Genomic DNA, 72,089 nt, shown 5'->3' with positions numbered 1-72,089 from the left:
GCAAACAGCTTTAAGCTGTAAGCCAATCCAAACGGGCTCTAAAGAGTTCATCATCACTATATATGTATAATAATATTGTTATATATATAATGTAATTTTTTAATATAGCGGAATTCGAATGAACTCCTTCCGTCCCGTAACTCCGCCCCAACTGCACGTTTGAAATAATTCTCGTTTTAATCATGTCTCTTCTCTCTTATAATAATAATAATTTCCTTCTTTTGTTTCTTTCAAGAAAGAACTGCAATGGCACATGAAAGACAGAAGGGTGCTTCAATTTAAGGTGCCTTTAAATTATAAAAGCTGAAAATAGTATGATGGATAAGCTGTACGACTCACAAAGTTATAAGAGTAAAACTCCAAACACAATGTCATCATTTTTCAGATTTTCCTCTGAGCAAACTTGTTGATTGGCTCCTTTTCATTCACAGAAAACATAGCAAATTGAAATTCATACTTCTTTATTTGTTTTTTGTTTTATCTTACGTACTCTTTTCATATGTCCATGCAATTCATCATATTCGTCTTTACAAAATTGTCAATGATTTGTCATGTATAGCAGTTGGGAATCATAATTTTCACTAAAGAGATTAAAAAATATAAAGAAATAAATTTATAAAAAATTGAAGATTCAATATTTATTACTTCTATGTGTATAAATATAATTTTTACTTTATATGTATAGTCTCCGAGCTCCGCCCTTGATATATAGTGAAAGGATGAGAGATGCAAAAAATTTGTTTGTGTAAACTTCTTAAAAACATGGCATCAGGGATTTATACTCGACTTCCAAAATTATTTTGTACAATACTGATAAAATTTGAGAAGTTAACGGAAATCTAAACGTTGAATGAATCTAAAAGTCTTATATATATGTAATCTCATTTTTTTTTTATCGGATGTCCCTGAAGGGACATATGTAATCTCATATCTAATAACCAATAAATAATGCTGGACAAATATATGAGCATCTAAGAGTGTAGCCTAGAGTATAAGAAAATTATGGGAGAATCACGTTCAAACCCTTAACGAAATAAAAAGAAATATCGAGATGATTTCTTTTCATTTGTCTATGTCTTGATCGGTTAACCGATATCTATATTTACAGAGGCATGATTTTTTAGCAAGTGAGTTCAACATCTACTAGATATATGCATAAAAAAAATCTGATGAAGTTCAAATATGGGAGCTAGTAGCAGACGAAATAATATAAGTGCACGTAAGCTAGTTCGTACAAAATATATATTTTTCCATGGAAGGCATTGATCCCATTACAAAGATCCAAGTTTTTGGAAATCTCCCATTGGTTACTAATTAATTAACCAGGCTAATGAGAACCCTGTCCTGTATCCTCAGTAATAGATATTACTATAGAATTTATAGCTATGGCAAAAACCACATGATGAAATATAAAGGAGAATTAGTTAATGATATACTATATGGTATTAATCTGAGTTGTCGGTTCATTGGATTCCTTTTGTGTTTAGAAAAATCTGACAACATAAAATAAAAGAAAAATTGATCATCAGAAATCAGGGTAATTAAAAAGTTACTTAAGAAAGAGAGTTTTTCTCCTGACTTCCTCATGTCTTTGGCTGTGAAAATTTTGTACTTAAGTGCTTTTATGGTCCATGTTCACTGGATACTTGCCATTGGCCATTCTGTTGTTGTTTAGAAAAGACCCCTTTGGATTCAGTTCTCACCTAAAACAATTGTATATGAATTTAGAATTTTGTGTTTGACATATGTACCTGGAATAAAGGCATGTACATCAAAGGATACAAAAGCATATGTCAGATGGTGCTGTCATTGGACCTGTATACAAGTTATCTGTTATTTCCTCCAGATTTTAAGTATATCGGTTCTAAGTTCCTAGGACAAGATAGCAATTAGGTTTGGCCGTTCCGGAGATTATTTATACGGAAAAGGGCCAAAATTACTCCTAAAGCTTTTGGGAAATAGTTTATTTATACCCTTCGTTATACTATTGGGCCAATTATGTCCTTACCGTCATACTATTGAGTCAATTGTACCCTTACTGCTATACTATGAGCCAAATATGCCCTTAAGTTACACGATCTGCCACGTGTCACAATCACAATGGCCCATCCCATTCCCCCTATAATTACACCTGGATTAAATTATCACCGGATCCGACCCGCCAATTTATTTCACTCAACCCATTTTCGTTATTTCAAGATTTTTTGTTACATGATTTTTAGTAAGACTAGTGCATTATTACAGGATTTTTTGTTGTCTTGTTATAATGTTCAAAACGGAGAGTAGAAATGAACAACTTTTTCCTTTTTCTATTATATTGTGTAGGGGTGTATATGGACCGGATTGGTTCGGATTTTTTAAACATCAAACCAAACCAATTGCGTCGGGTTTTTAAATTTGTACACCAAACCAAACCAATAAATTTCGGGTTTTCAACTTCAGGTTTTCTCGGGTTATTCGGTTTTCTCGGGTTTTTTTTGGGAATAGTCTTGATACAAAATATATAACTTTTACTTCAAATATTTCTTTAGTCCTAGTAAGATACAACTATATAATTAAGGTGTTTCTTAAGAAAATAACACAAATGTGAGAAGAGTGATGACATTGTATTAAAATATTCAACAAAAGATAATAAAATCGGTTAAAATAAATATTGTTAATTAATAAGTCATAAAGAAAATGACCACAATCTAAAAATACTAAGTAATGCTAAAACAAGTACGGGTAATAAATATTAATTACATGACAAAGAAAAAACTTAACTTTTATATTTTCACTCTCTAAATCAATTATGCAAAACTAAAGAATAGATATCCAACATTATTGTCATTCCTAGTGGTAAATTGAATTTTTTTTGTTAGCATTAGTGTTGAGTTGGTTTTGGTTTGGACTTTATTTGAATTACTAACATTCATAGGATATAAAACTTATTGACATTCAAAATTCTAAGTTCAAGCTTGAATAATATGATAATAGATAAAAAAAACTATGAAAAAAATTTAAGAAATATGTATAAATTACATTACAAATAAATATTTTTATGTATAAAATATTTTAAAAATTAAATACATGTAATGTCGGATTGGTTTGGTTCGGTTTGACTTTTTTTTTAGCTAAAACCAAACCAAACCAATTATGGTCGGATTTTTTTTTTCAACACCAAACCAAACCACTAATCGGATTTTTTTTCTCGGTTTGACTCGGTTTATCGGTTTGGTGCGGTTTGTCGGTTTAGTTTGTACACCCTACTTTTTATTGTGTATGATGTTCACAATGAATTACATTTACCAGTAAAAAGACTTGTGAAATGAACTTCAATATTTCAAGTCGTAGTCCGAATTCTTTTGAGAACTTAAAACAAACTTCAAATTCTTAAACAAACTTCAAATTTCAAATAAAGTAACATTTTTTTCATGTGAAGTTGTTAGAGAAATGGGCGCTTTAGATTTTGCTATAGGAAGCTGCAGACTTCAATTTCCAACATTTATGTTGCTTTCAGTCTCAGTAGAATGGGTCGATTGGAAGATAAACATATTGATTTATTAACTTTGAATATTTGAAGCACAAAAAAGACGCCCTGTGTTTTCTTGGATCCATGAAAAAATGATGGCTTGTTGGTATGCTATTGAAGAATTACTTCAGGGATAGGGAAATAATTTTTAGAGATAATTTGCAATTACATTTTGGAAAATGTACAAAGCAGGGATTATAACGAAAATGGGTTGGGTGAAATAACGTGACAGGTCGGATCCGGTGATAATTTAATCTGGGTGTAATTATAGGGGGAAATGAGTTGGGCCATTGTGATTGTGTCACGTGGCAGACCGTGTAACTTAAAGGGCATATTTGGCCCATAGCATAGCGGTAAAGGCACAATTGGTCTTAATAGTATAACGGTAAGGGCACAATTGACCCAATAGTATAATGAAGGGTATAAATAAACTATTTTCCAAAGTTCAGGGGTAATTTTGGCCCTTTTTCGTTATTTATATATGCATATACAGTGGCGGAACCAGAATTTTCACTTAGGGGTTTAAAAATATAAATAAGTAAATACACGAAGAAGCCAAAGTGGTTCAACATCTACTATATATACATAAAAATAAATAAAAAATTGACCTTGTATATACACTGTAATTTTTCACCGAGGGGTTTCGGAACCCCCTCGAGCCTACCTAGTTCCGCCCCTGTGCATACTTGGGAGCATACTTAATAAGTAAAATTTAACAGAAACACAAGATTTGTGTCAAAATTATTGGATTTTGTCTAATTCTAACTCTAAAGGTAGATCCGCCCCTGCTGCTCACGTATTCCTTTTTTTTATTTTTTATTTTTACTGGTATTATATTTCATGTTACCGGTTTCACTTATTGTGAATACTAACCTGTAATTCTCTTAGGTGACCTGATGCAATGCAAATTTTATTATACTATAATGTGTAAAAGTTAAACACTTATGAATGTACTTAACTTCATATTTTGATCAACTTAGGTTTTTATTAGTGACGGAGCCAGAATTTTCACTGAGGGATTAAAAAATAAAGAAGTAAAACGGACAAATAGACCACTTAAAATTGCATTTGCGAGTACTTCTATTTAATAAGCACACATTGGTAACCCAGCAATTTTAAGTTCCCTATTCTAATTGGTTAAATTACATTGATGGGGCAAAAATCACTCACAATATACAACTTCAAACCATGTTATTAGTACTTAGAAAAGTTATAAAACAGCGATAGGGTAGACTTGCAGTGACATTGAGCTATGTGTAATCCTTCTCAAAGAAAATAGTGCTTGTTTTTCCGGCCCAATAATCAAAGTTGGAAGCCCAATAACCCAGCACTACCATAGGATGAATGGTTCAGTCCCATATTATGAATTGAGAAAGGGAAAATTTCATAAATGACTACATTTTAAGGGTTAAAAATCTGGCATAGCAACATTTTGCTTATTTACAGCTCGTAGCTACTTTTTTGTTTGTTATATTCATTTTTTTCGTTGTATTCAATTTTTGTTTTCGCTGTATTCATGAGTAAAATAATTTTTCCCACTGTATTCATGAAATAATTATCTGTATTCATAAATTGGCTTATTTTATTCATGAATACAACAAGTAAAAAACTGAATACATATACACCAATAATTACACAAATACATCATATTTTCCGATATGTATACAATAGATACAGGCGAAAAATACTGTATACAACATAGATACACCAAAAAATTAACAAATACAAGCGAAAAACATTGTATACACGGTAAATATACAACAAATACAGCGAAAAACTTAATGAATACACTGAAAAAGAAACGTGATTTTTCAGATCCGGTACCGGAATTTGACCAGAAAAGCCACCGTCGGCCAGACTCCGACAAAGCAACACTTGTCGACGGTGAAGATCTGATGTATATCCGGTCAGATCCGGCAAAGATTTGACCAGATCTGACCGTCAAAGTTCGCCGGAGAAGGATGGAAGGCCAATCGGTGAAGATCTGATTAATATCCGGTCAGATCCGGCCAAGATCTGCCCGTCAAAGTTCGTCGGAGAAGGACGAGAGGTCAATCGGTGAAGATCTGATGTATATCCGGTCAGATCCGGCCAAGATCTGACCGTAAAAGTTTGCCGGAGAAAGGTCGTGGTGGCCAGCGACAGAGCAGGGGTGGGGGAGAAGGGAGAGAGAGAGATGGGAGGATTGGGTTGGAAGTGAATAATGTGATGATGGGGTATTTTACTTTGTATATATATGTATATATATATAGCTATAAGTTGTATTTAACATATAATTATTAGCTATGGAATGTAATTATTTTAAACTATAGCTACTAAATATAAATATGTAGTAATGTTAGTTATGCTATGTAGTTATCCCATTGAGAAACCCAATCTTGGTACATTTTGGATCTGTTGGAGATGCATGTACATCTTTCTAGCATGGTTTTGTAGCATTAGCACTTCTATTTGCGAATCAATTTGTTCGATCTTAGCTTTTACATATACAAAAATTGAGTACACTAGGGGTTGCTCAGCTAGTCAGCGCCCCCCCCCCCCCCCCCCCCCAACCCCAAACACAACCTCAGGGTTGGAAGTTCGAGTCACCAAAGGAGCAATAGCTCCAATAAGGGGGATCAAAGGGGAGCGGAATAAAAAATATATATATACACTTTTCATATTATAATCACGTTCTTCATCAAATGTTTGGATGTGAACTGTACTCAGCCACTAGCTTCTTTAAAATGTATCACTAGGATCTAAGATTTACTTTCTTTATATATCTAGTATTTTTTTTTCTTGTTTTGTCGATGTGAAATCTGCCTAGGGTGGTATATATCGGTAATGATGTTCATTGTAACATTTATAATAGCTCACCAACCTGATTTTGCTGGTTAATACTATGAAATGTACTAAGTCATCATGCAATGAGTATAGTGTTAAACGACCATCTTAGATACTTAATGTAGGATACTAGACAAATCCAGAATTTGAAGTTTATGCATTCCTACAACAAAAACAACATATCCAATGTAATCCCACTATGAATTCCTACAACAAGCTCAAATCAATACTACAATACTAACTGGCAGTCAAATATTATAAATAGTGTCTTAGATTAAAGCTATTGAGCTCACTTGAAGCTGTAACTTACATTGTACATCCACTGGGGGATATAGTGAACTATATGGCATTGTTATTTTTGGTTAAGAACTCACATAATTGCAGTTAATTCACACAACTGAAGTAAGGCAATCTCATACTCACAAACCAAACACAGACAGTTGCAAATAGAAAAAATACCATTTACTATCAAAGTTCTCATCGGTTTGTGCAACATCAGTACAACAACAATAACTACACCTCGATCCCCAGCAAGTCGGGTTCAGCTATATCAATCATCAATAATTGTTCATGTCACTCCATTTTTGTGCAACATCAATCAGTGGAAAAAATTATATCTATTTTACATCCATATCTCATAAGTGGCTTACAAAATACACAAATGATCTTCCAGGGAAGACTAAAATCCAGCAGTCAAAATTGATCAAGCCCATTAATCATCTTCTGATGGTAGAGTGGGACTCTTTGAGCAGACGTCGTTTGCATGAAGTTTTAACATTTTCTTCTCTGGATTACACAGACCTAAAGGATAAAATGAATGAAACATCATTATCAGAATGTTGGCAAGTACAAGGAGAAATATTGTCAATGGGAAAGCAGAACACAGAGATCAACAATCAAGAAACCAAGTGTATATGCAACAAGAAACAAATGGGCAATGTATCTGTTAGCCTTGGAACATAATCACATTATAAGATTGTTACTTCCACCATTAGTAATATATCCCATAAGCTAATAGTACATGTTGGATATTCTTTACAGTAATATGTCTATCACGTGTAGGAAATAGACAAAATCAAACAATTTTTCATCTGCATTGCTGAATGTTTAAATTTCATCATCAAGGATGGAGAAAATGACAAAAATGGTCCCTTATGTTTGGAGATAGGTTCAAAATTACCCCTAAAGTATGCTATGAACAGTTTTGGTCCTTTAAGTTTACCAAAAGAGAGCACTTTCAGTTTCCATTAAAATATTTAACAAACTCTATCTGTTAGATTTAACGGGAACTCATGCCAAAAAAATAATTAGGGGGAACTTACATTTGGAGGTATAGTTTTTGCAATTTCTGCTATTTTTTCTCTATTTCTAAAGTTTGATACAACTTTTTGATGTGCAATTTCTGCTATGTTTCGTCTACTTTTTAGTGTCTAGTACAATTTATTGTGTTGCAGCTCTAGGATTTGATGACTTGGCGTTTATGGTTTAATCTTTTCTTCCACAGTTCTCATCAAATGTAACATACATAATTTGTTAAATATGTGACGGAGACTAAAAGTGCTCACTTTTGGCAAACTTAAAGTACTAAAACTGTCGATAGAATACTTTAGGAACTTATTTGAACCTACTCCCAAACATAAGGGACCATTTTTGTCATTTTCTCTCAAGGATGCACCAAAACAAAAGCATTATTTGCTATTTGTTCCAACGCAAACTAAACAGCACGAGGGCTTATGCTAATGGTGAACTTAATGAAAGATTGAAGGACAGACCTGAACACTTTGGAATATCCCACACAGCAATAGATGAAGCTGTACACTCTGGTTCACATAGTTGCTTATTGTTCTCATGATTGACATTCATCGCAAGCATCCACGCTCCAATGGTAACATCCTCATTGCTAAACATTCGGAAACTGATAATTCACAGGTAAAGGAGAAAACTAATGAGCTATCACTCCTTTGACTGCAAAAAAGCAGAACACGAAAGGCTCAATAAAATAAAGAAATGAATCCCAGAAACACTGTGATGTGAAATGATTTTTAAAGACTGTAATGTGAAAGGATATATCAAGCTTTTTACCATAATGATCTCGTGTTATCTCTAGTTTTTTAATCTTCTAAGTACCCAATATTCTTTGATAATTTTAGTTTTACAGAAAAATCATCTCATCATGTAAGAAGTTGCCAACGCATCCTCTTATTTCCGTATATTTTAACTATGATTGACTTCCGATTAGTAACCTTAGCTTAGATGAAACAAGCTACTCCATTAGTTCCATCTTTAAAAACTTTGTATACGCCGACTGTTGCCTTCTGGTCAGATAGAATTCAAACTACAGCAACTTGAAATTTCATGTTACCTGCAGGGCGAGCTTACAACAAGAAGTCTAACATAATAATAGAAGTTCTCTAACAAGTCTAAAACCTATCCTTAACTAGTAGATATCACCTACATGGATCTTTTTCTTCCATTGTGCCCTATCATTAGCTAAGTCTGCATTGATACCAAGGATTTGTAGGTCTTTCAAAACACTTTTCTTCAAAACAGATGAATGACAGAAATATTTAAATAAAGCACACTAGCCTGTTGTTCCTCAGGGCAACCAAACTTGCAACAACATCAGCGGAAAGTGCATAAATAGGACCATAAGCATGCAGAAAATACTCCTTCCCTAGAATAGATGAAAGTGGTTCATACCTGTAGCAGTTGTACAGATTCAATAAGACAATACTGAAGATAAAAACATAATAAACGTGATAACAGATAACACGACTTTTTGTGCACAATTAGTCATATTAAGTATTGATCAAGCATCTATCAATGCCATTTTTTTTTGCTAGTGATCATTGTGTTCTCAAAATAAATAAATAGATAAGAGGGAAGAATACCTAAAACGAGAATCAGAACTTCAGAAGTACAATTTTGGGAACGAGTTTGGGCATCTTTTTTTAGGGACATCATGTTTGTTATTATTATTTGTGCATTTTATATGTCGAATTGGGAGACAGGAATCACTTCTAACAAAGGAAATACAGGGAGTAAGTTGCAATCCTAATGACTTCCAGTACCAAATAAGTTCTATTAAGCGAATCATGTTTGAACTCCCATTTTAACAGTCCTGCTAGTAATATTTAGGATATTCAACTTGAAATGCTCTTCACATGTTTAGACTAATAAACTAGACAAATTATCTTGCCAATTATATCAGCATATGGGAAACTCCTATCAGACTAACCATTTGAGTTTGGGGTCGGTGAAAACTGGACCCTTTTTCATGCAACCAAGGTAAGTTTGTGAGTGAGACCGCTCTTTGGCCAAGAGCAATGAAAGGCGATCTGTTCATGGAATACCAAAGCAACATGAGTTCATAATAACACACAGACCTCGATTAAAGAACAATAAGAACAACGAAACTTCACAATTCTAGCTACCTGGCCGTAAATATATGTCATCATCAGCTTTAACATAGAACTCGGAATCATAAAGTGCATAGGCAGCCTTGAAAAACGCTAAGCTGCAAAAAGCATCTTGGTGTAAGTGTAGCCCACAAACAGAAGAAACTAATGAATAATAAATGTCAGAACTAACGTTTTGTATGGGAGCTTACTGTACTCTTCTTCAATGTCTAATAGTACAAAATCATCATATTCTGCTACCTCTTTCTTAAGCGCTGACATCTTAGATTTATCACTTGTTCTACCAATAACAAATCTAAAGGACAAGCCAGTCGCTTCTTCTAACCTGCAATATTCATTCAGCTGGTTCAGCAAAATATGGTCAACCAAAATTCACAAATACGGTGTAGTGCAACAACATATAAAAGTGATTCGCGGATCAACTGCTTATACACATATATAGGCATGGTTATTGCAAAAAAAAAGAAAAAAAAAGCTAATGAAATTTTCAAAGAAACTCAAGAAGGAAGAGCTGAATAAGGGAATGAATTATGAAAACTTCTTGAGAAATTATATCTGGACTTCAATCAGTCATGCTACCAAAATTTGCTTATTTTAAAAAGTGTTTTTTGTTGAGAAGCGTTTTTTTTTTTGGAAAAGTACTTTTAGCAAAGAGAAGTTTGTGTTTGGCTAATCAATTTGAAAAACACTTTTGCTAATATTAGAGCATACTTTGTGCTTGGCCAATGTTCCCAAAGTGCTTTTGGGAATAAATAAGTACACTTTTTTTTAGCTTCTGAAAAACAAATTTTGCTGCTACTCCAGAGAACTTATTTTTTCCTAAATGCTTGGCCAAACACTTTAATTTTCTAAAGTAAGCACTTCTGACTTCCTAAAAGCTTGGCTAAACAGGCTATTAGTTTCTTTTAAAAAAAACAAAAAAACAAAAAAAACTTTCTGCCTAAATGTGCCTGACGGATTAACTAACCCAACTTCTTCCAGCCAGTAAGTTCCTTCCTTCTCTTGTGTCCTTATACTTAGCGACTCTACAATAAACATTATGTCCCGTTCCATTCCATTTTCAGTTTTCTATAAGCTAATAATCTACAACATATTGGTCAATTCCCCATGAGTTCTTGCTGGTCAAGTTTCAGGACACAGTCAGATGAAACAGTCAGCCTTTGACAAATGATTCAGAGAACAAGAAATCATTTGAAATAGATTTTCATTAAGGTTAGAAAGACAACAGACTATGTAGTAAGTACCCCCACCATATCTTTCTGATATTCAATCATTATTTAATATGTAATATGTACTTTTCATTTTTATAACAACAATATCAATCCACATGCTGTAAATATTCCTACTGCAACTTGGTCCAAAAGCTATATAAACTCAACGAACCTGACTTTTTGTTTTCAAAAAGAAAATGAAGCTACCTTAGGCTCTCAAAACAGCTAGAGTGGAGAGAGTTCAAATATACTATCAATCAATCAATCGACTACACCTCAATGCAAACTAGTTGGGATCAGCATTTAAATCAATGCTGCTCAAATAGCCCGCATGTGACAAATGATTCAGAGAACGTGGAATTATTTGAAATAGATTCTCATTATGGTTAGAAAGACAAGAAACTATGTAGTAATTACTCCCATCATATCTTGCTGATAGGCCAAAAAATGTACTTTTCATTTATATAACAGCAATATCAACCACTTACTGTAAATATTCTTACTGCGTCTTTCTCCCTTAAGCTACATAAACTCAAGAACATGCCTTATTGTTTCCATAAAGAAATGAAGCTACGTTTAGCTCTCACAACTAAAGTTGGACTAGAGATAGAGAGTTAAAACCTACTCCCTCCGTCCCATTTTAAATATCGCTTTAGTTCTTTTCACGTCCATTAAGAAAAATAATAAATACAAGGTATAGTTCACTAAGTTACCCCTATTTATTAGATGCTTATTGAGAATTGAGCAGTATTAAAAAGAACTATAGTACTTCTTTAACGTTAAGGGTACAGTTGGAAACAACTATCAAATTTAGTCTTGAATTCCTAGAATGACAACTTTAAGCTAAAGAGACAATTACGACGGGGCGGAGGGAGTATCAATCAATCAACTACAGCTCAATTCAAACTAGTTGGGGTCGGCATATGAATCAACTCTTCTCTATTCGGATCCAAGAGCAATTTAAGATCTGAAACTAAAATCTTTCCGTCTGTGCAAGCCTAGGTGGATAGAGTTACCTGATACTTGTGCTAGTGAGAGGTAGCACGTACCCGAGGAGTTAGTCAAGCTGTATGCGCAAGCTGGCCGGGATACCACAATTATAAAAAAATATCTGAAACTAAAATCTTACAAAATATCCTCTACAGAAATAGAGTATGAATTAAGGAATCTATTCCAAACATCTACGTCACGGTTCCTTACTTCGACAGGGTACAAATATCTAAATTTGATATTTTTAGATACCTTTTTAGACCTATTGCCAATACTAAGTAGCAATCAAAAAATTGTATCCACTTTTCATGATTTTATGCATGGATCAGGTATATCATGCTGATAAGTGAGATCTAAGAATATTTACATGTAGATATAAAAAAAACAAGGCAATACTTTTGAAGCCCTTGGTGATCAGATGGAAACCAAGTCCTTCTCAACGACCTCCTTCGAGCAACCGACCCGAACCCGGTCTGAATTCCAACAAAACCCATAACTTTATGCCTCTTATACTCTCCATCAGTAAGCCCACTTTCTTTTTCCACCATGGCTCCTCCTCCTTTTCCTATACTCTGTTGGAAGAATAATTCAAAGTTGTAGGAAACCAAATTTGATATTCATTTATTGGGAAATTTTCATAAATATACAAACCAACATAAATTATTACGCCACATAGCCATATTTCAGTTTATACAATATTATACCTGGGAAAGCATTATACATAACGTATCAACTGTTTTTTCTTTTGAAACTGCATATCAACCTTGTATAAAATGAGTTTATACACAAATATGGGCTAAACCGGTAACAAACTCATATGGTCTAAAGCGTGTAAATATTTTTTCCCAGTAGACAACAACAGCAACATACCCAGTGTAATCCCACAAGTGAGGTCTAGGGAGGGTAGAGTGTACGCACACACATAGGGTAATTTTCCTTTCATTTAATTCATATCTAAATAGGATTTATAGTCAAAATAATATAGAGTTTTTGCACTATTATAAATAGGGTGCTAAAACTTATTTTCATATAGCAGAGAGTAAGGGATAATTACTGAGTTTATGAATAAAATATTTTTCTTTCATACTTACAGTTCTTCTATCCCAAGCAACAGAAACAGATCTTGGTTCAGCATATTTACAGTTATAACCTCCTAAAACCCGCTTCGAAATGGCAGTAAACCCGAATATAAACCCGGTAAAACCGATAATAAAACATAGTGTTAAAATTGTTGATCTCCTAGAGTTGTAGTAGTATGAAGTGGATGATCTGGCAGTGAAGATTTTTGGGTTTGTAGGCATTTTTAGGCAAAGGGGTTGTTGAGAAAATGAAAAAAGAACAGGTTTTAATGTTAAAGATTGGATCTTTAAGGTTCTAATGGATATTGTGTGAATCTTTAAGGTTGTTCATAGCAAAGAATTGGAAAGAAATAGAGATTTTTGGGTTTAAAGGCAATTTGAGGCAAAGGGGTACTTGGAAAAATGAAAAAAGATCAAGATTTAATGTTAAAGATTGGATTTTTAAGGTTCTAATGGATATTGTGTGAATCTTTAAGGTTGTTCATAGCAGAGAATTGGAAAGAAATAGAGATTTTTGTGTTTAAAGGCAATTTGAGGTAAAGGGGTACTTGGAAAAATGAAAAAAGATCAAGATTTAATGTTAAAGATTTGATCTTTAAGGTTCTGATGGGAGATTGTTGTGTGGATCTTTAAGATTGTTCATAGCAGAGAATTGGAAACAAAGAGAGATTGTCAAAGTTTAGATGGAGTTTAGAAGTCTGTACATCGATGTTTGATCTTTAAAAGTTTGGTACTGACAGTGATATACTGCCAGATTTTGAAAGGACAGAACTAGATGTTTGTACTGATATAACTAGAAGTACAGGGCAGTTAGCATTTTCAGTTTATAAGATTTTACTCCCTCCGTCTCAATTTTTGTAGTTAATACTAGGGGTGGGTGTTCGATTCTTTAGTTCAGTTTTATCAAATTTTGATTCACCTATTTCAGTTTTGGTTTTTTGAAGGTGGACATCGAATACCGAATTAAACTAATTCGGTTCGGTTCGGTTCTTTCGATTTCGGTTTTTTGAAGTTCGATTTCGATTTTTTCAATTCGTTTTTTTTTTATATGATAGTAGAAGCGATTCCATTACACTAATTCATATTCTCAAAAGCAATAAAACATAAAACTGATAAATTTAAATTAAAATCAAACAAACAGGATACACAAGAACAGAAAACCATAACCATGATATAGGATTACTAGGTGTTATATATACATACAGTAAGAATAACTAAGAAAACACATAAACGACAAACATTCATCCTACAGACACATCCTAGTCACCTTCCTTTGTTAAGGATATTTGATTTTCTCAACTGAAGTGAAAAATTAGAGATACAAAAGCAAAAGACGACTTGTTACAATTGGGTTTTTTTTTTGGGCTTAAACTTAATGGGTCTGGACTATTTTAAATTTTTAGGTAATGTATTGAATTTCGTTGTGTGTTCGGTTCTTCGGTTCGGTTTTATCAAACTTCGGTTCGGCTATTTCGGTTTAGGTTTTTTGAAGGTGGACACCGATACCGAACCAAACTAGTTCGGTTCAGTTCTTTCGATTTCGATTTTTTGAAGTTCGATTCGATCCGATTTTTCAATTTTCGGTATTTATGTCTAACCCTACTTTATAGAAGAGAGAGTTCATGCCAGGATCGTCATTTATATTATAAAGTATAAATATAAAAAATATAAATATAAATATGGGTCGCAGTTGCTTTTGCTATTTCATGTTCAATCCTTTCTTGGTTCCCTATTCATTTTTCTTTTTCTTTTTAATATATATTGATCCCATCTTTTAATTTCAGTTGACCATTGAGGGAATTCATGGTCGACGACGATCCTGACATGAACTCCCTCTTCTATAAAGTATAAATTTTTTATATTTATACTTTATACTATTATAGAAGAGGGATAAATTTTTAGTGAGCTATAATGAAGAAAATTGTATTACACCCTATCCAACATCTCAATCATGTTAATGACAAGAATCACCTCACTAATTTACCAATTTCAAATATTTGCTTATCAAATTTTATTTTAAGGTCAATTTTTTATGTCAATTGATCAACTTCAAGAGCAAATGAGGAATCAATTTACTTTTATATGACTTGATAAATGTTTCATTAAAAACAAAATATCCTACAAACCTAATACCTTATAAACGGTACAACATATTTATTTTGAAAGATGGAATTTTTTCTTTCAACAATTTGTGAAAAATATAATGAATTAGGCCCATAATAGTAATATGAAAAATTGAAATGATTAGTAGTGTGCTTCAATATTTTTACAATGATAGGATCCAAATATTTTATTAGGATAAAGTTTTTAATTTGTAATAAACAAATTCCCTAATAGTTTAAAAGATAGGAGACAAGTGCCAAAAAAAAAAAATTGAAATAAAAGAAAAATGTATGGGTCAAAAAATTAATTTGATGTGTAACTATTTAACATAAACTTTAGTAGAATTTAAATTAAATTTTAAAGATAATACATTTATGATGTGAGACTACACGATAATATTTTCACTAAATTGATATAAATGATAAAAGTACTTATTATATCATTGTAATTATGAAAGAAGAATAGAAGCAAATATTGTATCATGCTAACAACTTTTTTGCTATCTGTCGAGATAAATTACGCATTTGAATTATGCGCTGAACTTTCTAATTTTTATTTGTGAATGGTAAATAAGAAATGATTGATCTTCAGGATAATAATGTACAATGACTCATGGTTGTTGTATAAAATACAATTCAATCTAAGAAGCAAATATATATATTTGCAAACCTAATAAATTTATAGCATTAAGCGATAGTATAAAGCAGATAGAATGTTAGATTTTTAGTGCTTTACAACTTAAGAAATGAATGTTCTCATAATTAAAAAATAATAAGTTATGTTACTTTATTAAATTATACTACTAAAGTTTTGGTTAGGACCAATAGAATGTAAAGATTTCAACGGAACAAAAACTTTGAGATGAAATGAAACCAAATAATTTTATGTACATACTTCTTAGAACGAAAATGTAGTCATACTAATATTATGTTTGTTGTTAGCTCATATTAGGCCTATTCGCACGAGCATCAACATCTAGTATCATAAAAAAAAAAGTAATAATTATTTTCTTAAAATTATCTTTCTCAAAGGGTATGTTCAAGCTAAAAACACAATCGCTGGGAAATAATTCTGATTTTCGACGGACTTAACTTCCCGTTTCATCATTCGTTCCATGTACTAATGACGCGTAGTGCTTTTATTTCCATTTTTTAGAGCATAGGTTTGTTAGATTAAATGGTTTTGACATTAAATTATGATTATTATTCTTTTTCTTAATAAATTGCATAATGCTATAATTATAGATTCTTTTATTCAGAATTACATAGTTTGAAACTAACAACGAATTAGTATCGATAACCTAGGTGTTCCTTCTGACCTTAATAAAATGAAGTTGGATCTCAAGAGTTCTGGCAAATAATTGTGTGTCATGACAAATATTTTTTTCGAAACAGGTTATTATCAAAATATATCAAAAATAAATAAGGAATTCTTAACATTCGTTCACTGTTTTTACATAATTTAATTTCCACATCGCGTTGCTACCTTCGATCTTGTTGCAATAAATGAATCTCGAAATATAAAATTATTCATTTCTTGAACTTTATAATATTTGAAAAAAATGTGCTTTATTACTTTTGAATACTCATAGTTATTTGGTTTAATGAACGACAAATTTTATAATAAAAATCCCGCATATAGGGAGAGGTTTACCAATTCATCAGAACTTATGACAATCCGTCAGAGTTTTGCTTGCATATATGAGGCAAGTTTTTGCCCAACCATTCGTATTCTGAGATCCACCAAAACTTGTGAGTCTTTTTTTTTTTTTTTAAATTATAATTGTGAGTCATTTTTAAATTTATGACATAATTTGTACTAAAGTCCGGACAATCCTCAAGGGCTTTTGGCAAGGCAAGTTTTTGCTCACCCATCAGAAGTTATGATGATCCACGGAAAATTACTATCATATTATGACACACAAACTATTTTTATAAAATGAGTCAAAACCTAACTTTTTTTTCTCATTCAAAACCTAAAATTGTGGCACAAAAATATCCTATTTATACAAATCAAAATGCAATATCCGAGGATAGAAAATGTTGGGCCCGTGCAAATCTAGTCCTACTATAATAGAAGCATGGGTGAAAATCAGGATCATCGACCATGCTAGGTTAGTATCAAGGGCAAATTCGTCATTTAGCTTAAGGGCAAAAGAGGTATTTAGCTTTTCTCAACATAATTCCAGAAGAATCTAGTGATTATTTTGTGTTTTACAATAGCCTATCTAGAGGGGTTATCCCTCGATCAATAAGCTTACAGAAAAGGTCTACTGACCATGCTAGGATAAGAGCATAAGCACATTGAGTTGCCATCTTGACCAAAAAATCTAATTAAAATGGAACAACTTTGTGCAGTTAACGTGTTTGAGGATATGCCTAAAACAACCAAATAGTTTTATTTTCCCATAAGTGTTTTAACATAAATATCTTTCCTTTTGCAAGGCCAGAACTTTTGATAACACAAATATAATTTATTTGAAACATGTTATGCAGCGTATTCTTTAATGGGAACCTATTTGGAAATTTATTTGTATCTAAAAAGGGAAGTTTTTCGTCAAGAAAGTGAATATGGATAACTCTTTCATGATGCCTTAAATTCTGGTCATGCTACAATTACTAATGTTATTTGGTCAGGAATTATCATTAGCAAAAATATTTCTTTCTATCTCTTTGTCTGGACAATCTATTTGAACACTAAGGTATACATGATTAATATCATCGATAATTTCTTCTTTTTATTTGATATTTAGGTCAGTAGAAATGTGTATCTATACAATCATTCTAATGTGTTTCTCAATCTAATGATGATTAAATACATTACTTTGATATCTAAACTCCATGCCAGCCTCTCTATTTTCATTGTATAAATTTTGTTTTTCCCGGCGGTATGTACTTCTATAATTAGGTTATTATACGTTAATGAATAAGATGGACCCATGACTCACCCCACGATATATGCAGCACCGAGGTGATAGTATATGTTTTGTTGTCGTCCAGACAAATGTTCTGCTTGATAGTGAACTGCAGACAACTCATATTACGAGGTAAGATAATGAACCTTTTGCTTCCCCATTAAGTTAAAAGTGTTTTTTCAAGTTGCTTTAATTTTAACATTAATGGTCGCGATATTTCATTTATTGAAATTTTGATATTTATAGAATATGAAAGGTGTGGAAGGTTCCAACTGGTCCGGGGCACATTGGCATGTTATTTACGAGGAAATGGTTGCAAGATGACAACAACATAACGTGAGAAAACTGTCAACAAAGTAACTCTTTTTATGATGAGGTAAAATAATATGCTCTTCTCTTTTCTATTTTCAATGTAATGATTTCTTCTATGTTAATTGTGTATTACATATACTTCTGATATTGAGTATCTTGATTTTTTCTATCAAAGAGCTCTATAAATAAATAAAAAATCGTTGATCATCGACAAATTTGACTGACTTATAGCTTCCCAAAGGCAAAAGTTGATTAGGTAAGGGGTACATAAATGTATTAGACTATTATTAGGTATTCATCATTTGTAAGGTTCTCAAGATTCAAAAATGAAGGACTGCGGTAAATTCTATTTTGAGTCTTGGTAACTGCTTCATCCCAATGAAAAGCACATGAAGAAATCTACCTTGACTTATCAGGCAGCTTGAAATTAGTGAAGTAATATTTTCTGAGGGAAGGAACCACTAGAGCTGCAAATGAATTTTGTGATGCCAGCAAACTTTTTATAGTCATGACTATGCCACTATTGGCAACAAAGACACCAATTTTCTGTGCATTTAGAACTTGTGAGGTGCTTTGTTTTGTCTGCAGAGGAGATACGCGGGATTTATTATCACAAGGATTCATAAATAATGGCTGGTTTGGAAGAGCGTAATAGCTAAGCCAGCAATTCGAGGTTGGGACAAAAAATTCCTTCTTTTTCTCGGACTTACTACACCCTGTTTCCTGTTATTGTAGGACAATATTTTGAAACTGGTCATTGTTTATTGTAGGATAATTTTTTAAGCCAAAATTAATGTTCAGTGTTAATGAATTTAGATGCATTATTCGTTTTGTCAGAACCATTGGTAATGATATCTCAATTTACTAAGCACTAAAAATTATATAAAGTTCATTTTTTTCATCAGTATTATTGAACTGTTAATAGATTATTGATGAAACATGGGAGGTCATTTCAACTGCTGTAGTAAGAATGCTAATCTTTGTTCCTAAAAATCCGAGCAAATGCAGCTCAAAGTGCACAAGAGAAAGGGGAAAAACAAACTTTTGTTCAATGTATCGACTTTCGTTTACAGTTGGTTATCTATTGTAATTTACAATTTGTAGTATTGAATTTAAAGCATCTTACTTGAAGTAGGATGCTATTTGTAGTGGTGAGTTTAAAGTACCTAATCTAAATTGTTATTTTGTAAATGTTTGTCTTTTCAGGTACATGGGAAAAGTGTAAATTGGCATTTCCTTTTCTGTGATGTTGTTTAAGAAACTGTTATAACTTAAATAGGCTGTAATTTCGGAGGATATATTTTGGATTTCGAATGTGTTTTATCAGTAGGAATGTTGTTGCTGTTGTATGTGCTATGACTTATTTCTATTGGTATCATATTAAGTGCAATGTTATTTAAAATCTTATCAAATAATAATTTGTTGCTTATGTCGGTCTAGATAGATGAGCTAGCAAATTTATCGGATTCGCATGCGCCTCCAGTCAATAGGATACCATACAGTGAGAAGGAGGTATTTACATGCAGCTTATAAGAATATTTTGCTTACCTTCGAGATGGGAATTTTGCGCTTTTTTTTTTATCCGTTGCAATAATTCTCATGCTGTTACACTTTCACATCTATCCTTAATCAATATATTGAAGTTCCATAATTAGGAAAAGATTTATGTACATAAATTGAGTTAACCTTGCACAAAAATTTTGAACTTATGCTTTTCTTACTTTGGATTACAGGTCTCGGGTACGTAATCGCAGAGCATTTTTCATGGGCATAGGAAATGTCGAACAGAGGTTGAGGAACTCCAAAGGTAGATTTCTAAGAAAATACATAAAGTATTATGTTTTTCATGTGGTAGCCAACATATTTTCTTGCCAAGGTGTTGGGTTATCTCTCTTTTTGAAGTTGCATAATTCATTTGGTCTAGAAGTTAGTGTTCGAGAATAGCAAACCAGAACAGTATTCTTTATATATTGTTCCCAACAGTGTCCCATGTGTCTTAACATTTGCAACTCTCTTGATCCTGCTAGGCTAATGGCAACTAGAAGCTCTGCCCCTAACCCACTTTCCTTGCTATAGAATGATCCCAAAATAAAAAATAAAAAAAATAGCAAGGCCTAATGAAAGTGAACAATTGAAAGCTGCCATGAACCTTTTGTTATTTTTGGTAATTGACAAGTAATTGTTCCATGGTTTCCTCGAAAATCCTTATTGATTTTGTTGCTTGGAATCCTTTGGGTGGTGAAAGGGGAAATTGATTTGTTCAATAGGAGGTTTAAACAAAGTAAAAATAATAAAGAGGAAGATTTTTTTTTTTGTTTTTGTGTGTTTGAATTTATGAAGTGCTTCGAAGAGCTTTTGGGTATTTTTGGATTTGACTGTGGCACAGTTGCTGACTCAAGGGACATGTTCTTGATTTGCTCTGAGATGTGTTCCCCACATTGGTATAGACCAGATTTTAGCTCTGAGTTAAGAATTCCAATAGAAATGGAGGAGAATTATCTAAGGCAATATCCATCTCTCTTAAAGGTGTTTGAAGATCTTGAAATATGCTCCTAGGGTCCTCCCCTTATGGTCTTAAAAACTTGAATGGAAATCTTCCCCTCTTCATGCTTTCCCGATATAATTTGTACCGGAAAAAAAGATATCTGGACAATAATGACCAAATATAAGAGAAATAGTAGGTAACAAAATTAACTTACATGCATTTATCAGTGTTTTAACTTGTTGTAAGAGGTTATCTATCTTACTTTTCTGGTTATTAATCCTACTTATTGCAAACCGTTCCATGGAGTAGCTTATTTTTTAGGTGACTTTATTGTGTAAATTCTTAGGTGTAAAAAAGTTAAGAAACTATTCAAGTAAATAAAGTCTATATCAGTTATGCTATTGTTATGGTTCACACTGGAGAAAATTTATTGAGTTAAAACTGAAATATGACTCAATAAGTATGTTCTTTCATCTATGTACTAGCCAATAATAATAGTCAAGCTGCTATTAAAATTTAATTGATTGTACAATGATCTGAAGTTCTGATAATAAAATAGGAAAGCCAATCAGAAAGTCCTGAAATAATGTGATTTCACTTTCACTTATTTATACAGAATGTACCACATCTAACCTCTATTCTCTAGGAGGAAAAGACTGCATTTTTAGACAAATGTGGAATTTCGCAGACCAAGTAACCACAACTTGCATATGCTTTTATACTGTAGCCTATGGTCTTTCTGAATGATATTACATACAATACATTATTTCAATTGTGTTTTTCTAAGTTTCAACAATCAACACAAAGAATTCTGATACTTGGCTGAAAAGGTTTTTATTCTTGCCTTGCTGAAGTCTAGCCACGAATAATTTCAGAGCCAATTTTAGTTTCTTTTTCAGAGTTTATTTTAGTGAGTGCATGTAACTGTGGTGTTTCATGGTAAATTGACAAAGGCTTATCGGTAATTATACCTTTTACATTCTGGTAGCTTGACCGAAGTTTATTCCTGGTTCATTGGTAATATTTTACATTCTGGTCTGCCGATATGACACATGCCTTGCATCCTAATCCACATTTCCGCGGCATATGACTCATTAAAGGCGGAAATTCATGAATTTATTCGTTCTCAGGGTTTGAAGTCAAGATTTTTGGTTAAAGGTAGAGGGATATCATCTCACTATACTCGTGGATGGTCAATATTACTCCCTCCATCCTAAAATCTTTTGTTGATTGCAGAGAATGGAAAATGTACATTCTAGCAGAAGGAACATTGAGGATCAACTAGATGCTCGCCATGTCCTTTCCAAGTAGATTAGGAAGATTTTAATATTTTCTTATCGCGATCGAGAGGACTACAAACATATGATCTTTCAGTTTTGTTAGATGAAAGCAAAAGAGTACAGAATTTAGTGTATATATCTTTATCCAAATGGTATCTTCTAGCTTCCTTATAACTTTTTTATGAACTCCGCATCAGGAAATGGCAGTGATGTGTATGCTCATAGCTGAGCCAAACTCAAATTTGTGACTAACATTTCATACGACAAATGATTGTTGTAATGAACCCCACAAAATCTTCAAGAGTTTACAATGTTTGGGCCGTGCTAGCACGGGCTTTACTCATCTAGTTTTCTTTTAATAATCCTCTATGACTATTTAGAAAAAATAATTACTTGAAATAACCCATGTTTGTAACATTATCCGAAATGACCCAATTTATAATCACTTCAAAAGCCTTTAAATGTGATTCTATCAGGTTAGGGTACCTTAGATATAACAGAAGTGATAATACAATCGAAAAAATGTTGCATATTATTGCATACAATAGAATTTTCTTGGATATAAATGCCTCTTATACATTATTATAAACTCTATACATTATTATACACTTTTATACAAGGTTGATACATTGTCTACTCCAGTTGTATAATGTTGTATATTGTGAAAAGTGGCTATGCGGGGTGTAACTTAAAAATAGGAAAAAAGGGTAAAAAAATGCCCCTCTACGTTGGAAAAAGAGCAAACAATATCCTCCATTATAAATGTGGGTCAAAAATACCCCTCCTATCATGAAAGTTTTCAAATATACTCCTGTCTTAACGAAAATTCCCAACATAACCCGATTTCACTTTTAAACCCGTTCCATTTAAATTCGACTCAACTACATAAAAAACTCTTATGTGACCAACTTGTTCTCGAGTACTATATATGGGGCCACTAGCAACAGGAGGAGCAGGTAACCATGTATATGAATATGAATCCATTGATATTTGAAAGTTATAGCTGAACTAGTGGGAGTATACCTGGGGCTTAGGCTTGTGACCATAGTTAATGGTCCCCACTAAGTATCTGATACTAATATTGGAGTATGATTGTATTCGGATTTGTGCCGCGCAAGGCTCATTTATGAGGAAAGTACTCTTACCATGAATTGCTCTTATCAAGAATTTTTCATACCCAAGGCTCAAATCCGAGACCTCTGATTCATTTTTGTGAGTGTAGACTTAAAAAATTACCAAAATCTGTCTATCAAATTTCATATTCTAAGATGGACAAGGAGGTGTTATCATATGAAAATAAGAGCAATTAATTGTCATCTCGATGACTAATAGCTTGTTTCGTCAAATTTCTCAGAAGTCAAAAATGTTTTTTTTTTCCCTTCAAAAAAGTGTTTATTTTAGAGAGTAAAGGTGTTTGATCAAGCTTTTAAGCAAAAATAAGTGTTTTTAAATAATAGCATAAGTTGTTCTTCAAAAGCTAATTTTTTATTTTTTTAATGGAAGCACTTTTGAAATCTTGGTCACGTCCAAATTGCTGCTTTAATACTAGCAAACAGTATTATTTTAATTGATCAACCAAACACAAATTGCTATTCTCCAGAAATATTTTTTCGAAAATCACTTTTAAAAATAAACTCTAAAATCTTGGCCAAATAAACTATAATATTCTATTGTGTAATTTCATAAAACTCGAATGAAAAGCATAACTCTCTGCTTCTGTAGCATCTGATCAGCCATAAAGTTGTTTCTTTAACAAAAAATGTGGAATATCATCACATCTGAGTTGGTCTATTTAACTCTTTCATGTAGTTGCTGTCTCAAGAAGCCTTTTGCAAAACTAATTGCATGATCTCTTCGTTCACTTTTGATTTCTAAATATCTTCTCCCTCCCTTTTCTCCGTACTCATTTGTCATGTCGCACCCAATTGAGTACGTAATTAGACTTAAATTAATTTTGAATGAGTCTTCTAAAGTTACATTTCTAGTTTAATTGATGTAATGTTATGGTTGGGTCTGTTTACCTCCTCCAAACCCTTTTTTTCGTCCTGTGGTAGCGTAATGCACGCTTCTTTCCTTGCATGATCTATTGTTCTAACACTTCTTAAATAACAGAGTCCAAGTAAAGTTCATATCCAAGTACTTTTACTCCAAATGCCTACAGATCTTTTTCAATATACGCAACTTTCAGGTTGGAGGTAGAGGTAGAGGATGCATCCTCTCGTCTAATAAAAGACAATATATAACTCATTGCTAATGTAGCATCTGATCAGCTGCTATAATAACGTTGTATAATGGAAGATCCTCTAACCAAAAAATATGGAACAGCATCACATCTAAGTTGCTCCATTTATGTCATTCTTTCATGTACTTGCTGTCTCAAGAAGCCATTTTGCAAACTACTTGCATGTCTCTTCTTTCACTTCTAATTCTAAATATATTCTTCATTCCTTTTTTTAGGTACTCTTTTGTCCAGTACTTAATTAGTTGAGAACAACAACAACAACAACCCAGTGAAATCCCACATCGTGGGGTCTGGGGAGGGTAGAGTGTACGCAGACCTTACTCCTACCAAGGTAGGACGGCTGTTTCCGAAAGACCCTCGGCTCAAGAGAAGCATAAAAGCATAAAAAGGTCAGATAAGGCTAGGAAATTCAAAGTGACATGGAAAAGCAATAATATAAAATAAAATAATGCAATCGACACAGATACCACAGAATAATCAAAGCACAGGAAATAGCAGATAGTAGCATAAATCGGAGCACAAGAAATTATATTGCGATACAGCGACTACTAATAAGAACGGATAACGAGACTATCTACTAGCCTTCTACCCTAATTTGGGTCCTCCAAACCCTCCTATCTAAGGTCATGTCCTCGGTAAGCTGTAATTGCGCCATGTCGTGTCTAATTACCTCTCCCCAATACTTCTTCGGCCTACCCCTACCTCGTCTGAAACCATCTATGGACAACCTCTCACACCTCCGCACTGGGGCATCTGTGTCTCTCCTCTTCACATGCCCAAACCATCTCAATCTCGCTTCTCGCATCTTGTCTTCCACCGAGGCCACCCCCACCTTATCCCGAATATCCTCATTCCTAATCCTGTCGCTCCTGGTGTGGCCACACATCCATCTCAACATTCTCATCTCGGCAACTTTCATCTTTTGAACGTGAGAGATCTTAACTGGCCAACACTCTGCCCCATACAACATAGTCGGTCTAACCACCGCTTTGTAGAACTTGCTCTTAAGTTTTGGTGGCACCTTCTTGTCACATAGCACTCCGGAAGCAAGCCTCCATTTCATCCACCCTGCCCCAATACGATGTGTGATATCATCGTCAATCTCCCCGCTGCCTTGCACAATAGACCCAAGGTACTTAAAACTACTTTTCTTCTGGATGGCCTGGGTACCAAGCCTCACTTCCACGCCAGCCTCCTGAGGTGCTTCACTGAACTTACACTCCAAGTACTCTGTCTTGGTCCTACTCAGCTTAAACCCTTTAGCCTTCAGAGTATGTCTCCAACCCTCCAGCTTAGCGTTAACTCCGCTACGAGTCTCGTCAATCAGGACTATGTCGTCCGCGAAAAGCATACACCATGGCACCTCACCTTAAATTTGCCGTGTCAATCCATACATCACTAAGGCAAATAGAAACGGACTAAGAGCTGATCCTTGATGCAACCCCATCACAACTGGAAAGTGCTCTGAGTCTCCTCTTACTGTCCTTACTTTGGTTTTGGCACCCTCATACATGTCCTTGATCACCCTAATGTACGCCACAGGTACACTTTTAGCCTCCAAGCATTTCCATAGGATCTCTCTTGGAACTTTGTCATAAGTTTTTTCTAGGTCGATGAGTACCATGTGTAAGTCTCTCTTCCTCTCCCTATACTGCTCCACCAATATTCTCACAAGATGGATGGCTTCTGTAGTTGAGCGTCCCGGCATAAATCCAAACTGGTTCTCTGAAATAGACACACCTCTCCTCACCCTCATCTCCACCACCCTTTCCCACACTTTCATAGTATGGCTTAGCAGTTTGATACCTCTATAGTTGTTACAACTCTGGATATCTCCCTTATTCTTGTACAGAGGGATCATTACACTCGCCCTCCATTCTTCGGGCATCAATGTCGTCTTAAAGATGACATTAAACAACCTAGTCAGCCACTCCAAACCTGCCGGCCCCGCGCTCTTCCAAAATTCCCCAGGGATCCCGTCAGGTCCGATCGCTCTTCCCCTGCGCATCCTACGAACAGCACCCCTAACCTCCTCAACCTTAATACTCCTGCAATACCCAAAATCACAGCGCCTTCCTGTATGTTCTAAATCTCCCAACACAATGTCTTTGTCCCCTTCTTCATTCAAGAGTTTGTAGAAGTATGCCTGCCATCTCCGTCTAATGAGAGTCTCCTCTACCAATACTTTGCCATGCTCGTCCTTGATGCACTTTACTTGATCCACATCACGTGCCTTTCTCTCCCTCGCCTTGGCTAGCCTGAACAATTTCTGGGCCCCTCCTTTCTCTTCTAGTTCAGCATACATGCGTTCAAAAGCTGCCGCTTTTGCCGTCGACACCGCCAACTTCGCCTCTTTCCTCGCCATCTTATAAAGCTCCGTGTTTGTCCACTTCTCCACCTCATCCTTGCTTTCTATCAACTTCGCATACGCCACTTTCTTTGCTTCCACTTTCCCTTGAACTTCTCCATTCCACCACCAGTCTCCTTTATGCTAGCCACGACTACCTGTCGAGACCCCCAACACTTCCCTTGCTACCACCCTAATGCAACTAGCTGTCTTATCCCACATACTGGTCGCATCCCCACTACTATCCCAGGCCCCATATCCTTCAATTTCTCTCCTATCTCCAGTGCACTAATCGTGGTCAAACCACCCCATCTGATCCTAGGTCGGTCATCCACGACCCTCTTCTTCCTCGTCCTCTTGATCCCTAAATCCATCACCAAGAGCTTATGTCGGGTTGTAAGATAGTCGCTCGGAATGACCTTACAATCTTTGCACAGACCTTTATCATCCTTCCGAAGGAGTAAAAAGTCTATCTGAGTTTTAGCCACCGAACTACGGAAGGTTACCAAGTGTTCCTCCTTCTTTGGAAAACTCGAATTGGCTATCACTAACCCAAAAGCTCTTGCAAAATCCAAAAGTGAGACTCCTCCTCCATTTCTGTCACCGAAGCCAAAGCCTCCATGCTCATCGTCATAACCTCCCGAAATAGGCCCGATGTGTCCATTGAAATCACCTTCCACGAATAACTTCTCAGTAGGCGGTATGCCTCCTACTAACTCGTCCAAATCCTCCCAAAAGCGCCTCTTCTCCTCCTCGCCTAAGCCCGCTTGCGGCGCATATGCACTAATAATGTTCAAAGTGAGTCCTTCAACGACCACCTTAATCGACATCATCCTATCAGTGGCCCTCCTAACCTCTACCACCTGATCCCTTAATTCATTATCCACTAAAATGCCCACCCCATTTCTATACTTCGACCTACCAGAGAACCACAGCTTATACCCGTCTACCTCCTTAGCTTTAGGACCTACCCATTTGGTCTCTTGGATACAAGCTATATTAATCTTCATCTTCTTAAGAATCTTAACTAGCTCTATGGACTTCCCCGTTAACGTTCCAATGTTCCAAGAACCTACTCTCAACCTAGACGCTCCTTTAAACCACTTACCCCTCCTAACCCTCGCCCCCGTCCTCGAACGAGAACATGACCCTAGTCTACCATCACTAAGCAAAGCCACAAGAAAGAGTATGAACTAATAAATTTAAAAGTCTAAAGTTAGCAAAATATTACTACAAATGTATGGACATGGATATAGCAACCGGAGGTACCAACTCCAGTTGAACTGAACCTGGTCGTCGCCGGAAAATACTGGTCAACGTCCGAGTTACTGTTCACTATTGAAATTCTGTTCCCAAATACCTGAAACAGGAGAAGAGAAGAGGGGGGGGGGGGGGGGGGGGGAAGAAAAAAGGAGCAGGAAAAGAAAAAGGAAAGAAAAAAGAAAACAGTAGGGAAAAAGAGGGGGCTGCCGGAAAATTCTCCGGCGATGGCGCGACTGAGTTCTTGCAGCGCCAACAACAGCTAGGAAAGAAAAAAAAGGAGAGAAAAGGGGGAAAAAAAAAGGAGAAGAGAAGAAGAATAGAAGATGAAGAAAAGGGAAGGGGAAAAAGTAGATCTGGCCGGAAAAGTGGCCGGCGTTACCTGATCGCCGGAGTTACCTGGTCGTCGGGCGCTGTCTGGTCGCCGGACGTGGTGGCAGGTGGGGTGGAGGGGGAGAGGCAATGTTACCGTTGAGGGTAGAGGGGAGAGAAGAGAGAGAAGAGAAGAGAGATAAATTGCTTAATTAGTTGAGTATTATATTTAAAATAGTCGACGAGTCTTCAAAAGTGACATTCGTAATTTAATTAAAGTACTGTTATTATCACGCTTGCTTGTTCTTTCCTTGGTAACAATATTGATGATGCCATTCATTACGAGGAAGGGAAGTAAGTGAAATGTTGAGTTAATTGTACATATAAGGTGAATAATTCTTACTACTCACGAATTTCAACTTTACAAACTTTATTTGCAGGTGAAGTTCGTATCCGCGTACAACTTTTACTTTGACAAACACCGTGCAACTTCAATATAATACTCATCAAAAATGCCTATTTAACCTTTTTTAGTATAGGCAAATACGAGGTCGTTTAATTTGGTAGCCTTTAGAATTATGCAAGTATTATTAATACAAGGATTAGTTATGAAAGAATATACGTATTATTTTATGCAGGTATGAGTTATGCAGATTTTAGTTATTACACCTTTTAGTCTGCATAAAATAATTCATAGATTTTTTTTTATTACATAGGGTTAAGGGTGTTCACGGTTTGGTTAAAAACCGATTCAAATCGAAAACCAAAACTAAACCGATTGAATAAATCGATATTTACTTGGGTTAGGTTTAGTTTGGTTTTGAATTTTTAAAAACCTATAATATTTGGTTTGGTTTTGGTTTTACTAATAGCAAACCGAAGAAAAAACTAAACTGAACCGACAAATTTTATACATAATTTTTATAATTATATATACACAATATATTAATTTTTAGAAATACTTTTAAATAATTTATATAATTTTTAAGCAAAAGTTTGTTTTATCTCTAATAGGCTAATGAACTTTATACCTTAAGTCGATTTTAAAAAAGAAATCCATGAATTCAAACTTATTTATTCAAAGAAACAAGTATATGAGATTTACCTAAATTAATTTTTTGTATTTCTTATAAACTTTATTTACTTAATTTAAATCATAATTTAAATCATAAATCCTAAGACATGTTCTACATAATGCAAGAAACTATAACTAACACAATAAAAGGGTAATAATGGATTATAAGTTGGAAAATGATAGAAAATTCTCTCCTAATTGTAGGGAAAAACATGAAAGAGATAAATACCGTTAATTTTCTTAAAAACTGAAAAATCAACCCAAACCGATGGATATGTATTATATTTAGTTTGGTTTGGTTTTAATAATTTTAAAATCAACTAAATTGGTTTGGTTTTGGTGTTAACCCAAAATCGACGCAAACCGACCCATGAACACCCCTATAGTGGGTAAGGGAAGGAAAAATGGGAGAGGAAATTATAACATGAGATTCAAACCCTCCCCAATAAGGTGAAAGTTCAGGTAGTCAATCAACCAAACCAAACACCGCTTTTATATATGAATAACTTAACTCCTAACCAGCTATCAAATACGATATTACTTATGTATAATTTAGTATCTGCAATTCTGCATAACTCATCTCCAAACCAGCTACCAAACGAGATAAATTTGCATGAAGAATGTTAAGCAGCGAGTTTACCAGCATGAAGAAACTTCAAGCCCGAATTAGATTTCAGGCCCAAACATGAACTCATTTTGCTCTCCGAGCCCATTTGAGCCCTGTTTCCAATCGTCGGGCCAGCAAGAACGCGAACTTCAAGCCCGAATTTGCTTTCAGGCCCAAATATGAACTCGTTTGTCCCATCTCCGAGCCCATTTAGGCCCGTTCTCCATTTCTACTAGGGTCTCCACACCCAAAAGAAGGAACTTCTAACTTCCTTCTTTCTCTATGGCATCACCAAACCCTAATAACAACTCGCCATTGACCAGCCCCGTTGACCAGCGCCGCCTTCAATTTACTCCCGTCGATTTACCGATCGCTTCACCGGTAAGTATCCAATATTTACTGCAGAGCCAATATTTCTGTATTTTAGAATGATGACTTCAAGTGATAATAACTAGGTTCTAAGGGTCCGTTTGGCCATGAAAATTGTGAATATTTGAAAAAAAGTAGGTTTTGTTTTCAAAGTGAAAATAGTATTTGGAAATTGAAGTTGTTTTTGAATTATTGTGAGTGAAAAAAGTGAAAACGGTGAATAAAAAGTAAAAAAAAATATTCATGGGCAAACGGTCACTAAAACTAATATTTGTACATATTTAATAAATTCATTAATACAAATATACTATTTGAGCAAAAGCTATTGTGAAAGAGAAGGAAACGAATGAGCGTTTTGAAGAGGAGTAAGTTCTGTATATAATGAATCAGCTAGTATTGCTCTGTGGTTGAGTCGATGTTTTAAAGGAAAAAAGTTGTTTTTATGCTTAATGTATCTCTTGAGTTTGTTTAATTCATCTGTGTCGTTGTCTTTTGCTGATAGAAATTGAATTAGAACACGGATGATTCATGAAAATTTAGCTTAAAGTAGAAATTCAGATAGTTTTGGAGTTTCCAGTGATGAATTTTGTGCTTATTCGGGCATTGATTAAGAAAAAGTTCGAATGGTCACTGTCATAGCAGGGGAAATGAGAAAGGAGTGTTTTTTTGTTTTGTTTTAACCATCGGGTATCTGTAACCAACTGGCCAGACTAATCACTATTCAGTACTCGTGCTGGATAGAATTCATGAAGCTAAGGTTTAAAGTAGAATTCAGCTGGTTTTGGAGATTACACTGATGGATTTGAGATTATATTATGAGCCTATTGGGCATTGATTTAAAAAACGCATAGATTAAAAAAATTTAGTTTGAATGGCCACTTTGTCGTAGCAGGGAAAATGATAAAGGGGAGTGAAAAGATCTCTTTTTTTGTTTAACTATCCGGTATCCGAAACACACTGGCCAGAGTAATCCGTATTTGAGACAGATAGACTAATATGGGTAAAGCGCACTCTACCAGGAAGTTTTCACCTCCAGAGTAACTAAATAAGCTTTGAAATGGAACGTTAAAAACCTTAGATACCAAGTATTTCTTCCAAGAAGCTACTACAGTACACATTTGATAATGGTACGTTTCTTTAGGATTGCCATCTTGCTGAACCGTGGGATTAATATATACTGAAGCAGTTATGATATTAGCACTATTTAGATGTCATCAATCAGTCTATAAATCGATTGCATTACTGACAAAGACTAATGTAGTAGATTTACAAGAATGCTTATCTCTGAGAAGTAGTAAATTTACAAGAATGCTTATCTCTGAGAAGTACGAAAGAAAGCAAGGTGTTGCAACTAGTGATTTGTCAAGTTTGATCCTTCCTTAGCCAAAACTTCAAGCCTAACTCTTTGAAGTACCCGATTATATAGCCTGTTTGGCCAAGCTTTTGGGAAGCTAAAAGTACTTAATTTTTTTTTTCAGAAAGGTGCTTAAGTTAGAAAGTTGAGGTGTTTGGCCAAACTTTTAGGGAAAAAAATAGTGCTTTTGAGTAGTAGTAGAAACTGTTTTTTAGAAGATAAAAAAGTAGTTTTTTCCTAGAAACACGTTTGAAACTTGGCCAATTATAAATTACTGCTCTAATATTGGCAAAAGTGTTTTCCAAATTGATTAGCAAAACACAAAATGCTACTCTCCAAAAGTAATTTTTCCTGAAGCACTTTTTGAAATACAGATTTTGGGAGCTTGGCCAAACAGATTTAAAGTATATTTAGGGCTTGACAAGGTATTATGCGATGCATTCTCAAAAAGGCAATGGTTGACCCATATGGTTTATGCTATCATGTATCCACTTTAAAATATGTCTGCAGCTTCCGTTTCTTGTATATGGCGTTAAATCATAGGATCTTCCTTGAGGCTCGTTTTTGCAAAAGATAATGACCCGTTGTTGATGATATTTCATTTTATGAATTTGTACATGTTATCCACATACCACTGGGTATGCTGTTGTATGTTATTATCGACATACAGTGGTTTTATTGAGACATATAAATAGCTCAAAGTTGTACGTACCCTTAGTTTTTGAATATACTGCCTTGTGTGATTTCATGTTAAAAGTTTAACGTGCATCAGCTGGATTGGATTTCCTTCACTGATTCATATTTGTAAACTGGTTGCTATTATTTAGGCGGCAGATGCTATTCCTGAGGGTATTGTGGATATAACCACTCTGACTGAAGGAAGCACAGGTGAGAAACGAAAAAGAGAAGGAAGATTAAGATCTAGAGTTTGGCAACACTTTACGAAGCTAATAAAGGAGGATGGAACTTGTGACAAATGCAAGTGCAATCATTGCCATAAAGTTTTCACTTCTTCAACCCGAAGTGGAACGACTCATTTGCTTCGTCATATAAGTGAAGGAATATGTCCGGTATTTAAGAAAGTCAAAAAGGAAAACTCGCCAACAGTTTTCAGCTATATCGGCGGTAGCATAGACCGAAAAGTCAGTATTAACCCTTGGAAGTTTGATCAAGAACTAGGTCAAGCATCTTATGAACAGTCAATTGATGCACACGATGACTTGTTGCCGATGGGATTAGATGATATTGAACGTCCAACATGCACTACGTCAGAAGGTAACTATGGTGGGGGGCACACATCAATGCCTGTATTTTCTAAACTTCCTCAGCAACCTACTGTGAAGTCCCGTCCTATTGCAGAACCATGGATGACTGAGTTAAGGGCTTGTGTGGGTAAACTCGTTGAACTCACAAATGAACGAGTGTCAACAAAGCCTAGCATGGATATTAAGACTAGTGTGGCTGTTAGTACTCCCGATCTCTCTATGGCTTCTGTTGTGAAGTGCTTGAATGAGATGGAGGATATTCCACAATCAAGTGCGATGTATTTAGATGCTTTGGATATCGTAAGGGATCCAGAAGAAAGAGAGTGCTTCGTTTGTTTAAACCCAGAGCCACGTAGGAGATGGCTGCAAAGGATGTTGCATCGTCGTTTTCCCTTACGTTATAGCACCGATGTTTGACCAACTGTAAGTAGTCAATTAGCAATTGCTGAAACACAATCAGCACTTACTAAAGAAAAGGGAGAGATCATTTGACAACTGCGCGAGGTCTTTTCATGATCAGTTTTTTAGTTTGAAGAAGTGTCTTCATTCAAGCGACAGTACAGAAGAAGAACGAAACAAAGTGAGAATGATATCAAGCTTTGGCTATTGACATATTTGCCATGACCTTTTGTACTGTACAATTTCTGTTGTTTCGTATGAGGATTCCATAGTAGGGAAAGGAACATATTGGGAGCTTAATGATTGTACTATCTGAATATCAAGAATAAAGATATCTTTTTTTTTAATTTGAAAATGTGATGAAAATCTTATCAAAGAATAGCACTTAAGAGAGTGCAATTGATGACCAGTACAACCCTGTACAATATGCATCTTACTAAACTAGCTACATGTGAAAAGAAGTGAGTAAATTAATCATCCTATCCACTTCTTATACATTTGGCCAAGAGATAAACATCTATGCTTTAAGGTACAAATATTCTCACGTAAAGGCAAAATGAGAAGAAGAGGAGGAGGACAATCACTTTTGAGTTGTTTGCTATGCGCTATGAATTTTCCTTTTCTTGTTTTTTCAATTTCTTCTCTCTTAATTTCTCAGAGAACTAATGGATATACCAATGCCTGCTTTAACATTTGATTAAAATTTTAGGTTTCAAAGAATTAAACGATGGAAATTAGTAAGTTACGTGTTAAAAAGATTGAGGATGCACGACACAACACTGGAAAGTGAAGTATTGTGGAGAATCACTTCCTTCCATTTTAATTTATGTGACATTACGATTGAGCACAATTTTTTTTTTTTTTAAACAGCTTATGATCTAAACTAAATCTCAGGCATTTGTATGACTATCTTTCATTAAAAGGTAAAATGAGAATTTTAAAGTTAAATTATTTATGAATATGGAAATGTAACATTATTTGTGAAACAGACTAAAAATGAAATTATGCACATTATTTGAGATGAATTTTGATGTGAATCCACACATTAACATTTTAGCATTTTCTAAATAAATAATAGTATGTTGAAAATTACGTAAACATACTATAAATTGTAACAATTTTATACTTATATAATAATTATTTCAGAATTATTCTATTGAAATATTACTATCAATATGCAAAAAAGTAATTAGACATGTAGATAGAGGCTATATCTGCAACTTCACTTCCATTTTTTGCAGCTATAAATATCTGTTGCTATTTGATAAACCCTCACTCCCTTTCTCCTTTAGGGTTTTTGCAGCAAAAAATGGCGACTCGATACCTGACCCGTTCACTATTCACAACTCTCTCTCGCTCTACCCTTTCTCTCTCTACACCACCACCGCCTTCCTTCTCTCTCCTCCGTCTCCGCCCACTCATCGCCGCCGCGCGTGGTTTCACTCCTTCAACAGCTACGGCTGCGGCGGCGCGTGGTTTTGCGACGCGCCAAACATCGTCGTCGTTGAGTGACCCGAACCCTAACTGGTCTAACCGTCCCCCTAAGGAGACGATACTGCTTGACGGATGTGATTTTGAACACTGGCTTGTTGTGATGGAGAAACCCGAAGGTGACCCGACCCGTGATGAGATTATTGATAGCTACATCAAAACCCTAGCTACCATTGTTGGAAGGTTCGTTAACATCAGTTAATCAATCAATCAATTAAAGCTTGTTTGGATGTTTTGTTACGTATTGTTTCATAACTTACTGTATTGTATCATATTTGTTTTGACCCGACCCGACCCGAAATGAGATTATTGATAGTTACATCAAAACCTTTTAGCTACGATTATTGGAAGGTTCGTAACATCAGTTAATCAATCAATCAATTAAGCTTTGTTTGGATGTTTTGTTACGTATTGTTTCATAACTTATTGTATTGTATCATATTTGGTTTGACCCGACCCGACCCGACCCGAGATGAGATTATTGATAGTTACATCAAAACCTTTTAGCTACGATTATTGCAAGGTTCGTAACATCAGTTAATCAATCAATCAATTAAGCTTTGTTTGGATGTTTTGTTACGTATTGTTTCATAACTTATTGTATTGTATCATATTTGGTTTGACCCGACCCGACCCGAGATGAGATTATTGATAGTTACATCAAAACCTTTTAGCTACGATTATTGCAAGGTTCGTAACATCGTTTAATCAATCAATTATAAGCTATTATGCCTCAAATCTCTAGCTTGTTTGGATGTTTGTTAGTACGTATTGTATTGTATCATATTGTTTTGATCCGACCCGAGATGAGATTACTGATAGTTATATCAAAACCCTAGCTACCATTGTTGGAAGGTAATGCTCTAGTCTTATTTACATTATTTAATCGATCAATTAAGGTAAAATTCGCTCATATTGTGAGTTTGGAAGGTTCGTAACATCGTTTAATCAATCAATTATAAGCTATTATGCCTCAAATCTCTAGCTTGTTTGGATGTTTGTTAGTACGTATTGTTTCATAACGTTTTTGTATTGTATCGTATTTGTTTTGACCCGACCCGGGATGAGGTTATTGATAGTTACGTCAAAACCTTAGCTACGATTATTGGAAGGTTTGTAACATCATCTAATCAATCAATTATAAGCTATTATGCCTCAATGTTTAGCTAGTTTGTGTTTGTGTTACTTTATTGTTTTATAAAGTTTGTGTTTAACTTTTTTTTTTTTATTCTTTTTGGAAATGAAAGGCTCTACATTATGTTGTTTCTTAGTTACATCATTTAATGGATAATTAAGGGAAATTATGCTATTTACACGTTTTAGCCCATATTTTGAATACACTATTAGATACTTTTATACAAGGTTGAATACTTTTATACAAGGTTGATATATTATGTATAATGCTTTTCCCCAAGTATAATGCTTTATAACATTGTATATTGGGCCACCTGGCGTAATATTTTATGTTGGGCTGTATATTTTTTGAAAATTTCGCTAATTTAATTGAATGCTTAAGCTGCTATGCCTCAATGTCTAGCTAGTTTGTGTCGTCTATATGAATCCTTTACAGCTTGTTAGGATGGTGGCTATGTATTGTTTACTATTGTATTGTATTGATTGTTACATAAATGTCCCACATTAAAGGATAAAATTGGATGATTAAATAATAAGCAAAGGTAAAGTGTGGAAAGATATAATGCAACGACAACAATAAGATACGATAAATTTAAGTAACTACCAAAACATTGTCGTCTTTGACTGAACCAAGCCCGAACTGGTCTAACCGTCCGCCTAAGGATACGATACTGCTTGATGGATGTGATTTTGAACATTGGCTTGTTGTGATGGATAAACCTGAAGGTGACCCGACCCGAGATGAGATTATTGATAGTTATATCAAAACCCTAGCTACGATTGTTGGAAGGTCAGAATTTAAATGCTCTATCGCTTTTGTTTGGTTTTATAGCATTTTTGGTCCCTCAGTTGTTGATAAAGTCTACTTTTAGTCCCTATGATATCCACGATTAACTTACATTTTGTTGTTTCTTATTTACAAGCTTTAGCCCATATTTTGAGTTTGTTATCCGGTTATCAAACATATTTGTGTATAAGCACCTTTTATACACTTTATACAAGGTTGATACATTATGTTTAGTGCTTTCCCCCCAAGTATAATGTTGTATAATATTGTATATTGTGCTACGTGGCGTAATATTTTATGTTGGGCTGTATATTTTTTGAAAATTTCCCTTATTTAATTGATCAATAAACCTACTATGCCTCAATGTCCAGCTAGTTAGTATTGCCAATATGAATGCTTTACAGCTTGTTTGGATGGTTGCTACATATTGTTTTAATTGATTATGAATCCTTTGCAACTTGTTTGGATGATTGTTACGTATTGTATTGTATCATATTGTTTTGATAAGTACAACTGTACAAGTATAGATATCATGTATCTTATGACCCTACCAGAGATGAGATTATTGATAGTTACATCAAAACCCTAGCTACAATTGTTGGAAGGTTCAAATTTAAATGGTCTGCATTTTTTGTTTCGTGTTTACATATTGTTTCATAGCGTATTTTGTATAGTTTGGATATATATATATATATATCATTTGGATAGATTTTTTTTACATAATGTCACACATAAAAGGATAGAATAGGAATATAGGATCAATAATAAGCAAAGGCAAAATGAGGAACAAGATAAACAACGTTGATAGGTACATGAAAACTCTCACTACAATTGTCAGAAGATTCGAATTTGAAATGCTCTATGTTTTTGTTTCGTATTTATATTGTTTAATCGATCAATTAAGCATACTATGCCTCCATCTGTAGCTAGTTTGTGTCGGGGATGTGAATCCTTTATATGTTGCAGCCTATGTGGGCTGCTAATTTATTGTAATGTTTAATTGCTCAGAAATGTTGAACTTGAGTATATTTAACTTGTTTTAGAAGACAAATTACATAGTGATCATATAAAACAGGTTCAATTGGAGCGGAATGGATATTGAGGGTTCATATAGCCATTAGTTGTTGTTGTTGTTGTTTACTCTAAATGGTTTAAACAATCTGCCTGTAATGGTCTATATTTCTCAACATTATTTAATCATCAATGAAGGTACTACCCTCAATCTCTAGCTAGTTTGTGTTGGTAATATGAATCCTTTAGATAACTACATTAAAACTCTTGCTACGATTATTGGAAGGTTCGAATTGAAATGCGCTACATTTGTTTCTTCTTTAACTTCATTTAATTGATTAATTAAGCTACTATGCCTCAATCTCTAGCTAGTTTGTGTTGGCAATATGAATCCTTTATATGTTGCAACCTATGCCGGCCGCTAATTTATTGTAATGTTTAATTGGTCAGAAGTGGAGGTAATAAGAGTGGGAAAAGGATATGAATTTGTATGTCTGGAGATAATATGAATCCTTTAGATAGTTGATGATCCCATTTTCAAATATGAATTGAATTGATTCTCTTTATTATATACATATATCTTTTTTTAATCTTCAACTTAATCTCCACAGCTTTGAGTGACCCCTTCCCCATCCTTTTGTTGTTGTTGTAAGCATGGAGTTGATGAAATATGAACGGAAGACTAAACCTTGATATAACCCAGAACAAATTCAATTTTTTTACCGCGAGATATGTTGGCAGCCCCGATCATTTGATTGGACTGCATGTTGCACTACACGGCCGCCAACTTATTATAATGTTGAATTTGCCAGAAATGGAAGTAATGAGAGAAGGAAAAGGGCATGTGAATTTTTGGGCTGTAGAAAAAATAGAGAACTCTCTCTCTCTCTCTTTTTTTTTTTTTTTTTTTTGAGAAGGTAACATAGAGAACTTGAGAATCTTTGACTACTTTTAGGAGACAAATCACTTAAGTGTTCGTATGAAGCAGGTCCAATTGGGGCAGAATGGATATTGAGGATCATATAGCCAATCACAACTAGCTTGGATTAGTACTTCGGCATGTAAAATACTTCCAAAGAAGTTTATTTAATTACTGTGGATGATTTATGTGATTAATTTATCTTGCAGCGAGGAAGAAGCAAGAATGAAGATCTACTCTGTCTCCACGAGACATTACTATGCATTTGGAGCTCTTGTATCCGAAGAACTTTCCTACAAGCTAAAAGGTGATGCATTTTTAGCCTTTTCTCTTTTATCTTTTTTTTGGTTATGTTTTGGTCTTTTGTCCAAGTATTTCTTGAAGGTGAAGAGGTGAAACTAAACATTTGTTCTTTCATCCATGCGCAGAATTGCCCAAGGTTAGATGGGTGCTTCCTGATTCATACCTGGATGTTAAGAATAAAGATTATGGAGGTAGGTAGTGACCAGTATTTGTTGTCACAATTGTGAAATAATAATATGATTTTATTACAATAAAAAACACTTGTCCTTCCTGGCCTATAGACTTCGGCGTGATTTCTTTTTTCAATTGTGTTTTCTGGCTGTGTATTTGCTTTCGTATCCAGTCCACATACATATATGCCTTTTGGGTGATCCTATTTTCTGTAACATAGTCTGATTGGCATGGAGATTTGAAAATTGTCAATTACTCAATTTGACTTGTATATTCATGATCTTAGTGGAATGTTAAAGTACTAGCTAAAGGAAATACTAAAATAGTAGCAAAACTTTGATCGGGAAAATGTAGTATTTCTTAGATGAAGTTGAATTCTTGAAATTTGTGGAAGTTACATAAAGTAGTGTTTTTGAAGTATGTCAGGAATGTCCCAAGGTGGAAAATGGCACATAATTGAGACAAGGGGATTATTGGAAATATGCAGTTGAAATATGAAATGCTCGACTCTGAACAGTAAATTCATTTATGATTTAATACATATGATAATTTATGTCGCGAGTAATGACACAAGAACAATCTATGGGAAAATTGAGACAAACTCGATATGTACTCATCAAAGGCTATTATTTCTGCTACAAGCTTATGTTGCATTCAGGCTCTTACTAAGTCTCCTGGTAGCATCACACTTAAATCACCAATCTTCTGCAGATTGTTGGCAATTTCATGAAGTCTCTTTCGTACATCATACATGTCTATCTTGCCCCTTGGTGGATATAATCATGTTCTTTTCTTGTACACCAGTACTTTATGACTGTTGTGGTGCATGTTGCAGGGGAACCTTTTATCAATGGGCAGGCTGTACCGTATGACCCAAAATACCATGAGGAGTGGGTGCGAAACAATGCCCGAGCTAATGAGAGAAACAGACGCAATGACCGACCTCGTAACTTTGACAGGTCCAGAAATTTTGAGAGAAGAAGAGAGATGCAGAACCCTGGATCCAACATGGGTGGTGGACCACCTCCCAATATGAGGAATGCGCCACCCCCCAACATGGGTGGGATGCAGCAGCCTAACATGGGAGGGCAACCCAACATGGGCGGGATGCACCAGCCTGGCATGGGAGGGCCACCTAACATGGGAGGACCGCAGCAGCCCAACATGGGAGGTCCACATCACAACTATGGTGGAGCGCCTCCCAATAGCTACGGTGGACCGCCTCCCAATAACTACGGTGGACCGCCTCCCAATAACTATGGTGGAGCGCCAAACAATCCGTCCAATCAGTACAATGGTGGACCAAACAATGGAGGCATGCCTTACCAAACAGGTCCAGGGCCAAACCAGAATTATTCTCCAAATACATCTGGTGGAAACCCTTATCAGAACCCAAATATGCCGCCTCCAAATCAGAACTACGCTCCAAATACGTCTGGTGGAAACCCTCAGCAGAATCAAAACATGCCTGGAAGAGATATGCCCCCTCCAAATTATCAGTAGGCAATTGTAGATAAGTATGAAATTTGTAATTTCTAGAATTTTATTGCACGAATTGAGAACACATATATCGTAGTTTTATAGGATGTTTGGCGCAAGTAATGGTTGAATGTGCAATAAGATGTGTTTTGTGATATGCATTATGCAATGCTAAAATTGTTTTCATCCTATTGTATTTTCATTACAATGCTGCTATATGAACATCCTCAGTTAATCGATTCTCCTGATGAGTTTTCTAGCCTGTAAAATGATTTCATATGGTTTACCATGGTCAATGTTCCAACTTTTAGGGAACATGATACGCAACAATAGGTACTAGAGATGCAGAGGTAAAGATTTTTTCGTTTTGCGCCTGCTGTGTTGTATTATTCTCTGTACTTGAAGATGTATCCATTGGATTGTAAAGATGTTTCCAACCAGATAAGGAAACTCATGACCAGCTACTCCATTTCCTTGTCAAACATCATCTAAAGAGATTGGAAAAAGAGTCTAGTTTGTTGATATATGGTTAAAACTTCTCTACAACAACCATTGTCTGTAACATTTCACTATATACATATAACATGCAAAATTGATTCTATAGAAAACATGATTGTTATAGTGAAATGTTATAGACATGTTTTTTTTAATTGGTTCTATAGAAAACATGACTGTTATAAAGATTTTTTTTTTTTTTTTTCGAAATTGCTTAATTTTACCATCAGTTGCACTTTCGTCTATTCATATTCTTATGGTTAGCAAGTTAGCTCATATTTTCTCTTGCCATAAACGGAACAACGCATGGAATATATGGATTTCAGCGTCCAAATTGCTCAAGAAAAAAGGTCTATATTTACGCTTCGACTTTTGACTATGGTTCAAAATTACCCTCAAGTTGGGAACTCTGTTTGGAGAGTTGAGGGGCAAAAACGAGATCTTCTTTCTTGACAGTGGGGTTATATTTCTCTCAGTTTTGATGTAGATGAGCAAATTTGATCCTTTTTCCAAAGGATTTTCTGGTGTTGTCAAGAAGTCCCAAGTATGTACACATTTTTGTTATTGTGGAGATGAGCTTGTAATTTATTGCCGGCCTACACCTTCTTCAAGCTAAACTCTCTTCCTCTTTTGAGTAAGAAAGTACTCCCACCGTCCCAATTTATGTGATATAGTTTGACTAGGCACGGAGTTTAAAAAAGAAGGGAAGACTTTTGAAATTTATGGTCTATAACAAATCATAGATATTTGTGTGGTTGTAAATCATTTCATTAAGGGTAAAGGGAGAAGTTTCAAGTTAAATTATTTCTAAATAAAGAAATGTATCATTCTTTTTGAGACAAACTAAAAAGAAAAGTGTATCACATAAATTGGGACAGACGGAGTATGATTCAAGCTTTTTAGAACTAAAGCAAAAAGGACAGCAATGACCATATACATGACTGAATTGGTGTTGATAGACATAGTATAAAAGAGGTATGGAATATATTATGTCCAATGAGTGTGGTAACTAGTGCTCCATTCGGTCCATTTTTATATGAATTTGATTAGGTACAAACGTTACAAAAAGTACAATATATACGCAAAAAGTAGGTAATGTCTCAGAGAATTAACTTGTAACAAGTTCAAATAGGGATACAACAACAACCCAGTGAAATCTCACATCTTGGGGTCTGGGGAGGGTAGAATGTACGCAGACCTTACTCCTACCAAGGTAGGATGGCTATTTCCGAGAACAAGTTCAAATAGGGATATTAAGATTAAATAGTTTTTGAGAAGAATACGTGTCTTTTTCTTCCGAACAGATTACTAAAAAGAAAAATCTGTCATATTTAGGACAAAAAGAGCAAAATTTCAAGCTCGAAAATTATTTTTATGTTTTTTTCGGGGCAATTATTTTTGTTGTCCATTATAATTTTTGTCTTAGTTATGTCACATTTTTCAAGACATCTTTATTTTTACATGTAAAGATTTGAAAATAAAGCACAAGATAACTTTCCAACATCATTTTTTTCTATTCAAATTATAAAAAGAAATTGTCGTCCGTTTTTCTTTTTTCTTTTCCTGTACCAGAATCGAACCCAAAAGCAAACCAGAATCTTCATCATCGAAAGTTGTGATAGGATGATAAGTACATTTTTACTTTTAACTAGAGATTTTGAGTTTGAATTTTAAGAATAGAATCGTCTTTAATAGAAAATACTTACCTATGAGGTGAATTTTTCGTCGTGAATCTGAATCTATCAAATTCAAAATCAGATACCAAACACTGAGCTAGAAACAATAAAAATGAAGAAAACTTATAAGTAGTAGTGTCAGCTTCACTTCTTGAGCAGCTGATGTTAGCCATATCAATACTAGATCTCAGGTTACTTTCTATTTTATCATTCTCGTTTCCTTTAGTTAATTGTCATTTTCAATGTGTATATATATGTGAATGAAATGAACTTGAATAGAGCTGATTGGCTATAGAAGATTCATATATTCAATTTTAACTTGTTTAGGATTGAGACGTATAGGATTGAGATGTAGTTGATCGATTAACTTTTATAATTTGTTGAATTGTGTTGACCTGTTTCAGTGACTTCTATTAAACACTTTAGGTTTGCAACACACCTTCAAAATATTCTGTTGATGGATGATAGGTCTATTGTCTATGATAAGACCATATCGAATTGGGCTTTAGTCTAGTTCTTCTTTCGTGAAAATTTGCATCTGTCTACTCTGATAAATGGAGGAGACCAGTACCAAAAGACAGTCTTAACTCATTGGAGATGCTGGTTTGAAGAATCAAACTTTGGTAACTTATAAAAGCTCAGTTTCTTCTCCGTTGCTCGAAGGCTGCCTTCTGTCTGTTTTGATGTTATATTGAATTTGTGCTTATAGATGACGTGGTCATGCAATTCGACAATGCTTTCAGAGGACTTGAATTCTAGTTTCCTTTTGTAATTGTCATTTTTTATAAGTATGTATATATGTGAATGAAATGAGCTCGAATCAAGCGGAATGAATATAGAAGGTTCATACAATCAATTTTAACTTGTTTAGGAATGAGATGTAAGTGATTGATTGAAGTATATGGACTTTCAGATGGTTAGTTAAATCCTACTGAAGTCGCTGGTTTTGTCTGTGTGGCACACGAGTGTTCCACTCTCGCAGGCCCTAGAATTTCAAGTCCTGTGATGCATCAGTAACTTTTGTAATTTGTTGAATTGTGTTGACCTGTTTTAGTTACTTCTGTTTGTTTACTTAAGATTTGCAATAAACCTTCGCGTTTGTGAAATATTTTTTTGATTGGTGATAATAGAGCTCTTGTCTATGATGATATCATATTAAATTGCGCTTTAGTTTTTTTTTTTTTGTGAAAAATCTAGCATCTGTCTACTTTGATAAATGGAGGACTCCAATGTTAGAAGGCTCCCAAGGCCGGGAGGGCTAGGGGAAGGGGAAGGGAAATATAGACAGTCTTTACTCCTCATTGAAGATGCTGGTTTCAAGATTCGAACTTTGGTCACCTATAAAAGCTCAAAGCTTCTTCTACGTTGCTCGAAGGTTGCCTTCTTTGATATCAAATTGAATTGCCCTATGGGTGAGGTGGTCATGCAATTCAACAATTATTTCAGAGCACTTGAAAATTATCTATGCATTTTATTACTTTTGTTAGTAAACTGTTATTGTTATTTTTTACTTTGTGTTTAGTTGTCCTCTCAAAGACCTCTCAATAAATGAAATTGCCGAAAGATTTTCCTTTGAGTTATTTGAAAGTTATCCAACTTGAGTTATGAGAGTTTCATCAGAAGAAAAAGAAAGACTTAAATCTTTAATTTATTTGATCATTTTATGGACCCAGTGTCATTTCTTAGATTGAATTCCATACAGAGACAAAACCTTTTTGGTCTCATCTCTTCACTTCCTTGACCATAGACGTTTTACTGGACTTTAAAGGTTGCTGGGTTTGCAGGAGAAGATCAGCTAGGGCAGGCTCTGGAAGGATGTGATGTGGTCATCATTCCTGCTGGTGTGCCCCAAAAACCGGGTATGATCCGTGATGATCTGTTCAACATTAATGCTGGCATTGTTAAATCATATGCACAGCTATCGCAAAGTATTGCCCTCATGTAAGTGTCCTTGTGCATGACCTCTTGTTATTGGCTTTTCTCCTCTTACCACAACCCGTAAAAGGCCCTTGTCAATATGATCAGCCACCCTGTGAACTCCACTGTGCCAACTGCCACTGAGGTGTTCAAGAAGGCTGGGAGCTATGATGAAAAGAGACTCTCTGGAGTCAACACACTTGATGTGGTTCGGGCCAAAACTTTCTATGCTAGAAAAGCTAAAGTCAATGTCTCCGGTATGCCTCAAACTATACTTCCTGCTTCCGAATTGCTTCTGTTACAAATTTTCTGTTAGATTGGTTCTCATGTTTTTGGCACTTTATTCAAGAGGTCAATGTTCCAGTGGTTGGTGGTCATGCTGGAATAACTATCCTCCCACTATTGTCCCAAGTAAATTCTCATTTCTTCAAGCTATTATAAGTGAATTACACCTGGTAACTTTTCTGAGTTTTTCCTTGTATCTCGAAATGAATAAAATAGGCCACTCCGAAGGCAAATTTTGTCAGATGAAGAAACCGTGGCACTCATCAAGCGAACCAAGGAGGGTGGCACAGAGGCTGTGGAGGCTAAAGCTGGAAAGGGTTCAGCCACCCTCTCAGTGGCGTATGTTTCTAGTTATGCTCTTTATCTTAGTTTTTGAGAGTTTTCTAAATTTCTCGGAGTTGGACATTGGCAAGAATATTTTGAGATTTTGGTGAGAGTACTTGCTTTACTGCCTACTGCTGGCTGGAACTAAATCATCAGACTTTGCACTACATATGCTCCAATATTAGGCTATGTTTTGAAATATTCTCATAATTCTAGTATGCGTCATGATGTTAACTTGAAAGTCCAAACCTACTTTAGTCTAGCCTACTTTTGCATGTTTTGTCATACGACTTCAAATGGAAATATTCCTAAATATTACACTATGCATGGTGTCCAGTTTACACACTCACGATTTTGTTTAACTTGAATATGAAATTTTCGTGCATACAATATTGATGAGACTTCACTACACCTACAAAACTGTTAGGAGAGTTGGAGATACAACATAAAGAACCTGAAACGTTCATTTTGTTACTTTGACCAACTTAGTAGTGTACCTTACCTTTTTGATAACTTAGTCTGAACAACTAGTGTTACTTCTGCAGCTATACTGGGGCTATCTTTGCTGATGCTTGCTTGAAGGGCTTGAATGGGGGTTCCAGATGTCGTTGAGTGTTCTTTTGTGCAGTCAAATGTCACAGAATTACCTTTCTTTGCATCCAAGGTAATAATCCTCCACTAACCCTTCAAAGATGTATGTGCATATTTGTGGTTCCATAACTCTTATTGGTGTCTGTATGGGAGGATCCACAATGTCATTATTTGAAGTATCTGAATAATCTAATAACCCCTTTCTCATCATGTGGATGTTCTAAGAGCAAATTAAGTTCAAGTATTTGATCTGTGAGTTTTGACACGTCTAAAACTGTCAAACAGAGTTTTCAGTGCTAAACATTACGAGTTAAGTCTTCCATTTCTTGATGAATGATTGAATCTTAACTAAGCTTGTACGAAATCTAGATACCTTGTTGAACTTGGCTGTTGTTAAGGGGTTGCTAAAGTTAATATTTTGCTCTTATGAACTAACTAGTGGGGTTTCCATTGTAGAAGCTATTTACTCTGTCTTTGGCAAGTAATCCAAAGAAGCTATGAACAATGTTTTTCGCTATCATGTCGTGCTATACAACAATATCTTCTTGTTCTGTTACTCATGAACTCGGTTTGTCTATTCTTCGTTTTTATGTTTCTGAAGTTTATGTTTCAGACTACGAGAAGAAAGGACTCGAAGCTCTGCTACCTGAGCTGAAATCCTCGATAGAGAAGGGAATCAAGTTCGCCAACGAAAACCAAAAGAAATAGGGAAAATTTCAGAGACTTCCCCTCACGTTTTGCTTCGTTTCAGTGACCTCCACTCACGTTTGCAATATTGCGGCTACTTCCCTTATTTTAACTTTTATGTACTATCTATTTTATTCTATTCATTACTAATAAAAAAAAAAAATAGTATATATGGACTTATTTGCCCTCCCTAACAACATGCTCTTTTGGTTAAATTTTATTTTATCAATATCTCCTTGAAAAAGTTATTTCCTAGGAATATTAAAAGGAATACAATGGGTTATTCATCCGTTCCCAACATTATAATCAAATCTTACTTCTACAATATAAAATCTACATTGGAGAGAAATCAGATTCCACAGATGCTAAAATTAATCAAATTCCACTTATACAATCACATTACAATACACGACTATGTAACGATATGCAAGAAGGAGAGAACAACAAGGAATCCTTTCAATACCCGATTAAATAAATGTGAATTTTCAGTTGCACCAATACTCGATAAGAAACTCGGTTTGTGTGAACTACATCTAAACCTATTTGTTGACACTACACAAGCTAGCTGAAAGCTAATGCATGCTCATATCATTAATTACACAAATCTATAATAATAAAGCCTTTTAGATTTTTGCGGTTTAATTTGTCTTATTTTCTCAAACAAATAGTTGAGCTATCACAATGGAGAAAAAGAATCAGAATGGAGCTTTACCATTTTTCTTTTTTGAAGCAAAAATGAAAGCGGATGAACATGGATGCAGAATGACATAAATTGCTGGCAATACGTCATGCATTTATATTTTTAATATACAAAATTTAGTTTCAAAAAGTCAAAACACGTTTGATGAAGAAGAAACAAGGTAAAACGCTGGGAACAGGAGAATAAACCATGGTATTCCATTTTAATATTCCTGGGAAATAACTTTTTCAAGGAGATATTGATAAAATAAGATTTAATCAAAAGAACTTTATCTTTGGCAGGACAAATCAGTCCATATATACTATTTTTTTATATTAGTGATAGATAGATAAAATGGTTGTTACAAAAAAAGTTAAAATATGGGAGGTAGCCGTAATATTGCAAACGTGAGGGGAGGTCAGTGAAACGAAGCAAAACGCAAAGGGAGGTCTCTGAAATTTTCCCAAAGAAATATTACCATCTCATTTTTCCAGAGTCGCCATTTTTGGGTTCTTTTAGGTAGTAGTGTTGCTATAAAGCAGAGTTTAGGATATATACAACATGTCCAGAGAACAATGAATGGGCAAACTTGTGACCTTGCATTTGCCTTTATACTATTGCATTTGTTGATGCAAGCCCACCAAAGTTTATGTTCGATCATTAATTTAATCCTGATCTCTTCGTCGTTTATCCAGGCTTGAAAGTTAGACTACAGTCACATACACCAACGTACATTCTCAATGGAAGATCTAAATACACTAAAGAGCATTTTCAATACGAATGAGTATTCATATAGTTTATGCAAAATTAGACATACAGTTTAGTGACTCATAAGAGACGCGATTCTAAGAAATAACGACGATGCAGCAATTATATATTTCATCATGCGAGAGACGATGTGCAAAATCAACAACCATGCAACTAAAAATGCATTATATGAACTTCTCAGGTACCTGTCCTGACGATAAGCATTGCCAACAGACAATAAACCGAGGCATCAAAAGAAACTCTTCAAGTAAACTGAGTGAATATGAGAGCCCAAATAACACCTAGAAAAGTAAATATTTTATGAAAACCCAAAATCTCATCAACCCTGATCTACCTACTCAAAAGTAAATGTGACATACAAACTATCTACCAAGAATGATGCACAAAAACAGAACAAAAAAAGGGTACATATGTACACTGTCTACGGTTATTTTCACTTTATGGTTTACACTATACAATACATCCACAATACATGTTATCCTATCATAAGCTGCACTTGCTCTTTGTACACCCAGGAAGTTGCAGGACCTCGCATAACCATGCCTGTAATGAAATGAATAGCACAACATTTTTTCTCGCGCAAACTAGTCGAGCAAATCTAGGCTATTTACAGGTGCTACATTTCTCCGATTACCACCGTAACCAATCTGATTTAGAATTTCAGTTCCAAAACAGCAACCACCTTTTATATGTATAGATCAACTAATTAAATGATGGTACAAATGAAAGATCTGTTTATGCCCTCCAGTATCATTCAAAGAACCACGCCTCATGTCTGAAAAAGATTTCCTGCAAAACTAGAAAAGAACACTTCAGAGATGGACGGAGGAGGGGGAGGGAAGAAACTGAATGTTAATGATAAAAATCCTATAACCAAGATATTTCTGAAAATGGTCCAAGTCCTTGGCTCTTATATGTTAAAATTGGAAATACCGGAGTTCAAAACAACAAAAACACTCAAGGAGCATACAGTACAGTAGAGAAGTTATCAGATGAAAAAATGGATTACTATCAGGCAGCAGTCAGAACATTAATACTAATTCAGGTAAAGAAATAAAGTCACAAGTTGATTTTCCATAATTAAGTTCTATGCTTTCTGTCATTAAGTGTGATGAGAGCACAAAAAAAAAAAAAAAAAGGTCGTACCCTTCTAACAAGAAATTCCACTCTGAAAGCTCTATTTTTAATGTTATGACATCAACTCTTTTATTTTCCTTGTCAACTTTATTTTCGTTTTTTTTTCCGCAAGATTGTTCTTTAATTTTTCTAATATCTTTTTCAGTAAGTTGTGTTATATTAGAAGAATCATTTTTTTTTGGAAGATTGTTCTTTAATGATTCTTCTATATTAGAAGAATCATTAAAGAACAATCTTCCGGAAAAAAATGATTCTTCTAATATAACACAAAATTACTGAAAAAGATAACTATTACTGACTTTACACTTCTTTCTTTTTCTATATTGCTACAGTAAAAAAAAATATACAGGCTTCGTTCCTCTTGCTTCTTTGACTATTAACATTATCAAGCAACTATCCCCATCCCCTCAAAACCCAAAACTTAGGGGTTATATACTCTGTAACCTCTACCAACCAAATTTCAAATTGATAGGAAAAAAGCCCAATCAACATGTCGCGGTTGATCATGTTTGAAATACAAGGAAAAGTAGGTTAGACTCCCAAGTTTGATCTGTGACTTCAACTCATTATTTTTGGTCCAAGTCGGCTCTTTTCATCAAGAGTCGAGTTATATAGAAAAGACCTACAAAGTAGTCCAGCCGTTTGGTTTCAAAAGCTTTTGGCCAAAACAAAACACTGGTGCTCCATTTCGAAAACAGAGGTGGTTTCAAAATCAAAATGAAAATATCTCCAAAAACTAACAAGACTATATTTTGCTAAAACTAATAAAATTAGAAATTCTATTTTTAATGTTCTGACTTCAACTCTTTATTTTCCTTGTCACCCTTATTTTTGCATTTTTTTCCGGAAGATTGTTCTTTAATTCTTCTAATATCTTTTTCGGTAAGTTGTGTTATATTAGAAGAATCATTTTTTTTTTGGGGGGGGGGGGGGGGGGGGGGGGAAGATTGTTCTTTAATGATTCTTCTATTTTTGCATTTTTTTCCGGAAGATTGTTCTTTAATTCTTCTAATATCTTTTTCAGTAAGTTGTGTTATATTAGAAGAATCATTTTTTTTTTGGGGGAAGATTGTTCTTTAATGATTCTTCTAAAAAAGATAACTATAACTAACTTTACACTTCTTTCTTTTTCTATATTGCTACGGTGAAAAATATTCAAGCAGACCTCTCTATAAAAACATCCTCATATAACAAAACAAAGCTATAACAACAATTTTTCTCGAAACCGATTTTTTATGTTATATTTTACCTCTATAACAACTTTTTACCTATAACAGAAACAACAATCTTTGTAACAGTACAATCTTTGTAAAATTACCCCTCTATAACTACTATATCTTCATTTTTTGGTAATATAATGACTAATCATCTTTATAAAAATAGAATATCTAAGACCACCAATAATGGGTCTAGAGATTTTGACCAAATATTTTGATACTTTAACACACTATTTATGACAAAGAATATTATATGATATATATTTCCATCATTAAGGATTTTCCTACGTTATACAAAGTGTAATTAAGTTTAGGATTTGGCAATTAAAATGAAAAAATTAGATTTTATACATCTTTTTTGTCAAGTGCTGAAAAGCTAATTACTCGGACTCTTCACTTTCGGTGCTGCATCCGTGTCGACACGACGTGGGTGTGGGATCCGTACCCGATTTGGTCAAACGATTTTGGGTAGACCAAAATCAATAGAGAATTTGAGACGGACAATGATTTCTGAAATCAAAACAAAAGCTAGGGCTATATCAATTGTCATGTTACACCTCTATATCATTTGCAATAGCCATGTTACACCAAAAAATAGTAAGGAGATGCATTTGTACTTAATAATAATTATAGGTTCAAACTTGCACTAAAAAATTTGTGCGTTCTTTTCCTTGATAGTCCCACTATATTCTGGGCATCTATGTTGCTCGGACTCTTCAAAATTATCGACAGGTGCGTGTCGGATACTTCAAAAGTAGTGCACTTTTGGAGAATCCGACACGAGTACGGCATAATTTTTGGAGAGTCCGAGCAACATAGCTGGACATATTTTTATAACTCTATTTTAGATATTTGAATTATTTTTAGCCGAATCCCAGCACCAATATCCATACCTGGATCTGTACTCTCGAATCTTAAAATTTAGATCAGGAAGGATCCGACCTCTAGATCCGCACCCGTATCGGGCACCCGCACCTGAGTCCGGGCAACTTAGCTAAAAAGAGCCCCTGGGTGCAGACCCATCCCCAAGAGACTAAACATATTCAGTTATCTTTCAAAGAGCTTATTCGAGAAGAACCTATTCTAAAAGCAATCTATTTGAATTTGAAACCAGCTTCTTTTAGGGATGACTATCTGCAGCGGTAATTGCAAACAGAAAGAGAGCACCGGTTACTCAAGCCTGATGAAAGAGTACCAGCAACTGGTTGAGCTTCTATTCTAGGATAAGATCTGCAGCTCTTGCAGTAACAGCTTAGGGGGGATTGGTTTGAATAGCCTTATTGACAAGGAGAGTCAGCATTACCGCAGCTTTGACTCTGTTGCAGGTATGAAGTGAGTTTCATACCATACAACAACAACAACAACCCAGTGAAATCCCACAACGTGGGGAAGTGAGTTCCATGCCATGAAAAAGATATATTATTTTAATGGCAATGTTATAGGTGTATAACAAACATTCACTATAAAGCCAAAATATTTCAGACCTAACGTTGTTATAGAGAGGTTTGACTGTAGTTACTACGTACTAGTATAATGCATGTTGCGTTTAATTTTTACTCCGTCCGTCCCAATTTATGCGACGCTCTTTTCTTTTTAGTCAGTCCTAAAAATGACATGTTTCTATATTTAGTAACATCTTAACTTTAAACTTCTCGTTTTACCCTTAATGAGAGGATTTATAGCCACAAAAATTTCTATGGCTAATTTTATATCACAAATTTCAAAAGTCTTCCATTTTCGTGCCCAAGCAAACTTTTTCACATAAATTGGGACGGAGGGAGAATAATATTTACTTGATAAAGATGGATTATTTTTTGGGATCAAGTAAAGATGAATTGTTGCTCCAGACGTTATAGTGACAGATTCATGTATCTGGAAAATGCCTAATTCAAGACACCATTTCCTTCCAAATTTTACAAATACTGTCCCATGCCAAAAATTGTAATCCATGAACTATTTTTCGAAAACTTCTACTTAACCAAATTCAAAGGCCACAAGTGTTCATCCTTAGCCAGATGATCCATACTAGACGCAACTCTACACTACTATCAGCACAACATCCATAATACCCAGTAAAATCCCACAAAGTGGGGCCTGGGGAGGGTAGAATGTACGCAGACCTTACCTCTACCTTGGGAGGTAAAGAGGCTGTTTCCGGTAGACCCTCGGCACAAGGACAATCAATTCAAAGCAGTATAAAAAGTCATGGCAAAATACTATAAAAGCATGATAGCACAACATCCATAATCTCTTTAGATAATCCATTTCAAAGTCTTTGGATAATCCATTCTTTTTACTATTTCTTAGTCCTCAACCATCTTTCTGAAAATAGTTAAAAACTGGAAACATTCTCGAAAGCATATTGCATGTAATCCGAACACTAGCTTGAGTTACGTCAAATACCCTTTCACATCCAAGGTCAATGCCCTGCATCAGATCCATCTGTAGAGGAACTGTCGCTATCAGAATCTGCAAACATAAGCAAATAAAACTACATTTAAACAAAATGAATCGTAATTCTTTTTTATTAGCTGACTGAATGGTTATTACCACTAGAGGAAGATCCTGAATCACTAGTAGAACTGGTTGAGCTGCTGGAACTGCTTGCATTATCCGCCTGCCTCCCACCTTCTACATTGGTAGAAGGATCACTAGTATGCATTTCACCTACTCATAAAACAAAGGAGACACGAGGTATGATAAATATTTTCCATGTAATGTCTATATCTCAAGACAATGATTCCTCATAGAAAAGGACTTACCAGTTCTACTTTCTTTCAGTCCATCAGCAACCATTGGGCCAGAACTCTACAATAAAATGTAAAAACTAAGAAACCCTGATCCACACTAGATAACCAGGTACTCCCTCTGTCTCAAAATACTCTTTATTAAAAAATATCTGTCTCAAAGCACTTGTCATTTTAAGAAACCAAGATAATATTAAGTAGTTTTTTTTCTTTCCATTTTATCCTTCGTATTAATTATACGTCAATGGGCTTTATGAGTTCACATATAAAAAAACAGTAGTTCTGCCTTGTACTTTTAAACATTTAATGATGATGCTTGAAAAATGCAAATAACTAGTGCAATTAATTCTTCAAATCTTTAACACCTACCCCCATTGGGGTTGAGATTAGCAGCATTTAAGAGGTGGTACATTATTGATGGAGTCGGCGCATATATAGAGCAAATATTAATTGGGGGGAGATCACGTGGTGAAATATTTTAAGAGGGTAAAATAGTCAAAATGCTACCCTTATTAATGCTTAAGGGATGCGTAAATGAAAAACACGACAAGCATTTTGAGAGGAAGTATTTGGAAAGGACAGATAAACGAAGCGAGAAATATGGGCATAGAAACTCACTGTAATGGGGGCACTCCGAGTAGCACTTGCTGTGGCTTGAAGATCAAGTTCAGCTTTCCTCTTGTACTTGCTCAAACTCTTTTTGTAATTTGTCGCAAACCTATCCAGCTCCCACAGAGTTTCTACATCAACACTGTCTATGTCTACTTCAATCTCCTCATTAATCTGATTAACTGCTGAGCTCCTCTTCTTAATGATCTGAACAATTGCCTCAAGCTTTTCTGGAGGTAAATTCTCAAGATTCGCACTAAGTTTCTGCTTTTCTTCAAACGTCATGTCCCTCTTATTCGGATCCTTTGCTTTAGGTTTCTTCGGAACTGGTGGCCTACCAACACGTGAATATTTTGGTGGCCTACCAACACGTGAATATTTTGAGGGTTTCTTAGTTGACTCAGACCTTTCTAAAGTCCTTGCTTGAGAAGCATGAGTAAGTGCATGATAAGGCTCATGGACAAAGGGAAGATGATGATGGAACTTTCTAGAAGTGGGCCCCGGATTATACTTGGCCTCTATAACAGCCCACCTCTCTTCGAAAATCTGTGATAACTCCTCAGCCATTACATGAACATCTTGCCCTTTAGGATTATAAGTCATGGCATTGCTAAAAACAAGTCTTATATCCTCCGCGAATTCCTCCAGAGACTTGTACCAATTCTGAGATAGCCTAGTCTTAATAGTGCCCAAATCCATAGGATGCTTAATGATATCATGATAATCATGCAGACCAAGAGCTTTAGCATTTACCGGCTCATTAAACACCCAACCATGCTTATGTTTCATTAACCTTTGAAGCAAGTCACTACAACTTCTAAACAATTGTTTTTTATACTTCTCAACGTGCTTCTTCCCACTTCCGTGGGTCTTCAATTTTTTATTGCTTTCAGAAGGTAATCTGTCTTTCCCAAGAAGGAACTCGGAGTTCTTGTAATACGGATTCGCCTTCGGTGTCCTTTTCTCCCTCTCCACAAAGTCACCAACCGCATGGTTGTTCACAACAACTGAAAGACCAGGTGGACGAAACTGTCTTGGTTGAATTTGAATATGCCGCCCCACTGAGCCTACGTCCGAATTCACTCGCATTAACAACCTACTATTCATCACATTGTCGCTAACTGCAAGACTAGGTGGACAAAATGGTCTTGGTTGAATATGCGGCCCTCCTGAGCCTACCTCTGAATTCACTCGCATTAAAGACCTGCTACTAATCACATTGTTGCTACCTGCAAGACTATGTGGACGGAATGGTCTTGGTTGAATATGCATCCCCACTGAGCCTATCTCTGAATTCACTCGCATTAAAGACCTACTATTAATCACATTGTCGCTAACTGCAAGACTAGGTGGTCGGAATACTGAGCCTATCTCTGAATTCCCTCGCGTTAAAGACCTACTATTAATCACGTTGTCGCTATCTATATATCGCGGATACCTACGAGACATAATGACACCATCATTATCACCACTATTAAACGACGTCAGCTCAAGCTCCTTCGCTTCGAGCTTCTTCACGAAACTCCTAACGTGATGGAGCTCGATCTCAAGCGTCCTTCTAAAATTTCTAATCTCATCTCCGGGCCTCGTCCCAGTTAAACTAATCCTAACCCTATCTTCATCAACTCTAGAAATAACAGGTCTAACAAACCTATTATTAGCCACCTCATCATTACCTCTAGGTGATCCTCCTCCACTATTAGGCCGCGTCCCGCTACCGCCTTCTGGGACCACCTCTCCGGTATACCCCTCGCCGCCACCGGGCACGTTTCCCGAGGTCAAAAGATCCTGTTTTTGAGGTGCTGCCTCATCCTGCTGGTGTTGTACCCTTCGCTCTTCGGGTTGTACCGCTAATTTCTCCTTTTCTGCCCCTAGGGTTTGTGAAATCGGATTCGAAACGTCGTCTTTACCATCCTTCTTTTGAATTTTACGGGTTCTTCGGGTATAAACTTTACCCCAACGAAGCTTCTCCTTAGAATTCAAATTGTTAATATCTGAAGCCATACATGTAATCAAGAATTCACACCTTAATCAAGGAAATGAAAAAAAACCCTAACCCCAAACAAAACCCGAAACCCGAACCCAACCAAATTAGGAACTAGGGTTTCTAAAAACAGAAATGGATTGCAGAGAGAGTAAAATTGGAAACCCTAGCCCGATTAAAACCCAAATTTACCCCCAAAATACTGAAAGAGAAAATTTAATTACAAAAGAAAAATTGAATGATCATTTGGGAAAAAAAAAGAAAGAAAGTAATTGAGAACTAGGGTTTCCAAAAACAGAAAGAAAGTAAAATTGGAAACCCAAAATTTTCAATTTTTAGACAAATCGAACACCGTAAAGAAACCAACTTTTTTTATCCTCAAAAAAAAAAAAAAAAAAAAAGTTGAAGGATCTAAACACAAACCCGAAAAAACCGAATCAAATTAGGGTTGTGAATTTGGGAATTAGGGTTTTTAGAAACAGAAATGATAAATTGAAACCCAATTTTTTTTTTCAAGTTTCGAGAAATTGAACACCGTACGGATTTTTTTTTTTTTTTTTTTGTGATTTGAAATAGTGAAAGAGAAAAATTCAAGAAAAAAGAAAAGGAAAATTAAAAAAAGTTGAAGAGAAGTAAAATTGGGGGAAAAAATTAGGGTTTTGGAAATTGGGATTTTAGCAAAGAAGCCATTGAAAGAGAGAAGAGAGAGTAATTTTTTTTTTTTTGGATCTGAAATTTTTATTTTTCAAAATGATATAATAATAATATTAACATTTGATTTTATATATATATAGAGATATATTTTTTGGACAACAAAATTGTAGGTACACGCGCCAGTCAAATGTATGACAGCGATGAACATAGGTGTTTGTTTGACACGTGGCATACTGACAAGCCGTTGGTTGGATGTTGGATGACGTGGCAATTTATTACATTTTTGCTAGATTTACTCTACGCGTTTGTGACATCGTGTGCTTCACCATTTTTTTTTCTTTTTTAAATTACATTAAACACCCCGTATTTTTTAATTGCATATATACATTTCATGTATTTTAAAATTAAAATCATGTACTCCCCTCATAGCCTTAGGCTAGGGGAATTCTACACAAACATTTATATGCATGTAGCGATCACATTAGGAGAGATATGATTATGAACGAAGATATTCGGGACAAGGTGCGAGTGGCCTACGTAGCGGATAAGATGACGGAGGCGAGACTGAGATGACACACATGCAATTTACTGAGAACATGACCCTAGATAAGAGGATATGGAAGTTGAGATTAGGGTAGAAAGTTAGCAGGTAGTCGAGTGTGGTCTAGTTCCCCTTATCAGTATTATTACAGTGCTCTCCTATTATTTTATTCTTTGATTTTACTAGTACATGTATTTTTTTTTGCTTCGGTTATCGTAGTATCAGTTGTTGCTATTGTCTTTTTCCTTATTATTTTCTATACGCTTTCTTCACTACTTTATCTCCTTCACTTTTTACTTTGATATGCTTTACTTGAGCCAAAGATCTATCAGAGACAATTTATCTACCTTCACGTAGGTGGGATAAGACTGCATACACTCTTCAAATTTCACTGGATATGTTTTTATTGTTGTATCATGTACAACCGTGTGTCTTCAATAGACGCATATGTCATGTACAACCGTGTCTTCAATAGCCGCAATACTTGAGTTCAAGTATTCAATTTGTATAATTTTTAATTCAAATATCTAAATAGAATAAGCAAATTTAAGGGGATCACATATGTATACATTCTAGTGAAAAGAATGACCAAACATAAAATGGTTATAAGATGGAAAACTGTAAGTGGAGGATGATAAATTTATGACTTTTGACTGACTTTAATTAAAGGCTTACCAAACTAGCAAATCCTCTTTGCACTATAATAGTTACCAACTTGGATTTACTTTATTTCTTTTTGGGCGTACGTGGCAGGTGGATGACTAGGTTTCCTTTGTAGGATTTCCAAGTGACGAAAATTGGATATACATGGATTTAAAAAAACCTTTTAGAAGTCAAAATGTTAATTAATTAAAAAATGTTAGCTATTAGTGCTACCAAAATCTTAGTTTTACTACGTAATTGCGCATAAATTACCATATGACGGAATTAAGTAGATAGGGAACCACATCATGAAGTTGATCCATTTTCTTATGCATTGTCATCATCATAATGGAGTAGTAGTTGATTATAATGTCAACTGAATCTTACTTTACTGAAAACTACTGGTGGAAGTCTATATAATGTAGAAAGACAATTGGCTATATATGCACAATAGACAAATTGGCTATATATGCCCAAATAATCTTCAAAGGAAGAAAAATAAATTAAGGATTTGGGAATTGGCATGTTGGATTTGACAACTTAGGAGTTAGGACATGAGCTTCAAACAGACTCATGCATTGATATCCATGAAAATTCTAAACGACGTTATACCCTCCGTTTCAAAATAAGTAGTGTTTTTTTTATCTTCAATTTTACCCATATTTAAGTGCAGTTTTCCATAATCACGAAACTATTAAAGAGCTACTATTTTAATGATTGACTAAATTAAAAATTTAAAAAATATATACAATTATAAATATTGTTATGATTCGCAAAAAAGACATAGAATGCTGATAAAAAGATGGCCACTTACGTCTTGGTTTGGAATTAAGGGCAAAAGTCGCAAGACAGAAGGATTTCAGTCATTCCCATGAATGCAGGCATACTTTCGCATCTAATCTATTCTCTTGATGATTTGACACGATAAATTCCGAAAGATGATAATGTTCATCTTAAAGTTTTGTCCCAAAAGTAGATTTGTTCTTGACTTTTTTTTCCTGAGTATCACTTTATTAACTAGAAAAGGTTTATTTGCAAGGCAACATGATCACTTTAAAATAGCTAGCCTAGGCCCTGTTATTATAAGGGTTTATTAGAGAAATAATTTCGTTTCTTGACTTTATTCTCAGTCGAGCTACCTTATTTCTCTAGTATAATTTTAATACGTAATTTACTTCATTCCTTATAGCGTACCCTATGCTCAAAGCTACCAATAGCAGATAAAACGATTTATTTCATTTATAAATGCCAAACAATTCGAGTAGGATTTAAAGTCATTTCTCTTCGGATTGCTCTCATTCTAAGTTCACAAGGCCAAACCTCTAAAAGATTAACTAGATCACGGTTCGCTCCATGGGCATAATAGTTGATGGAAGTATTCGAAATATAAAATTCTACTAGTACAATGTTATTCTTGTAGTTTATCTCGAGTTCTTAACAAGAAACAGTATTGCTAAATTTTTGACCTTTAATTTCCTTCACAAATGTCGCATAAGGTAACACGTGTGGGTTGCTGTTTATACTAATTTATGTTTAGATAATCATAAACACATGTAAAAGAAATCATTAGTTGAACATTATGAAGAAATTAGGGAATGAACTTAGCTTTGTCCTTCACTAAATAATGCCCCAAAAAACCCAAGTCTCATCATTTCTTTGCTCGGTACTCCCACGTTGTTGCACTTTATCTTTTCCACAAATCCAGAATTGTCAACACACACATATATTAAGGATATCATCTAGTACCACATTATAAAGTCAAATCCTATCCATTAATTACCTAGGCAAAAAAGTAACAAAAAGTGTGTTATTTTTCTTTTTTGCCGAAGGGGAGTGGGGGTTTAATATATAAAACTGGATCCCATTGAAAGTGTTTTCTTAATTTATTTGCAGTTTAATTAGATTGACTGATCGATGGTTCGGTCTACTTAGCAAGGCTGTGACAAAATTCATGATATAGTATATACTTGTCTATGCACGAGCCCTTTCCGTATGCCACAAATGACCTACGAAAATAAACGACACAAACGGAAGGAAGCTAATCAAATTTTAAGAGAATCATAATTGACTGCATTGATCTCATTGTTCGAATCTATCAAAAGTTCAATTATATCTGAACTAACAAATGATATCCACATTGTTCGTTTCCTGTTTTTTTTTTTAGTGCTTTGATATGAAGCAATAGCTTTTAGCTATTTCAGTGGATAAGATGGTGTCAATCCAACGTATTACTACTATATAGAAGCATGGGCCTCAACCCATGCTTCGTCTTCCGTTAAGCAAAAAAAAAAAAAAAAAAGTGTAGTCCCCATATTAATAAACACCAACCAATATTAAAAAATAAAAAAAACTCAACCAATATTAAAAAAAAAAGAAGTAAAAAAAGTGAAACCCGCCATCTCCAAACTCACGGAAAAAAAAAAGTGGATCCCATATTAACAAAATCAAGCAAAAAAAAAAAAAAGTGTGGTCCCCATATTAAACACCAACCAATATGAAAAAAAAAAACCCAACCAATATTAAAAAAAAAAAGTAAAAAAAGTGGAACCCACCATCTCCAAACTCACGGGGAAAAAAAGTGGACCTCATATTAACAAAATCAAGCAATATAACAAAAAAAAAGTGAATCTCATATTAAAAAAGCAAACAATGTCAAAAAAGTGCAGACTTTGTATTCGTAACAAACACTAATATAATAAAGTTTTAAATACGGAGCACAAACTACAATGTTATATTAATCGTGTTTTGAACATAGTATCTCATATTGACAAAATCAAGCAATATAAAAAAAAAAGTGAATCCCATATTAAAAAAACAAACAATGTAAAAAAAAAAAGTGCAGACTTTGTATTCGTAGCAAACACTAATATAATAAAGTTTTAGATACGGAGCACAAACTATAATGTTATATTAACCGTGTTTTGAACATAGTGTGTATATATATATATATATATATATATATATATATATATATATATAAATAGTGCAAACTAATAATGTCCAAAAGGGTGGGCCCCATATTAAACAACACCAAGCAATATAAAAAAAAAAACTATATAAAGCATGTGTTTAGACCCATGCTTCGTCGTCCGTTATCCCTTAAAAAAAAGGGTGGACCCCATACTAAATAACACCGAGCAATAAAAAAAAAGGAAGAAAAAAAAGTAGAACTCACCATCTCCAAACTCATGGGAAAAAAAAAGTAGACCCATATTATCAAAATCAAGCAATATAAAAAATAAAAAAAAAAGTGAACCCCATATTAAATAAAATATAATGTTAAAAAAAAAAAGTGCTGACTTTGTATTCGTAGCAAACACTAATATAATAAAGTTTTAGATACGGAGTACAAACTACAATGTTATATTAATCGTGTTTTGAACATAGTATATGTATATATATTATACGCATAAAAATAGTACAAACTAATAATGTCAAAAAACAAAAGTGCACCCATAAAGGGTGGACCTCATACTAAACTAAATGTAGGGATCTAGTAGTTCAATTGGTTGACTACCTGAACTCTCACTTTGTTGGTGAGGGTTCGAATCCCCACATTGTAATCCCCTTCCCCATTTCTCCTTCCCTACCCCCTATGTAATAAAAACAATTTAAAAAAAAAAGACCTCATACTAAACAACATCAAACAATATAAAAAATAAATATGGAACCCACCATCTCCAAACTCACGCTAAAAAAAATGAACCCCATATTAACAAAATCAAGCAATATCAAAAAAAAAAAAAAGTGAACCCCATATTAAAAAAACAATAACGTCAAAAAAAAAGTGCAGACTTTGTATTCGTAGTAAACACTAATATAATAAAGTTTTAGATACGGAGTACAAACTACAATGCTATATTAATCGTGTTTTGAACATAGTGTATATATATATATATATGCATAAAAATAGTGCAAATTAATGATGTCAAAAAAAAAAAGTGCACTCCATATTAAAAAATCAAACAATATTCATGTAATTTCCAAAGTATCTCATTAAGTCAATAACGATGGATTCATTGTCACATGCGTATCAATCCATTAGTGGAGCAAATGAAATTGCTTTTCTTCAAAAGGTTAAATAGTCAAACCATACAATTTTTTTTTTTATATTAGCCTAAGATCTAATCTAGATATTACACTATTGTATTTGCTATTCCGCCATGTCATTTATTTGTTATTTTTACTAAAATAAATATACTTAAAATATTTATATTTTAAAATAAGATAGAATTTAATTACTTTTTTATTTTTATTCTTACTCTAATAAATGTGAAAAGAGATTAATGTCGTAAAAAAAAAATATCAAATGGAGATCAAATAATGAATAAGGTAAATTAGTCAAATTATAATTCTAATCGACGTTTTCTTAAAAAACTATGCAAAAGACAACATGACAAGTAAAATGAGCTAAACTGAGAATATTTACCAAAAATTAAAAATAGTATTTCTTCGTTTAAATAGAAAATCAATTTCTACTTTGTTTCGTTTTAAACATGTAAAATTAATTTAATAATTTGAATTAGAATTATCCAAGTCAAAATTTGATAAAATATAATAAGTATTTTACACCTTTAAATTAATTGAATTAAAATTGAAACTATCAACTGATGCTTAAATATTGCTATTGTTTTATCTCAAAGAGAGGAAAATAGTTTCCTTTTAAACAAGTCTTCTCTTTTAAAAAATATTAATAAATTTGCCGATTTTGTATTCATAGCAAACATTAATATAATAAAATTTTAGATACGGAGCACAAACTACAATGTTATATTAATCGTGTTTTGAATATAATATATAATTAATATATATATATATATATAATCACTATTCAAAAACAACTATATACACATAGATGCACTATAATCTAAAGTGTTGGGCCCGTGCTGCATAGGCCGTCCAGTATAGAAAGAAGCTAACAGTTTACTGACTGTAGACACAAATATTCATTTTTTGTTAAAAAAAAAATTCTTCTTAATTATTCCATATAACATTCATCGTCGTGGGGGACTGTGTGGAATTATGGTAGGCACTAAGGTTGACTAAAATATATTGATACCAAATTAACACTTTTTCGATTTGTTGTTGGATCATTTTCCCTTTAGAAAATAGTAAACAATTGTTTATTAAACATAGTGGAACTAATTTTGTGGAGTCCAGAAGGAAGAGGTTGTTTTCCAATTTTCTTTTCTTAAAAAAATCCGACGAGACAATCCAGTAGTCCCAAAGGCCACAATTGATGCACTTTTATATAGAAATGATATAATTAAGTAAATAAAAATGCACTTTTTAATATACTTAAATTTTTAGACGAGATAATCACGTAATTTAACATAACATAATCAGAGTAGAAGTCATGCGCTCGAGTGTTGCTGCTATCCATTCTTTTAAAAAAAAATAAAAAATCACGTGCTCGACTCATAAAGAGATTCACAGCAACTCGTGAGGAGTGTGTTGAAAAAATAATTAAGTTAACAAAAATATACTTTCTCTAATAATCTAGCTTTTAAATGAGATGGTCACATAATTCAACTAATATCACGAGTTAAAGATATTTTAGTGGTTGAAAATATTATACTTATACGCTCTTATGGAACAAATTAAAATTCTTTGGATTTGAATGATACATATACAATTTTAATATATATATATATATATATATATATATTACTATATTATATAAGAGCAAATGTGAGGACTTTTGTAGTCCTCACAATAATTTTCCAATTTTTTAAAAACTTTTTAATTAATTACTTTTATGTCCTAATTTTATTTATTTAAGTCAATTTTTTTGTTTTTTGTTTTTAAAGTCTACTTTTCAAAAGCTATCGAACCTGGAGACTTTTGTAGTCCTCACAATAATTTTTAAATTTTTTTAAAACTTTTTAATTAATTACTTTTAGGTCCTAATCTTATTTATTTAAGTCAATTTTTTTTGTTTTTTGTTTTTAAAGTCTACTTTTCAAAAACTATCGAACCTCCTACCTCATTTTTCACGTTCTTTGATTTTCTGATTGGTGCTCGATATCTGCATTTGAGCGCAATTAATCCAGATAATTCGCACTGTATCGCGCCTATTCGGGGGGAGCACTTCCTCCAAAGATTTTTTTTCCATATCCATGTTCGAACCCCTAATCCCTAATTAAGAGAGGAGCAGCTCCATCCGCTGCACAAGTTAAATTATGTATTTGTCTTAAAAGTTCATTAACTATGTATAGATTATTTATTTAGAACTAAATAACTTCAGAAAATTAGGATACATAAGTTATAATGTCAAATTCTGGCTCCAAATTTGATTTGAATTAAATAATTTCATCAAATTGGAAGTTAAAATATTAAAAGAGTGGAATGAAAATTTTGCTTTCATATAACTACCAACTTGTGGGACTACAATGGATATATGGTTTTTGTTGTTGTTGTTGTTGTACACTTGTACTAACACAAATTATATTTCTTTAGTTAAAATATCTACTTTTATATCTTGAGTTTGGGCCCGTAAGCCCGAGCCTCACATAACTAGTATATATATATATATATATATATATATATATATATATATATATATGCAATAACGGATGTCATCAACTTAATCCAAGAAAAGTATGTATGTACTCTAAGCTTTGCAGAATAATATTATATATTAGGAGAATGCTGACTCATAAGTTGACGAGATTATATTCTGATTCTTCAATATACCAGTCAGCAACCAGACGAAGGGGCATCATAAGAATAAAAACAAAATAATGGGAAGAAAAGGGAGGTTTTGTTACGAAAAATAAAAGTAGTGTGTGAGTTTCCACTAAGGAAACTTAATATTGGACATTAGTATTTTGATTCACTAGAGCACAAAACAGCCCTGAGAATAACTCCTCTCTTCAAAGCACTTTAAAGAGTCCGAGCAAGTAGTCTGTTTCAAAACGAATGACACGAAAAAATTAAAGGCCAAATTAAACTGATGTACTCATTTTTGCTTTTGAATTTACAATGAGTTTGTTTTAGTAGAAGTGAGATAGATACCTCTTTTCACCTTATCATGGTGTCATAGCATGTGAGTCGTGAGCGGTGAGACTAGAATTCAGGACATTTCTCTGATCTAATATTACAATATTGAAGTATGTCCATCTCATTTAAAAGTATTTGAGCCAGACTTTGGCGAGTCTACTTGCACAACTACTTTCTCTCCTTATATCATTCTCTCTCAACTACGCATATAGAGCTTCTCTACAATAAAGTAGCCCACTGAGCTACATTGCTTCATGAGGATACTCATTAGCCTTGTTGAGTCTAATCAGTCTCCCTCTACTTCACATGTAAATCCAATAACCGAGTTATTATACGTGCAGGAGGATAATGTTAGAGAAATATACTTATACTTCATCTGTTGTGCAATGTTCTGAGTCACTCCACCTATTATCTTAAGGTTTTAGATTGGATGCATTTAATGTTAAGAAATTGGGTGGGAAGCATACCTTTATCATTTTATGTTACAAAAACAAAACAGAACCGCCAAATATTTCTAAAGGAATTTAGGCTTAGCAAAGCAATTTATAACTCGAGATACCAAATAAATTAAATTGGTCATGAAGAAAGGGGAGCTAAGTTACGAAGATTGACCTTTCAGAACCTTTCATGAATGTCATAGATGTACTAATTTATGTAGTTCCATTACATTGTCAAGCTAGCCAATATCCACGATGCAGCTGCTAAACTCCAAGGAGTCTTAATAATGACTTAATTAACTGTGTTTATTTTTATTTTTATTTTTTGTAACCATCTGATACTTAACCTGATCAGTTTAGAATCGTGCCGTATAGGACTCATAAGTCATAACAGGAAAGTCTCGAACCAAAGACGTCTGATTAAAAATGGAGAAATTTCACCTATGCCCCTGCCAGTGACAGAGCCACGTGTATCCAAGGTGTGTCAATTGGCCTTGAGTAGTAGATAGTTTTTTTTTATGTAGATATACTATTTGTTGAATGCCTTAATTTTAGTCATGTTTACTTTTCCATATTTTGACACCCCTTGATAAGAATTCTGACTCCGTCACTGCACAACAACCTTTAACTGAGGGGTACTGTGGGCAATTCTATGTAATATGTCCTTTGGCAATATAATCACAAATATAAAGATGCATTGGTTCATCGTACGATTAATGGACATGTGACTTTGCTTCAAGAAACTCAATAGGCAGCACCAAAGTATGTCACACAAAAAACAAAAAAAAGGTGCATGAATATATATTTTTTTTTTGTGTGTGTGTGTGTGGAATCAAATGGCTTAAACAGAACTATAGAAGTAATAAAATAACTAAGTTGAGTTGGTATTTCTTCTTAAAGTTCATTACCTAATTAAGTGGTATTCTTCACGCCGCATATATACCTGTCCTACTTGATGCCTCTCCTTAATTAAATATATTAAAATTTAGGAACGGGTCTATATAAATCCAAACATCGTTTACATTTCATGCAATTACCTTAGAGCTCTTAACAAGGTTAATTTTCTCCTAACCCCATCTCCAAAAATGGCTAGTACAATTAGGTTTTGGTTATGCTTTATTCTTATCTTGCTTTCATGTCCTCTCTACGAAAGCCGTCCGCTCAAGGCATCTTCGCAGAGGATAAGGGAGACAACGATGATGAAAAATGCCCGAGAAATTATAAAGGAGAGATTGAAGCATGCAATCAAGTACGATGTGAAACGGTTAAGTCCTCGAGGACCTAACTCTAAACATCACTAGGGCAATTTTATAAATTCTAATTGCAAAGGATGTGCAGGCAAATGTAAGATTGAGACATGCAAGTATGATGTGAACCGGTTAAGTCCTCTAGGACCTAATACTGAGAGTTCATGAATTCATTTAGATGCCATTTTATTATAGTTTTGTCTTTAGATTATTTTGTAAAATAAATATAATTCGATCGAAAGGAATAAGGAGGATTGAGAGTGATGCGGCCTCCAGCCATCGCGAAGCTCTTTTAGATATATGCTAAATTGGCTCGAGCATTTTGTAATTTGAAATTTTGAATGAACACGTTGTTGTTATAAATAGTGATAAATCTTGATGTGATTGAGATGTAACTCATTAGTTTCGGATTATAAAATTCTTAAAAGTAATAAAGAAGTGGAAGTGATCTTTTCCCTTTTTAATGTTAATAATGTTAACGCATGTGGCGTTGCTATATGCCAATTTACATATATCTTGTGTGATTGAATCTAAATATACTTATTATATTTATTCGTTTACCACTTGGCCACTACTAATCGAACTAATAGCCTGTTTGGATGGACTTATGCCTATAAGCTGCAAACAACTTATAAGTTAAAAAAAATAAGTTGGGGTAGTCTAACTTATTTTTTTTTTGCTTATAAGCTGTTTTCAGCTTATAAACTGCTTTAGATAAGCTAAGTCAAATGAACCCAATTATTTTTTTGAGCTTATTTTAAGCACAAAATGACTTTAAGCTGGCCAGCCAAACACTCAAAAAAGCTGAAAACAGCTTATAAACCAATCCAAACGGGCTCTAAGAATGAAGAAATCCATGTGTTACGTACCGACTAGAGTAATCAAATAAAGGTTGTGGTGAAGTAATAAATTTGCAATCCATCTTAATTAAAGGTTCATCAAAATTTGAGTTCTGAATATGAAATTACCTTTAATAAAGAGTATTTTATGTCCAATATGCTATCCATTCAAAGATTTCGACAGTAAATACATGTCACCTCTACTAGATCTACTTGCATTGGTACCTACAGTTATCATTATCACCAACCATTACTATCGATTGCCACTAATCACCATTTATATCATCCACAATCACAATCACAATTACTATCGTCGTCATTACCAAGTTATCTATCACTGCTACTAGCAATCACTTACAATCATCACTATTATTTGTTACTGACAATCACCATCATCAGTAACTGTGATATGTCGTCAACCACTGTTAACGGTCACCATACTATTAATTAGATTATCACAATCATCCACTATAATTATCAGTCGTCACTACCATTATCTCTATCACCATCATCCACCACAATTAGTAGCTATCACCAACTATTACTGCATTTTAGCACCACAACCACCACCATTAGTCATAACTACTACAGATCACCATACAACGTTTATATTTTTAATATTTTATAAATATCACAGCAATTATATTTTAGTTTGTTTGACTTTTATATTTTTAATTATCAATAAAGACAAATCCAATATATTCAGATGTTTAGAAAACAAATAGCCTATACTATAATTCAGTGTTCGAATCTTAATATCCATTATGTATTCAAATTCAGACATCTTATTCTTAATCAACTGCCACCACATCACCGTCACCATCACCCATGATCACCATCTTCAACCACAACCATCACCGCTGCTAAGCACCATTTACAATAATCACTACCAATCACCATTACTGCAACAACAATCAATCACCACTACCATTAACTATCACTATCATCCATCACAATTATCGTCCGCCGCCACCAACTACCACCATCTACCACCACCATTAATTAACCATTACTATTAGGCACCATCAACTAGCTACTACTTAGAAGTCACAACCACCACTACCAGCCAAAACCATCACCAACTATTACCTTGGTCGGCACCTACAACCACCAACATTAGCCATCACCACCATCAACCACCATATAATTTTAAAATATTTTGTTGAGATAATATTAGATTAATTAGTATTTCATTTAATTTGTCATTAATAATATTTATAGGTTTAAAATAAAAATATTTTTTGTATATTCAGATGATATCAGACGTGTATTAATCTTAATAAATAGAAATAGAATCTTAGTGTAATCGTTCCAACCACAACAATAACAAGCAAGAGATACCAATTAGATAATCATAAACATATACATAAAGTAATGTTTTAGTTGCACATTACGCAAAAATGGGGGGATGAGCATACCTTATTCCTTCATATATAGTGCCCCAAAAACCCAATTTTCATCATTCTTCTTTCGGCTAATATAATTCTTATATATATTGTTGCTCCACTTAAGCAAATATTAAAGAGCTTATTCAGGATTGACAACTTATATACACATGATTTAATAATATCATCCAACACATTACATAGTAAAATTTTTACCGGACGCTTTATTTGAACACTGCTATTTAAGTTGTATTCATTTTTTTTTTTGGAGCAATTTCAGACCTGCGTTGTCTAAAGACAGAAATATTTGAACACCAGCTATATATGCATGAATTTTAAGCAAAAATGGCTGAAATTTAGGAGGGAAAATGAGTGAATTCAACCACATATGAATATGTCTGAAGTCAGAGGCGGATCTAGGATTTGAAGGTGGCGGGTGCCACAATTTTCTTCAATGTACATCTTGTTAGAAACGTGTATTTGGATCGGGTTCATCCCTTTTGAGTTTTCGGTCAACTTAGTAGGCCGTTTTTTATTTGCAAATATGAAAATTACATCTCTAAAATCAAGAAACGAACATAATTAGCATCTTAAATAAGGAATCACACCCATTAACAACAGAAGTAAAATCAACATTTTCACCAAGGAACTTACATGTTTTATGTATATTAAAAAATGAACTTGCACAAGTAAAATAACATCTTCAATAAGGGGATTACACCAATCAAATTAAGAAAAATTATAGAAAAACTCTTCAATAGGTAAATTGCACCCCATAAGTAAATGTAGAATCAGATAAACTATAAGTTCTAAAAAATAAATCATAAATTTCATGTTTTTTCTAAGCAATGCTTACGAAATTTCCATCACAATTTAAGTAATAAATTGATTTAAATTGAATTTAACAATTATAGGAAAACACGAATTTTTATAATACACTCCCTCCGTCCATTTTTATTTATCCACTATACTAAAATAGATGTCCACTTTTACTTGTAAGTTGTATAGTTTGAAAATCCACGACATACTTTACCATTTTATACCAATTTTACCCTTATTATTAAGTACTCCAATTCATTTCTCATTTTGTTTATTGCTTATTAAGAGCGTCCCAAGTCAATATAGACAAGTAAACATGGACGGAGGGAGTAACCAACAAAAAGAAATTATAAAAAAGTTAAATTTTGATCTCAATCCAAAATTCTTATTGAGACTCACAGATTTGAGATTAAGAGAAATGCTTAATTTAAGGGATTTTGAAGTTTCTATTTTGTGTGTTCTCGCTAGAGATCACAGATAAAATAATAGAATAGAGGAAAAAAATATAAATAATAAAAAGATGAATAGAACATTGAGAGAGCCGAAAAGGGAAATGACTGGTACAAAGGAACTAAAAAGCAGAAAGAAAAACGGGAGTCGGAAAATGTTCAATATAAATTCAAACTTGTGTACCTTTGTCTAATTTGCGACTGGGGTGACAAGATTAAATAATTAATATAGTTTAAGCAAATTGCAACATAGGTATATAAAAAAATTATTAATTTAGCGGGTGCCATGCCACCTCACCCTAAAGGGTGGATCCGCCCCTGTCTAAAGTTATTTTTAAGTAAATAAACTTACAAACTTTTATGCACTACAACTCTACCGGTATGACTTAAATGTTATCGCACTACTTCTTAGATAATGCCCCCCAAACCCAATTTTCATCATTCTTCTTTCGGCTAATAATTCCTATATATGTTGTTGCACCATTTCTTTTCCACTTAAGCAATATTAAAGAGCGTATCTATAATTGTCAACTTATACACGAATTAAGAATATCATCCACCACATTATTATATATATATATATATAGACAAGTGTAGGCTTTTAATCCATAAAATTGGATCAGATTCAATATGTTTTAATTTACACTAGTTTGAGCTATTTTTGGTCAAAATATATATAGACAAGTGTAGGCTTTTAATCCATAAAATTGGATCAGATTCAATATGTTTTAATTTACACTAGTTTGAGCTATTTTTGGTCAAAGTAACTGTGTGGATGTGACCAAATTATTTCATGATGACATATGTATATGAACTATTATTACTAAAAATAAAATAAAATAGGAATTAGACAGATAAATTATGAGATAAAAAATCATTGCTAATCTTATTCAAGACTCCCTCCGTTTCAATTGAAGTGTCTTAGTTTGACTTGACACGACGTTTAAGAAATAAAGGAAGACTTTTGAATCTCGTGGTCTTAAATTAAAGATGGATAAAGTAGCAAAAAATACTTTGAATCCGGTGGTTTTAAACTTGCCACGTATGATGTTTAAATTGTCAACTTACTAAATATAGACATACACTCTTTTTGAGACAGGCCAAAAAGAAGAGTAGGACACTTAGATTGAGACAGAGGGAGTAATAAATTAGCTAGCGATAAATTTTTAAACTTAGCAAGGAATTCATAACTAACTCATCGATCCTCCTAAATGGGGGGAAGAAAAAAAAAAAAAAACTAACTCATCGATATGGGGATGTATATAACTAACTATATATGGACCGAAAGATGGTTGGGCACTAAAGATGACCAAATTAATACTAAATTAGCACTTTTCGATTTGTTGCATCATTTTCCCTTTGAAAATAACGTGTTTTTATTTTTATTTTTATGTAATATAGTGGAATCATGTGGATTGTGGAGTCCAGAAGGAGTAAAGCAATATTTATAAGGATAATAGTAATATGTGCACTTTGACATTATATAAAGATTCTTTTTACTTTATTTTGTAAGATATCGAATAATTATTATATTTATCTAGTTATCACTGAATGTTTGTTAATTATGATGATTTACTTTACCTAATAATTATCTCATACAATTAATTAGCAGTGAGACAGAGATAGTCTTTTGACTATGAGTTCAGATAAACCTATAGTTTTCGACTAGAAATATAAATATATATGTAAATACTACTAAAATTTTAGTTACGCCTAAGGTGGCACCTTCCTTCTATATAAACAAATCAAATACAAAGAAAAAAAAAAAGAACTCTGTAGTAGTTAAGGGTGCTTACAGTTAAATTAGTACAAAAATACACATATGGTATAGGTGCCTTACCATCTATTAATCTTCGAACAAATATTAGATTTTTAACTCATATTTTAATAATACAATAAATTAAACGCAACTAAGAATCTTAAAGGTTGAAATCAAGTGTAAATTTTGAATCTGTTTCTGCTCAGGGGTTGATCTAGAAGCTCGGATCGGATTTGACCAAACACAGGACCTTTTGTTCAAAACAATGTATTTGTTTTAAAAATATATATATACAAATGCTAGATGTAGAAGTTATTATAACTTCCCGTCGTCATTGCAAAATTCAGAACTCATAAAGTTGAAATTCTGGCTTCCCATCTGCGTCTGCTTCTGCTTATGCTAAATAAACTGATTATGGATATTTCTTTGCTCGTCAGTGTATTAAACTTAAGCTCATTAAAAAAAGAAGAAGATAATTTTACCACCTCAACAAAATATTACTCCCTCTGTTTCAATTTATGTGAACCTTTCCGGAGTACGAGGG

The 72,089-nt window shown here is 34.1% G+C and overlaps 5 protein-coding genes and 1 long non-coding RNA gene across 9 annotated transcripts; 4 read left to right on the top strand and 2 right to left on the bottom strand.

Annotated features, from left to right (window-relative positions):
- Window positions 1–6,777: 6,777 nt before the first annotated feature.
- On the bottom strand, window positions 6,778–13,863 carry LOC132629017 (probable beta-1,3-galactosyltransferase 14). 3 transcript variants are annotated; one of them, XR_009578133.1, is made up of 8 exons: window positions 13,049–13,863; window positions 12,354–12,529; window positions 9,929–10,081; window positions 9,772–9,854; window positions 9,576–9,675; window positions 8,924–9,037; window positions 8,110–8,302; window positions 6,778–7,138 (listed from the first exon to the last, which is right to left on the bottom strand). XR_009578133.1 is itself a non-coding variant. In XM_060344764.1 (8 exons), exons 1-8 carry the CDS (start codon window positions 13,256–13,258, stop codon window positions 7,050–7,052), a joined length of 1,068 nt encoding a protein of 355 aa, XP_060200747.1. In that variant the 5' UTR covers window positions 13,259–13,860; the 3' UTR covers window positions 6,778–7,049. The 3 variants fall into 3 exon arrangements, 2 of the variants coding, with proteins under 2 accessions (XP_060200747.1, XP_060200755.1); XM_060344764.1 differs by having other exon boundaries at window positions 8,110–8,252; window positions 13,049–13,860; XM_060344772.1 differs by lacking the exon at window positions 8,924–9,037 and having other exon boundaries at window positions 8,110–8,252; window positions 13,049–13,862.
- Window positions 13,864–29,982: 16,119 nt separating this feature from the next.
- On the top strand, window positions 29,983–33,715 carry LOC132629007 (uncharacterized). Its single transcript, XM_060344757.1, has 2 exons — window positions 29,983–30,354; window positions 32,524–33,715. Exons 1-2 carry the CDS (start codon window positions 30,256–30,258, stop codon window positions 33,376–33,378), a joined length of 954 nt encoding a protein of 317 aa, XP_060200740.1. The 5' UTR covers window positions 29,983–30,255; the 3' UTR covers window positions 33,379–33,715.
- Window positions 33,716–34,622: 907 nt separating this feature from the next.
- On the top strand, window positions 34,623–40,903 carry LOC132629004 (multiple organellar RNA editing factor 8, chloroplastic/mitochondrial-like). Its single transcript, XM_060344753.1, has 4 exons — window positions 34,623–35,034; window positions 38,912–39,009; window positions 39,131–39,196; window positions 40,012–40,903. The coding sequence occupies exons 1-4, from the start codon at window positions 34,670–34,672 to the stop codon at window positions 40,677–40,679; spliced, it is 1,197 nt and encodes a 398-aa protein (XP_060200736.1). The 5' UTR covers window positions 34,623–34,669; the 3' UTR covers window positions 40,680–40,903.
- Window positions 40,904–44,042: 3,139 nt separating this feature from the next.
- On the top strand, window positions 44,043–44,771 carry LOC132627143 (uncharacterized). Its single transcript, XM_060342304.1, has 2 exons — window positions 44,043–44,238; window positions 44,611–44,771. The coding sequence occupies exons 1-2, from the start codon at window positions 44,043–44,045 to the stop codon at window positions 44,769–44,771; spliced, it is 357 nt and encodes a 118-aa protein (XP_060198287.1).
- Window positions 44,772–44,949: 178 nt separating this feature from the next.
- LOC132644798 (uncharacterized) lies at window positions 44,950–45,405 on the top strand. The gene is made up of 3 exons (XR_009583979.1): window positions 44,950–45,000; window positions 45,093–45,154; window positions 45,245–45,405. It is a non-coding gene; the product is annotated as an uncharacterized LOC132644798 (long non-coding RNA).
- Window positions 45,406–48,352: 2,947 nt separating this feature from the next.
- Window positions 48,353–56,524, bottom strand: LOC132628989 (transcription factor GTE4-like). 2 transcript variants are annotated; one of them, XM_060344750.1, is made up of 5 exons: window positions 53,797–56,524; window positions 53,194–53,239; window positions 52,982–53,098; window positions 52,835–52,900; window positions 48,353–48,874 (listed from the first exon to the last, which is right to left on the bottom strand). In XM_060344750.1, the coding sequence occupies exons 1-4, from the start codon at window positions 55,789–55,791 to the stop codon at window positions 52,851–52,853; spliced, it is 2,208 nt and encodes a 735-aa protein (XP_060200733.1). In that variant the 5' UTR covers window positions 55,792–56,524; the 3' UTR covers window positions 48,353–48,874; window positions 52,835–52,850. The 2 variants fall into 2 exon arrangements, with proteins under 2 accessions (XP_060200733.1, XP_060200726.1); XM_060344743.1 differs by having other exon boundaries at window positions 48,353–48,866.
- Window positions 56,525–72,089: the final 15,565 nt, after the last annotated feature.

Source organism: Lycium barbarum, chromosome 1, assembly GCF_019175385.1.
Source record: "Lycium barbarum isolate Lr01 chromosome 1, ASM1917538v2, whole genome shotgun sequence".
NCBI lineage: Eukaryota > Viridiplantae > Streptophyta > Magnoliopsida > Solanales > Solanaceae > Lycium > Lycium barbarum.
Note: the sequence above shows the minus strand (reverse complement) of the source record. Positions and strands in the feature narration are given on the sequence as shown.

Excerpts from the sequence above, each read along its gene's own strand:
- LOC132627143 (XM_060342304.1), top strand. The coding sequence starts at position 44,043 with ATGGAGGACTCCAATGTTAGAAGGCTCCCAAGGCCGGGAGGGCTAGGG. Across the intron at positions 44,239-44,610 it reads CAAATTGAATTGCCCTATGG|GAGAAGATCAGCTAGGGCAG; the intron begins GTGAGGTGGTCA and ends CTGGGTTTGCAG.
- LOC132628989 (XM_060344750.1), bottom strand. The coding sequence starts at position 55,791 with ATGGCTTCAGATATTAACAATTTGAATTCTAAGGAGAAGCTTCGTTGG. Across the intron at positions 53,240-53,796 it reads CTCGGAGTGCCCCCATTACA|AGTTCTGGCCCAATGGTTGC; the intron begins GTGAGTTTCTAT and ends ATTTTATTGTAG. Across the intron at positions 52,901-52,981 it reads TTCAGGATCTTCCTCTAGTG|ATTCTGATAGCGACAGTTCC; the intron begins GTAATAACCATT and ends TTATGTTTGCAG.
- LOC132629004 (XM_060344753.1), top strand. The coding sequence starts at position 34,670 with ATGGCGACTCGATACCTGACCCGTTCACTATTCACAACTCTCTCTCGC. Across the intron at positions 39,010-39,130 it reads ACTTTCCTACAAGCTAAAAG|AATTGCCCAAGGTTAGATGG; the intron begins GTGATGCATTTT and ends ATCCATGCGCAG. Across the intron at positions 39,197-40,011 it reads TAAGAATAAAGATTATGGAG|GGGAACCTTTTATCAATGGG; the intron begins GTAGGTAGTGAC and ends TGCATGTTGCAG.
- LOC132629017 (XM_060344764.1), bottom strand. The coding sequence starts at position 13,258 with ATGCCTACAAACCCAAAAATCTTCACTGCCAGATCATCCACTTCATAC. Across the intron at positions 9,855-9,928 it reads AGTAAGCTCCCATACAAAAC|CTTAGCGTTTTTCAAGGCTG; the intron begins GTTAGTTCTGAC and ends TGCTTTTTGCAG. Across the intron at positions 8,253-8,923 it reads GTTGCCCTGAGGAACAACAG|TTTCCGAATGTTTAGCAATG; the intron begins GCTAGTGTGCTT and ends GTGAATTATCAG.
- LOC132629007 (XM_060344757.1), top strand. The coding sequence starts at position 30,256 with ATGGCATCACCAAACCCTAATAACAACTCGCCATTGACCAGCCCCGTT. Across the intron at positions 30,355-32,523 it reads ATTTACCGATCGCTTCACCG|GCGGCAGATGCTATTCCTGA; the intron begins GTAAGTATCCAA and ends GCTATTATTTAG.